This window comes from Hibiscus syriacus, unplaced genomic scaffold, assembly GCF_006381635.1.
Source record: "Hibiscus syriacus cultivar Baekdansim isolate YM2019G1 unplaced genomic scaffold, ASM638163v2 tig00111410_pilon, whole genome shotgun sequence".
In the NCBI taxonomy this organism is placed as follows: domain Eukaryota; kingdom Viridiplantae; phylum Streptophyta; class Magnoliopsida; order Malvales; family Malvaceae; genus Hibiscus; species Hibiscus syriacus.
This window is the reverse complement of record NW_024063087.1, coordinates 40,254-112,342: the sequence shown is the minus strand read 5'-3', so window position 1 is coordinate 112,342 and position 72,089 is coordinate 40,254. Positions and strand designations below refer to the sequence as shown.

The window sequence follows — 72,089 nt, the reverse complement described above, 5'->3', positions numbered from 1 at the left end:
GCCAACCAAGCTTTTTTATAGGAGGCAATGTACTCATACTGCGATTGTATAGCTGAAATCAACACTGCAACAGCTATATGAGAGCTTGTTTTTACCATGGGCATGATGGCTTGACATATCATTTCAGAGTCCAAGTTGGGATGATCTTGGTTGACCCCTCCAACACAACATGTGTGAGGATCGTTGTAAACTGTTAGTTCCCATATGTTGTTTTTCCTCTTTATTTTCGATACGCGAACCATCTAATTGCATCCATTTTCGCGTCGGGCACAATAACATACATATTTTTCGGTCGTCGATCGATTGACTCTGGACTGAACAGAATTACAGATATTGTAATTTTTTATAGCCATCACCGCTTCTTCTTTTCTTGAAAACTCCATGCCTAAATATAACTCACCATTATTTATTGATGAGTAATATTCATAGTCACTGAGATGAGGTATATCCGTAAATTCTGGCCGTACATTGCACCATAATCAGCTTCATACATGTGTACAGGAGGGTCAGTTTGTGCCACATTTCCTGGAACTTCATCATCATCGGAGTTGAATTGCGGTGATTCTGGGTGAATGAATAGTCCAGTCTCAGCACCATCCGCACCAGGCTCACGAAGTGGTTCTTCTGGTGGAGATGATAGTTCCACCATGCTCTCCATATTTAGGTCGAAGAACCTACTACTTGCACGCATTCCCCTTGAACTGGAAGGCATATCAACATTGAGATCGAAAAAGCTCGCAGTTGAATGCCTCCCCCTGGAGCTTGAAGCCATCGTGTCAAATGGAAACTGCACAGATGGTTGCGTCGATGGCATCTCCATATGGTCAAAGAAATTTGCAGATGAATACCTTCCCCTTGAACTGGACGCGGTGTTTCCATACGGATTGTTCGTAGACCCACCTCGGTACATATCGTAAGGAGTTGCGGATGAATGTCTCCCCATTATGGCATTAAAATCATTACACATTACTATAGTCGGGCTGTCAACTTGATCAACTTGTTCAGCCAGCCTATAATGGGAGCTTAATGATTGACCCCGAACAGCACGCACTTGAACAAAATGTGCATACATCTCAATAGCGGCGTCTGAATAATTACTTTGAGCTTCAACCATCATTTGAACATCATCATTGTTCGAAAGTTCGAACACTGTATAAGTTAATGACAACAATGATGTTGGAAATTTGTACTGCAACGACGACATTCTTTTACTACTTCCAACATGAATCTTCCTCGAAATCTTCGTTATCAGCTCCTCAAGAGTTATGTTTCTCTTAAATGATATTTTAACACGCTCATTTGATACGAAAACAACGCCAGTTTCATCTTCTCGAATTTCACCATCATAATAAACAATAGCTGAAAGTCGCGCAATTCTTTGAGTTTAAAAGTGCAGCAATATTATATCTGCAAAAAAAAAATAACTGAAACAAACCTGATTAAATAAATTATATATGAACGAAAATATAACACAATAATTTTTTTACACATCAACGTAAATAATTTAAATAATATAATTTTATATTATTACCTGCACCTCAAAACTATTTTGACGTATGCTCCTGCTTTTCAATTTTACAAACACAAAAATTAATTGAAAATAATTAGTATAATATTTTTTTTAAATAATCATAATAAACAATAAGTATAATAAAAAAATTATAACAAAATTTATAACGAAAAATCGCACGAACTTCTAAATCAAATATGAGAAAATTACCATAATTATTACTCATTGACGGAATTGTTGTATTAATTTATAAGTTGAGAGGAGAGATGTGAGGAGATGTGAGAAACTTAACCAGGAGTGAAGGGTATTTATAACCATATAAGGCGCGATAGCTGCACCGCTCTATATGTAATTATTCAGATAAAAGGTATAGCACGGACCAGGGTCTGCGCTAAATATAATTCTGTCAGATACCCAGGAATAGCACTGAGCAGGGGCGGCGCTATACCCCTACGTGGCGTATAGCGCGGATCAGGGGACGCGCTATACCCACGTGTAAGCCATGTCAGCATATAGCGCGGTACAGGGGGCGCGCTATACCCCACGTGGCGCCAAATCAGCATATAACGCGGGGCAGGGAGCGCACTTTATTGATACGGGTGTTAGATCGGAAAATATAATCTGACCGGTGTTAGATCGGTAAATATACCGGTCACCAGTGATTTTTCAGGAAAAACGCCTTAAATATTGATAAGGGAATGACATAGTTGATGGGAACATCTTATTTGACTCATCAAGTATAATTCAAAATTTAGTTTGAAATATTTTTTTAAATATTTTAAATAATAATTCCAAATATATAATTCATTTTTAAAAAAATATATTAAAATAATTTATTTTTAAAAATAAATAATATTTTTAAAAATATTTTATAACTATTGATTCATTTAACTATTATTGTATTTGTAAAATTAAAAATTATTATGATAAAAAATTAATATTTATAATATGATATTAAAAAACATATTTAATTTAATCATATCTCTTTTGTTTTCAATTGATCGAGCCTAATAAAAGTATTTCAATTAAAATCATCACCAAAATATAATTTTAATTACGATTGAAGAGTTAAATGAGACCTTTCTCATTAATTTAACGTGACACGTTACCTCAAAAAATATTCTAATATTGTGTTTGAAAAAAAAATCCCCAAGTAATTCACCTCACCGATTATTTTCTAGACTAGGATGTTTGCTATAGTAAATTTAGAAAACACATAGTTGGTGTTTGGTTCGTTGGAAATTGAATTGGAATACAATTTTATATTTTGTTTGGTTCGCAGACATATGAGATGAATTTGATTTCAGTAATGTAAAATGACAGAATTGCTTTTTTTTTGCTTAATTTTAGTTTGTTTTATAACTTACATGTAGCAATATATTATAAAAATTTAAAAAATATTAAATTTTCATTTTATTGATTAATTGTTCATTTCAATAAATTATAAAAATCATACTAATAAACATCATAAGTTAAAATCATCCCAATTAGGGAGGTCATGGGTTGGATTGGGTCGGGTTTTTGGTCCACCCGACCCAACCTAAGAACAAGGGAACCTCCACTCGAGACCCGACCCGACCCGACCTGACCAAAATAAAGTTTCACCCGACCCGACCAGAATATATGAATTAGAAACCCGACCCGACCCGACCCGAAATAATAAAAAATATTTTTATTCAATAAAAACAATGACTTAATTGAAAAAAATTATATATAGAGGGGTATTATTGTAATTATTCATAAATATATAAGGTAAAATTATATATTTTTTCGGGTCGGGTCCGGTATTTTTCACCCTAAACCCGACCCCGACCCGAACCCGAAATTTTTTAAAAAAATTCGACCCGATCCCGATTTTTTTTAAAAAAAATCCGACCCGAATACCAAAAGATTGATGAGGGTAGTATAGTCAAATTTCACATTCCCTCCTCCAAAGGATTTCAATTCCATCATATTATGGATGTAATTTACTTTCCCTCCCTTGATAGAATTTGATTCCAATTCCCCCTTTGAAAACTTGAACCAAACATGGGAAAGTGGTGAAATTGGATTCCAATTCCCCCTAATTCCAAGGGATTCCAACGAACCAAACGCCACCATAGTGTTCTATTGTGACTTGGAGAATACTCCAAGATTATTGTACGTCTTTCCTATCACCGATCATTTTTGTTTGATCTATAAAACTGAAGACGCATGGTAATCCATGCATATTCCACCTAAGAAATGAAGTTGCATGATGTTTTCAGTATCTTTCCTTTGACATTATAATAATGACCCTAGTTCAGAAAATAATATGGTGGGCACCTTATATGAGAAATTTTTTTCCTACTACTTTATCTGGGTGAGGAAGCCATCACCTCTTTAATGACAGTTAAAGACGCTGTGTCTATTTTATAAAAAAATTAAAGTTTAATGTCAATTATGTATCTTTTAAAAGTTTAATGTCTAAAGGAATAATTTTAATATAATTTAATGATCATTTATTGATTTTATATTGTAAAATTAAGGTGAATATCAATATATAACATTGATTCTATAATTTCTCTAAATTTAATTTATGTTTAACTTTATTATTAAGTGTTAGAGGTCATGGGATCGAGTCCCATGGAGGGCATTTCATAATTTGGAGGTCTCCTACGGAAGCTGCTCTTAACCTAATATTGGGGGCAGCCTACTATCTTACCTCCCCTTACCCCATTACATATGGGAACAAGGGATAACCATTAAGTGTTGATGAAATAATTATGAAAAAAAAATAATGTTTAATCCATTATACTTATATTTTTTTATCAATTATTTATTAAGAAGTGAAACTCTTAAAATTTATATTATTCAAATAATAATATTTTTATTTATTTATTTATTAAAAATAAAAAATAAAATTAATAAAATATGAATATAACAATTAATATATATATAATATTTAATTATCAGGTCTGCACTGAAGAGAGAAAATAATTTAATTTTATAAAAAAAATAGTATAAATTTTAAATTATAAATTGAGAGAGAAAGGAGAAGCCAAAAGTAGACGTGAAAATTGAATTCTAAGGCATTGGATGATCCAAGCATCACACATTTTAGCCCTTGGCGCATTGGCCGTCCGAATATCTTTTATTCTTTCTATTATGTAATCTTATTATAATACGATATGATATAAAAATATTTTATATAAATATTTCGGGTACGGGCATTTTAATATTAAGTAATTAAGAGTTTTTATTTTTTAATTATTTTTTTAATTTTTCAAGATTTTGTCCTGACTTGTTAGGATCAGTTCGTATCACACACTTGACTTTGATTGACGAGTCTTATCGTAAGAATTTTCTGTATACATAAAGTCTCGAATTTGAGATTTATTTAAACGATATTAAATTTCTTATCAATTGAATTCTAAAATATCTTAACATATACTATCTCTTTCTCTCTCACACACACAAAAAAATTTGCAAACTAATAATTGGTTGGTCTAATGAGATGAGACATTAGATCCTTTAAGTAAGGTTAAGTGTTCGAATATTGATATTTGCGTAGGAAACAAATTGGATAGGAAGAATTATTCTCGCTTCTGCAGTATCAAATCTTGATTAGTATATTAATAGATCAGATACAAGTAGTTATAAAAAAAATCCTTGCAAAATAAATAAATTTATAATAAATGGATAATAATTTAAAAACATTAATGTAATGTGTACAGATTGACCAATTTGATTCGATATGCCAAATCCACCAAACCCCCATCTCTTTGCTTGAGAAAAAGATTGTTGTCTTAAACCACAAAATTAAAAAAAATACTTTCTGTTTTGGTTTTCTCTCACTGCATTTCCTCTCTTCGCAATTTCGGCTGTTCAGATTAGAAGAATCTTCTTATTGAGAAATGAAGAGATATAGGAATGGTGAAATCTGGGAATTCGAGCACGAAGTTGCGGTGGCCACCAACCGCCCGGTTATTTTAGGATTGGACGGTGGAACCACTTCCACTGTCTGCATTTGCATGCCAATTATGCCTTTCTCCGAACCCCTTCCCGACCCTCTTCCCGTTCTCGCTCGTGCCGTCGCCGGTTGCTCTAATCATAACAGCGTTGGCGGTAATTCCTTAATTTCTTCCCCTATCTCCCTCTTTTTAATGCTTATTTCTGAAGCTTAGGGTTTTAATGTTTATTTGTTTTTTTTTGTCTCAGAAATTTATAGATAATTAGCATTTTTTGAGGTTTCCAATTCATTAGTTTTAGACGGCATGAGAGTGTTATCAGCTGAGAATTTGGTTCTCCACCTTTGAAAGCCATAGAAGAGAAAGCTTTCATGGATTTCAAAGCAATTGGTAACATTTTGGATATTTAAGGCATTAAAGATTAACATTTTGTGAACAAACAAATGCAGGGTTGTGCTTTTCTGGAACACTTAAGTTTGATTATTTGAAACAGTGTAGCTGTTAATCCATTCTCAATGAAATGTGTTAGGAACTTCTAAAGAACTGAAGAAGAAAATAGCGAAAGGGAGGATTAGGCAGAGCATGAGTTGGGTTATGATATTTGATTGTATTTGCATGAATTATCTATGATATGGTGGACGAGATCAAAGAAACACTTCCTTATCTTTGGCCACAAAACAGACATACGGTTAGTTGATGCCAATGTTTTGGTTATCAATTCTTTTTTTTAATTACAGAAACTGCTGCCCGGGAAACATTAGAGCAAGTTATGGCTGATGCTCTTTCAAAATCTGGTTCTAATCGATCTGCTGTTCGAGCTGTTTGTTTAGCAGTATCTGGTGTTAACCATCCTACAGACCAGCAAAGAATATTAACTTGGCTTAGGTTTGTTCTCTATTTGCACATCATGCAGTTTGAATATAGCAGAAGATTTGAGACTGACAGTTTTTTTTGAAGCTCAACATAAATAAAATGATTCCAGAATTAACGTGAAAACTGTCATAACTAACTTGGAACATGTAAAACAGAACTGTCTTTATATTCTGGGGAAAGACAACATTCATTTAAATTGAAGTGGAGATTCTGATTAAAGTAATAATCCAAGAAAATCCAAGTGATCCATTTTTTATGTGCAATATCTTAGATGTTTGTTGAAAGGAAGATTCACGTTTAATGAGTTATGAATACTTTGGTTGAAAGTTTGGCAAATGCTTCATCTGTATGATGTTCACCCATAATATTCAAATTTTGATGTGATAATCATATAATCCTTTTGCTTCTCTTTTTATCTGATGTTTGTTCTACATATGAATTATGTAAGTAACACTTCACGGTTTGATGACTTGTTTAGAGACATATTCCCCAGCCAAGTAAAGCTCTATGTACGAAATGATGCTGTGGCAGCTTTGGCTAGCGGGACAATGGGTAAGCTCCATGGTTGTGTGCTAATTGCTGGTACTGGAACCATTGCCTATGGATTCACAGAAGATGGCAGAGAAGCTAGAGCAGCTGGTGCTGGGCCTGTCCTAGGTGATTGGGGAAGGTACATTATTGCGACTTCCTTTCAAAAGAATTTAGCCTTCCTTTTTATTGTTTAGTTTGCTGTACTATTCAATTCAAGACATTTGGGTTTCTACCATAGTAGACTGTTAGACTTATCTTCTATTTAGTTACTTTTTTTAAAGTCTTTTTAACGATGTTTGGTTGACAATGATATTAAGTGTTCAGATCTTTTTGGGAAATTAAATATGGAGATTAAAGTTTTGAGTCTAAAATTAATATATTTTGGCTGTATTCAGGAGTTGAATACAAAATTTCAAACAAGTTCAAGTGCAGTATTATATCATTAGATGGCTTACAATTTGGATTTGAATTGGAATTGATACATTAAATTTACTGAAATCGATATTATTCTAAATCTTTTAGCAAAGGGAAACTCTATCCTATCAAAAAAACTCTATCCTATCAAAAATATTCTGCTCTTTCATTTCCTATAAAGTCAAATTTGCCTTTACCAAAAACATTTCAATAATTGTTATTACAAAACAAATGTTTCTTTTATCAACATTGAACTAAAGGACAACACTTGGTTCTGTTTCATTTTTCTTATTTGTGAAACAATGTTATTGCAATTTTCTTTCAACACTTCTTTTAACAAAATGAACAATGATAAAGAGTAAAGACCAATTAGACGTTTTCTTGAGTTTTTCTTTATTGGAGGGGAAAATTGAGTTCAAGACAAACCTCTTTAGAAGTTTAGCCTTTAATGAAATCTAGTTGAAACTTTGTTCAATCCTTTGATGACTTAGGTAATAAGAAAGTGGCATATTATTGGTTATTTATTTATATTCACATAGTTTGAAGTGTTGTGCAATCATTTTTCCATGATTGAAGTAGAGTACCGTTAGTGATCAATGCGTCTGAGTCTACCAAAAGAAATACATCCTAAATGAACATGGAAGGATTATATTTTTAAGGTCTCAAATTAGTGCAATATTTATGATGAGCATGATTCATGTATTATTTGACATGTGCTGAAATGTAATGATCTATTGGTTCTTTGTTTTATGATATTGAGTTTTGAATTGCAGAATTTGTTAGTTGATGGTTCTTGCATTATCGGCTTTTGAATTACATAATTGTGATTGTTTTCTTTTTTATGCAAGCAACTAAGACATTTACTATCTTTTCTTTCAATTTGATTGTTGAATTTGTTTAGAATAATAAATTGAATTTGTTTGGGTTATTTGCAAAGACAAGGAAGTTCCCTAGAGATGAATCTTGAAATATACACTGTCTAGAACCCTTTTATGGTCTATAACTTTCATTTCTTCTATCCGTACCTTTATTTGGTTTGGCATAATGCTAGAAAATGCCCCTAACGTTTGACTAAATAGTCATTTTGGATCCTATTCTTTTTTTGGAACATTTTGGCTTGCAACGTTTCATTTTAGGACAAAAAGACCCTAACATTTGACTAAATAATCATTTTAGCCCCTATTCTTTTTTTTGGAGCATTTTGACCCCAATGTTTCATTCTATAGCAAAAAGGTCCCTATTCTGGAGCTTTGACCATTTGTTGACTAACAGTTTTCATCCATGGAGGGGCCTTTTTGCCCCAAAATGAAATGTTGGGAGCCAAAACACTCCAAAATGAAAAAGAATAGGTGCCAAAGTGACTATTTAGTCAAATGTTAGGGGCATTTTTTGGCATTATGCCATTTGATTTGATAGCATCTCTTTCTATGGGAGAGAAATTGTACCCAATGCAGCTATTGGTTCTTTGAGATGTAAATAAAATCAGAACTAAGTGTAGAAATGGAAAAAGAGGGGATGAATGAAACAAGTACCTACATTTGTAGAATGGTGCAAATAAGTGTATAAAGATTAGAAGAAGCAAAATTCTAGCTGTAATATGCAATTAAATTTTGAGAAAGAAAGATATGAAACCTGTTTAATAAAGCCTTTTTCAGTCTTCTTTCTTTCGGTAAATCCTAATTAAGTAGCTTTAAGAACTATCCGACACAAGTATGGAATGGTGCAAATAAGTGCATAAAGACTTGACAAAGCAAAATTGCTAGCCGAAATATGCAACTTAATTTGAGAAAATTAGATTTTACATGTGTTTTATAAAACCTCTTAGTCTTCTTTCTTTTAGTAACTGCTATAATCCAAAGTAGCTTTAAGGATTATTTGCTTCATTGTTAATAACATGTTCTTTTATTGCTCCTACTGATAATCCATTGATGGACATATGTTGCTAATTCTGTTTCTTCTTTTCTTTATTTGCCTTGTAGTATGACCTGTTACAAATGTACCTTTCTTTGTGTGCTCATTCCTTTACATGCAGTGGATATGGAATCGCTGCGCAGGCACTAACTGCTGTAATTAGAGCTCATGATGGTCGTGGTCCACATACGATGCTTACATCTACCATTTTGCAGACTCTTGTTCTTTCTTCTGCTGATGAACTAATTGGGTATTTATCTGATTGTTGTACATGGTTATTTATTTTTAGAAATTATGGTCCTTCATTGTTGTAAATGGTTATTTTTCTCATTGAAAATGACTACATAAGTTAGGCCTTATATAGGCAGATTTACAATAGGTATACAACTTTAACTTAGAGTCCTAATAGAAGTTAACTTAATGTAATTAATATTTTATCTAATCTCTTAATTAGATAAGCTGTGGAGTACAAATAAAAAGTGAAATAAAATTCTAGTAATTAAATTACAATCACACTCTAATTTATTTGGTTACAATCTACAGAATATATGGCCAATAATTGCCCCTGGGCATCTCTTTGCGATTTGTGATGAAAATTAAATGATATAATAAATCTGAAAACTGGTTCACAGGGAAGTTAAGAAATTGCGCTATTTTGTTGTGTCCTTCAACTTCTGCATTATACTTCATGGCCTTTCATTTGCGTGTCAATATGATCCTTTCATTAGTTAAAAATAAGAAATAAAAAAAAGACCACGAAAGCTAGTTGTGTTCTGCCTTATAGCAAATTTTTGACAGAAAAAATAAATGTAAATTGCACTTTAACAGTATGTAATCATTCTGTAGAATTTCTTTTTCATTTTTTTATATTTTCATCATATTCATTTTTTTCAATTTCTCTTTTCTTTCTCAAACACTTCTACTTAAATCTCTAAAACTCCTTCCAGCACTTATAGAACACATTTTTGTCATGATAAACTTATCGACTTTGTGGAAATGCTTGTTAATGGTATGGGTTTGTCTTTTTTGTTTGTACCATTGTTTTTTAGATCGCTTGCCACAAGTGTTATCATAATTGTTTTTCTTATTTGAGCCTTGCCTACTCGCAATTAGAATCTGATAAATGAAATGAAACTGCAAAAAAGACATTAATGATGAGTGCAATTTACGTTAATATTTTTCTTTAATTGGAAAATGATGGATGAAACGCAACTGCAAAAAGAGTAATGATTGAAGGTTGTGCCTGGCTCGATGGCCAAGTGTTTACTTGTTATCTGCTTGGTCACGGGTCAAACCTTGAAAACATCCTCTCTGTGCAACAGGGGAAGGTTGCAAATATCAGGACCTTCCCCGGACCTTATAGTGGGAGACTTGTGCATTTGGTACAGCATTTTTTTTTCTTTCCCCACAGTTGCTTATGGGACCATTTTGGTCAACTTTCTAATGGCTAATGATAGAAAGATGATATTATTACTATTATAGATCATTGGGTGCTACATTTCTCGTAAAACATCATGGGTGAATTAGAACTAATCTTAAAAGGTCATAGATGGATTCGGTTATCCTATTTAATTCTTGTATAAGGACCTCTTTACCCTCTCATCGCTCAATTGTCTAGTGGGAAACTTATTTTCTCTTCTCTGAAAAAGTAGAGTATGTGGGTTTGATTGATATAATTAAGTTCATGGATTTGTTATTTTTTTTTGATAGAATAGGGAGACCTCATTAAAACCCCCTTCATACTCAACGAAATATGAAAGTTTCGTCGAGCATTGGAAGGAGGAAAAGAGTGTCTCATAATTTTATTGAACCATCGAAAAATACAACTTAGATAACATCAGAACCTAACTTCCACTAGAAACCAAACAATACAAAACCTCCCAAATCTAACACGTAAGGCCTACACACATCCCCTCTCAACCAATGCCCTCCTTAGCCAACTTATCCGCCTCCCAATTAGCCCCTCTGGAAATATGCCTGATCATCACATCTTTATCCCTAAAAATATCTAAGATTTCATTCATGGATTTGTTATCAATAAATGTTGAATTTCATTTGATATCTTGCTATCGTTTTAGGTGGACCTATGCAGATCCATCCTGGGCTCGCATTGCTGCACTTGTTCCAGTTGTTGTCTCTTGTGCAGAGGCTGGTGATGATGTTGCAAATAAGATTTTGAAAGAGGCAGTTCAAGAGTTGGCTTCAAGTGTGAAAGCTGTTGTTCAGAGACTTGGACTGTGTGGTGCAGGTATATCTAGCTAAATCTACAATAGAGGGGAGTTTTTTTTTTTTGGTTGAATTACTTGTATATTTAGAAGCAAAGCATTCTTTGTAGTGTTAAATAGTAAAGTAAATATTAAATTTAGCACAGATATTTCAATCTAGCAGAAAATATGAATATATTTAGAACATATGATTATTTGCTATACCTTTCAGATATAATAGAATTAGATTTGACTTTGTAGGCCTCAATGAGATATCATGCAGTTATTACGGAACACATAATGGAAGGTCTATTCCATCTCCTCGAGAAAAAATGATTGGTCTTTGAATAAATTATTGCTTATAAGGGCCATTGCCCAGTGCTCATCTTGTGCTTGCAAACTCTCAACTGCAGCTTGAAGTTATAGCCTTGTAATCACCACGGATTTTTTTATCACAATCTCTTACAATATCATTCTACACGCTAAGCATCTTCTTAAATTTCATGGGCCATTTACATAGATTTTGAATCTTGATCTACTTGCCTCACTTCATATGATTCCAAGTATAACTATAGAAAGTAGTTTTTTGTTGCTTTTTGTTTAATCCCTTTATTTCTTTGCCATAACTTGTTTTTCTTGTTTGAATAAACATTACGCAAATATGTGGTCCATTCTTATGGTCACTACTTGCTAGTCCTGCGATCATCAGAGCTAATAAGTTGTTGCAAACCGCCAATTGTGGACTTTTCAAGCAATAATGTAGAACTTGGAAATCTGTCCCTTGATAGCTCTGCCACTGATTGATTAGATTATGACAGCTGAATTTCTGTATTTCTATGCATCAATCTTTGCAGATGGAAAAAGTTACTTTCCTCTTGTTATGGTTGGCGGAGTTCTTGAAGCAAACCAGAGGTGGGACATAGGAAAAGAAGTCATGAACTTTATCTCCAAAGACTACCCCGGGGCCCTTGCAATTAGACCTAAGGTAAGAACAATTTAATAGTCTAAGTGCTCAGTACAAATGCCTTCCACCTTTTTTATATTTGAATCGCTGCCAGTTTTTTTTTTGGTCGCTTCAATGACAAAAATAATCACTTGTTCTTGCTACTAAGCCAAGTAGAAATCAAAAGGAGATGCGAAGTGCAAAAACTGATGTTTAGTAATAAATTGGAGTTAGATCGAAACTCCAAAACTTACAAGAAGATGAGATGAATGAATGGAAAATGCTCCTGCCCAAGTGGGTCTATTGGCTGGCCTACACCATCATACTACTACTTATTTTGATAACTAATCGTCACGGCAAGTAGAGTCTTATTTGTTATGCCTTGACATGGTTTTGGGATGGGGTAGCTTTAAGCTGGTCTGCTGCCTGTATATAACTTTTCACCCTACACTGATCGATTATACCCTGCCAATCTTCTGCTTGAAGTAAATATACCCGACACCCATGCCTAATACATAATTGGACAAGAGTATGGGGATGACTCTTCAAAGAGTCCAAGGACCCCACCAAATACATTGAACATCCCTGTGCGATACGTACCCATATTCTACATTCACTCCCGAGTTCGAGTAACATAGGCCTATCGTCTAGACGTGTGCCACTTAGTATCATAGATGAGAGACTTGCAGATGGTAGTTCTTTAGTGCAGGGATGTGTAGGATGGAAGTCTTCGTTGCAAATTCTAAATACGGTGTTTTGCATAAATAATAGCTTACTTTTAAGCTTGTCTTGTATGCATTTCAGGTGGAGCCGGCAGTTGGTGCGGCATTGCTAGCGTTGAATGAGTTCATGAAAGAATGTGTTCAGGAAGCATTCAGAAGATGATCATTCAGATTTCAATTGTACAGCAACAAGGATAAACTAAGAGGGGAACACATACCGAAATGAAAAACTGTGTTCAAGGGAATTAAGCAAATTTCTTTTTTCGGGTTAGTATTTTTATTAGGTATTGTACGAGTCCGCTGGCATACAGTAGATTTCGTTGTTTGAATATTTCTGATAGTTACTGTGTATAACAGCTGCTGCTATTCCATGTCAAAGGTGTACAACTGTATGAATAGAGAATTGTAAACGAGCAGTGGATCCATACACTGCAATGGCTAAGATGAAGCCAGTGATTTGTTTTCAGGGGAATTTTATAGTTATTACTACGAAATTATGTTGGGAAGGTAATATCAAGGTGCCAATGCCATTGCTGGATGCCTTGGCAGTAGGGATGGGATGGGATGTGTTGGTTCGGGTCGGATTTACTATCAACCCGACCCGAAAAGTATACTCCATCCGTCCGACCCGACCTGAAAAATATATATCCGAATCGAACCCGATTTGACTTTTTGAGATAAAATCTGAATTAAACCCTACTTGAAATAATATATTTATTAAAAAATATTATTTTTATTCAATAAAAATAGAGCTTTGATTGAAAAAAATAATATATGGAGGGTATTATTGCAATTATCCCTAAATATAAGGTAAAATTAAATGTTTTTTTGAGTCGGGATAGGTATTTTAAATAACAAACTTGATCCGAACACAACCTCTAAAAAAAACTAATCCGAGATCAATTTTTTTAATACATTTTGATCCAATCGGATTAGGTTAGAATCCGTTGAATTCGGATCTTATGCCTATCTCTACTTAGCTGGGAAAGGCAACGTCAGTTGACAATTTTTGATTTTATGTTAATGGTAAACATATAAAATTTTAAGAGAAAAAATAGATTATCAATATAAAATAAATTTAAATTATACAAGAATTTGAAAAGTTTGTGGATTTTTTTGCTGGTTTAATATTTTGTTTTTCACGAAGCTCATTTGTTTTTCAATTCACAAATTGTGAATGGCCCCACCTACTCGGACCATCAAGTAGTGTTCATATTTGGGTCCGAGTCCGACCCGTTGCTTTTCAATTAGCGTCTAAAGTAGGGGTAATTAACGAGTTGAGCAGCTCAAATTAGGGGGTGCGAAAAAAATTCGATCTGTTGATCCGATCCGAAAATTCGGATATCCGATCATTTTTTCAATTTTCAGATAGTTCAGATTGGGTATCCGAAATTTTTTTCGGATTTTCGGATTGGATACGGATCGATCAAAATTCAATTTCGGATTATCCGAAAACTCGAAAAAATTTGGGCTATATTATTAGCCCAGAGTTTGGGCTATATTAGACATTAGTATACTGTAATTTCTCTGTTGTTTCAAACCCTCATTTCATTTCTCTGTTGTGGGCTGTAATTTTTTTTCTATGAATCCATAGGATCTTTGGTTTTTTTGCAATCTTATTTGGTGATCCAAGTAAAATAATGACTAATTTTTTAATGCTTACTGAAACTGATCTCTTTTTGTTAATGCAGAAGATTGTGCTGAAGCTGGATTTGCATGACGACAAAGCCAAGCACAAGGCTTTCAAAACAGTCTCAACTCTTTCAGGTACATACATGGTCTTTATTATTATGCATTTACTTGTAGTAAAACACAGAAAATTATGGGACTTGTTAATTGGGTTGTTATTTGTTAAAAAAACCCTCTTCTGTCAATGACTTGGGGATCTTGATGACAACAAATTCTTCAACTCGTCAGTGATTGATTCTTAATTCATGTGATTTCTACATGTTATGTTGTTCTTTTGACCTGGCCATGCTGATTAGCATGTTTTCTCATTGCCTTGCCTGATAGGAATTGACTCCATTGCCATGGATATGAAAGCGAAGCAATTGACGGTGATCGGAACGGTTGATGCTGTGAACGTGGTGAGCAAATTACGCATGAACTGGTCGACCAGTGTAGTGGCGGTCGAGCCAGCGAAGGTGCCGGAGAAGAAGGGAGAGCCAAAGAAGGAAGAGCCAAAGAAAGAAGAGGAACCCAAGAAGTAAGAATCGAAAAATCATAAGAGTTAAACTGGAAATCATAAGAGCTATTAAGTGTTTCTTATTTGATTAATGCTTTTATTATGTTGATTTTTTTGCAAAAGAAAAATGGGATTCGGATCCGGATATTCGGATATCCAATTTTTTCGGATCAGATACAGATCATTACTTTAGGTATCTGAAATTTTCAGATATCCGAAAATTCGGATCGGATAATATCCGATAATGCACACCCCTAGCTCAAACTCGACTCAGTCAAAATTTGGTAAATGCTCAACTCGAGTTGGCTCAACTCGAGCTTGAACTCGACTCGAGACCTTAACAAGCTGAGCAGAGCAAAGTCTAACTTGACTCGATAAGTTCGCGAGCAGTTGGTTAATTTTTTAAAATATATTTTTAGTAATTACTTCAAAATTATTTCATTCAAAAATAAATCTAAATAATAATTATTAATTTATTAATAAATAATAAAAAAATAATAAGTTAACTAATCTATTATTTTTAATAAATAATAAAATATTAATTAATTAATAATATTATTTTAATACAAAAAACCAAACCCTAATATCCTCGTATTGTATTAGTAAATTTTTTTAGTTAAAAAATAAGGTAAATTTTTAGTGAGCTTAACGAACAATAAGTTGAGTTTAACGAGCAACGAGTTGAGCAGTAAATTTTTTAACGAGCACGAGTCGAGCACAATTTTAACGAGCTTAACGAGCAACGAGATGGGTCGAGCAGAAGTTTTTTTAACGATCACGAGTCGAGTACTGCCCAACTCGCGATCGACTCGTTCGATAAGCACCCATAGTCTAGAGGTGAGTGTTAGATCGAGTTGAGTAAAACAATTTCGAATAAATTGAGTTTATGAGTTTATTTTATAATTCAAATTTTATTTGAATTTTTTTCGATTCGAGTCGAATTTATAAAATTCAAGTTGAGTATATAAAATATGAGTCGAGTTGAGTTGTTGGAGTTTCTATTTAAATTTAATTGAGAATATTTACAATATTATGATATTATTTGATTATAATTTAAACGTTTTTTATAATCATATGCAATATATATATATATATTGCCTCACATTTTTTCATGTGATATACATTTATTATACAAAAATAAGGGATTTGACTCAAATTTAAAAACTAACCCTCTAATTACTAAAAATTCAAGTTATTTGAGTTAATATTCGAGTTCCATTTTATAACTCGATTTGAATTTGAATTTTTTTAATTGAGTTTATAAAATTACAAATCAATTTGAGTCGAATTTTTTCAAGTCAAGTTGAAATAAAAAAGATTGATTTTTCTAACCGAGTCAAGTTTTATTAATTCCTGTTAGAAACCGAGGAGGCTGACTGGGCCATATGTTATTTTCCTTGTTAGTTTGGTATATATTAGGCCATATGTTTTGTGCCCAGAAAAACATAAAACTCAACTGAAGGCCCAAGATTTTTTTAACAAAAAGTAAAGGGCATAATCAAGAGGGGTTGATTTAAATGGTAAACATCTTGATATCGCTTAAACAATGTCTCGAGTTCGAGTTCTTGTATATGTAGAAATTCCCTGCTGAGAGACTTACCCACCAAAGTTAGTTATGCGACGCGGATCAATTCGGATTAGTCAAAGCAAACCCTTAGAATCGAGATGGCAAAAAAAAAAGAATAGATGTTTACGATATTATGCATTGTGATTTAAACTTAATCTGCTGTAAATTTTTTTTAAATTTATTCATCTATATCATATATAAAATGAGTGATTGAGTTAGTATTACGAATTAATTTGATACTAATTCATATAAAATTATTAAAATACTCTAATTTTAAGAGATAATTAATATTAGGCTGAAATGTGACAAAAGTCCTCAAAATTTTTAAAACAATTATTAATTTTTTTCTGTTCAAAATTGGTAAAAAAACGTTAGGCACCTAAATTTTTAAAAAATAACAAAGAGTGTCTCATTCTGAATGATTAACGGAATTTTTTTTAACTTATGTTATGGGCTAGGCACCCAAATGATAACATTGGAAACGTTAGGCGCCTAGATTGACAAAAAAAAAGTTTAAGCACCTAAATAAGAAAAGAAATATAGTTTGGACAATTATTTTTATATTAAGCTAATTTGAATTATGAGGAATCTATTAGGTTTTTTTTATCGAAATTCATGGTAAACAATTAAAAATATTATCAAAATCTTTTTTTGCAACTTTTTCTGTCACTTCCCAAGAACCAAACGAAAAGTTCGGTCCGTTTGATTTTACAAATTATAGACTATTTTCATTTTTATTTTGTTGAAGAAAACATATTTGGTTGTAAAACTGAAAAATGATTTCTGGAAAATGAAAGCAAAAATAATTGAAAATATGAAAACTTTAAAAAATATGTTTTCAACATTTTCATTAAAATTGTTTTGAAAATTTGAAAAATAAGGAAACATATGATCTAGATTTTTAACTTAACATATACATGTTTAAATTATTCTAACAATTTTTTTGATTTAATGGTTTTTGAAACCTTCAAAATTTTGCAAAAAAATCAATATGGTCCCTGAACTTTTTTTACACTCAATATAATCCTTAAATTGATTTTTTTTAATTTTTATATATTTAATGTATTGAATATATTAATAATTCTTTATATTTTATATTTTTAATTTAAATATTTATTTAAATATTTTTTAAAATTAAATAAGTCCTCAAACTTTCTAAAAAAATCAATTACGCCATCAAACTTAGCCGAAAAATAAATTAATCCCATCTACCACATCATCTTCTATCGTGTACTATCACCACAACAATATTGTATACTGTCACATCAATACTATAGATTATCATGTAAGTTTATGAACTGTCATGTAACCGTTGTGATAATCAACGTTTGATTTGTTCTTCACAAGGTTAGAGATTATTTTTTATGTGCAAAAAATGTCCTAGGGTTACACTAATTATTTTTTCCCAAAAGTTTGAGGGCCTCAATTACCATTAAACATATTTTTATTTCAATGACACTTTTGTGTGCTCTTGCATATAACAATATTTTTGTGTATTTTTAAAATTTAATTGATGTCCAATATACAATAATATTATATTTTTATTATAAATTAAAATATTTTTTATGTTATGAAATTTCTTTATTGTTTTATATTTGCATAACTCACATGTTAAATTAATGTAATGAATTTTTTTACTAATAATTATAGTTTAATTAAATTTTTTAATAACTATTTATTCATCTCTATTTTTAAATATTAGATACCAAATGCATTTTTACTATACCAAATACATTTTTACTATTTTATTTATGGATTTAAGTTTTCATCTATACTAACCAAACATGTTTTCTAATTTTCAAAAAACTGAAAATGAAAACTATTTCCTGAAAACAAAAACAGAAAATAAAAATATAAAACAGTTTCTAAAACCAAACATACCTTATTTTTCTTCGAACAAAAATGTCGTTAAGACATAGATTATACATGAACGATCCTAAATGGTATTCATGTGTGGAGCCCTTAAATTTTGCGATCCTATGATGCCTCACATGCCACACTTTATATGGATTGTCATGCTACCAATACCAGCAACCACTATGAGATTATCACATGAACTGAGAAATTTAGGTAATGGAGTGGTATCATCTATGGGGTCTCTTCAATACCAAAGGAAAATCTTCTCCATTTTTGGAAAGAAAGAAAAAAACATGGCTTGCTAAAGACCAACCAGCCACCGTATCAATAACAAAATTATAAATAGCCATTAACAAAAGAGATATTGTAATACCCTAAATAGTAGGTCGGCGACTATTTTAAAAGGATTTAATTTTTGGAGGACTAAATTGAATAAATGGTAAAGTATAAGAAATGATTCAAGTAAGACCAAATAGTAAGAATGGAAAAATGAAAGAGCATTTTGGTCCTTTAGAGGGAAATGAATTAAAATTCATTTCTATTATGGATTAAGAAAAGAGAAAAAGGGGAAAGTGGAAATCAAACTAAGCCATCCACACTTCTTCTTCTTCCCGTCTTCACGTGTTCTCCTCCATAGCCAAAGGTAAGCTTCATCTAACTAGTTTTTCCTTTCGTTTTTGGTTTGTTCTTGAAACCTTGAGTGTTATAGAGGCTTAAGGAAGAGTTAAAGAGAATTAAAACTAAGAGATGAATGTTTTATTTGTGATTGAAGAAAATGAGTTTTTGAATGATATGTTGGAATATGAGTTTTTATTGAGGTTTATTAGTATATTTGAATTGTCAAGGAAGTAAGTAAGAGATTATAAGCATTGGATGTGATTAAAAACATGTTAGAAAAAGTGGTATGATTCTTGGTTGGAGATGTTCTTTGGAGATTTTATATGCTATAAGAAGCTAAATGAAGGAAACTTAGTTGAGATAAGTAAAGAAGAGTTTAATAGTATTGTTGGAGGTAAAAGTAAGGGAATTTGACCAAATTTGGGTAAAAATCGAGCTGAAAAATGGAAAATATGGGTAAGAGTATCAGTACTGATAGAACAATACCAATACTATAGGTTTAAATTTGTAAAAATACGATGAACAGTATCGGTACTGATGCAATTAGTATCGATACTAAAAGAAAGGTATCGATACCATGGATTCCAGAATGCATAAATGGTACCGATATTAAAAGGGAGTATCAATACCATAGTATAGAAGTATCGATATCAGGGTAGGGGTACTGATACTATAGAGCCTGAAATTGTAAGATAGGCTGAAATTGTAATAGAAATTGAAAATAATAGTACTTTTGACTATTATTAAAGTATAAATGTTAGAGGGTATACTAACATTTGTATGGTATGTGTACTAAATGGATGCTTGTGTAGATCATAACTAAGCTCCTGAGTCAAGCAAGAAAAAGGGCAAGGACAAAGTTGCCAAGTAATTAAACATCACTACACTATACTAGGGAGGCATATCAGGTGAGTGCATCTATTGTAATTATATGGGATGAGGGAGACTTACCATGAGTCAACCTCTAATGTTTTAATTTAATGTTGATTTTACCGTATTTGATATATGTTTATAATGTTATGGAATCGATATTATGAACAATTTTTAGAGTATAAATTTCTCTAAAATGAAAGGTGCCAATAATGCAAGTTAGATGAAAGGTTAAATGTCTAACTATGCATTTGGCAGAAAGGTGCCAATAATATAAGTTAGATGAAAGGTTAAATACCTAACTTTGCATTTGGCAGAAAGGTGCCACTAATGCAAGTTAGATGAAAAATGGTGTATTTCAGCATAAACAGTGCCACTTATTGGTTTAACTAAAAAGATTGTAAAGGGTTTTCACTAAGTATATGAATTACATAGTCATGACATGATTATGAATAAATTGTATTTCATTTACAGTATTATGCCACACTAAGTAAATACTTAACGTGTGTTGATTTCACGCGTAGGTAAAAATCAAAGAGTAGCCGAGTAAGGTGTGCAGCAGCAACAATTATCATTAATTTAAGGTTGACTCGTCAGTAATAGTAGGACAATCATGTTTATTTTTAAACTTAGCTGGCATGTAATCGAATTTAAGAAAAATGTTTTGTAATGATTTTAAAGTGATAGTTTTTAGTAATATATTTCAATGAATGTTTTATTATTGTATCAAAATATTTGGTTTGAAATTCAAAACAAAATGTTAGTGGTGTTGCAAATGAGTAAATATTTTCATAAGTCATGTGACACCTATGACTTGTGTACGGAAACGTATACGGGAAATGGGTGTTATAGATATACAATCATATAATTATAACATGGCGAGTAACTATGCTAAACAGCTCTATTGTTAGGCCAAAACTCTATATAGTTGAAGTCTGATATATTCTTATGGCTGAGGAACCATACCAGGAGTCAAAATTCCAGGCTTTTTACATAGCAGAAAGTATCCCAGCATGTATAAATTGCTTCCTTTTCTTGATGACAATCACCACTTCAAAAAACTATGATTGACCCCCTTTTTCCTGTTATATGGCCTCGTCTATATCATCGATGTAATCTTCTTCATCAAGAAACCTGGAAAACCCGTTCACCTTAGTCTCCATACGTCCTACAAGTTGATTTGCCTCATTTTGTTCATCCACAGTTTTTGTCGAAGACAAAAGTGTCACAACCATTTTTTATAAAACAATTAAATATTATTTTAAAAAACAGTTATGACTTTATTTTGAAAAATTAGTGATTTTGGATTTATTTGAATTAAATTGGATAGGAGTCGCCATCGACCTTTGAGCTAGGTAAGTCGAATACCTAAAAACTTCTTTTAAAACAATTTTAAGAAAAATCATTTTGTAAGACAAAAATTGGTCTACATTTACCAAAGACTCAATTTTACGGGTCCGAGAGTCGATTACGCATGAGGAATGATAAGCACCCCCACAACGCCCAAAGATCGGTACTTGATCGTTACACGTTGTCATAATGGTGGAAAATGAAATTCGAATCAATATTTAAAGTATGATCCCTTATTGAAGTTCAATTAATTTGCTTCGAATTGATTAATTAGAGAAAATTCTTTAACTTGAAAAGAAATCTCGAGATTAGCAATCCTCCATCGGAAAAGCTATCTCGCATATTTCTTATCCGTAAAAGAATATTCCCTCCTCGTGAATCGGATATAAATTGAAAATCGACATTTACATACAACAAAATAAATTGCTACATAAAACGCATTGAATCATAAAAAAATATTTAATTAGTAAAATAAGCTAGATTTATTTCAAGTTCTCATTTCATTCGAACGTCGTATCAGATCACATTACTTCGATCAAGTAATGCTTTCCACGCCTGTTCTACAAATTGGTGCTCTATTCGAATAATATACAATAGATAAAGAAACATGAGGGAAATAAATATTAAAAAATATAATCACATATATTTATACAACAATCATGGATAATATTTATTTAATATAATATATATAATGTAAAATATATTCATACATGGGGAACTAGAATAAGTGTAACTGAAATTTAAAGGATCGAACTATGATTACAACACAAACCAGAATCTCAATCGAAAATATCAAACAATAGAGGTTGAAAACAAAAATAACCTATAAGTAATAATAAGGACTAAAATAAAGTAAACAAGAAAATATGAAAAGACAAACCATAATTATACCAAAATGCATTCATACCAAAGAGGTGACCAAAACAACAGATTCATAAACCTTAGGGTCAAATTTGAACATCAACAAAAATCATACAACACATGAAATCATTGACTAAAACGAAACCATTACAAATATCATTGCCAAAGTCAAACACTAATAGAAACTTAACAAAAATGCAATAACAGAAAAAAAGGTGACTAAAATAAATTAATATAAACATGTACTTCTTAAATATAGATAAACTAAAATACAAGGACCCAAGCTTAAATATAAACATAAAAGCATTTAAAGTCAAATGAAGATGAAATTATAACATAAACAAAATAAGGGCTCAAAATAAAAGGAAATAAAAGTTTCATTAGTGACTAAAATAATAAGGTATAAAATCAGAAGGACCCTAAGTGGAGTTTACCCACACGTTGAAATTGCACTCCTGATCCCTATCTAAACGACACTGTTTGACGTCCTATATATATGCTTAAAATCGATCCCAACCGACCCTCATTCTTCGTTTTACTTCTTTTCCTCGTTTTTGAAAGAGAGAGAATAGAGAGAAAGCTTTGGAGAGCTTCAAACGTAACTCCAGAGTTCCCAGAAATCGGTGGAACTCCTCCGCGTCAGTCGTCGTTGATCGACGGTAATCGCCATCCGTCGGCGCCAGAGGAGAGAAAAGAAGACGCCACCCGAAGCACCTTTTGGCTCTAAATAAGAATATGGGCCTCGTTTGGCCTGAAAATGGCCCAAACGTTGTAGATCCAAGAAAAAACTCTTCAGTTTCTTCGGCTCCAACGACCGTGCGATGGTGGGGTACCAAAAAGGCAACCTCTCTCTTCTTTGTTTTCTTTTTTCTTTTTTCTTCTCTCTGATTTCTTTTGGTTCGAATTTCATTTTTCTTTGCTCGAATCGTTTTTCTCTCTTTCTTGCTGTTAGTTTTTTTTTCTCTTTGAAAAACTCTTTTTTTTGTTCTCCCCCTTCGAATGCTTATCTGTTCTCTCCCCAAATCCTCTATCCTTATGTTTTATGGTCCCGTTGGACATGTTTCTATTTTTTTCTGATTTGTTGTCTATTTCTTCACTGTTGATATGATTTGGTGCATAAATCAGTCACTGTTGATGACAACATCGAGTGGTGGGATGTTTGGCGGCGGCTCACATGGCTGAAGTGATGGACGGTGAAGCCTCACGCGCCGATGAGAGCTGAAGAGTCGGCGACGACTGCTAATGTTAGAGCAAAACCCTAATTTGTTTGGGTTGCTATCTTGGGCCGGTTTGGGTCTCCTCTGGGTCGGGTTGAGTGTTGGGCCTAGAACCGGGTCTGATCTTGGTACTGATGTAATCTGGGTTTGGGTTTGAGTTGGGCCAGTTCGGGTCCTTTGTAATGGGCTTCGGCGAGGCCTGCAAAATGGTGTAATCAAAATAATAATAATAATAATAATAATTTTTTAAGACCCGGACAAAAACGGGTGACTACGACAAAAGGATGTTTCTTGCTTTCTGGTCCGGTGGAACACCATAAGATCCCATTTCTTTATATCAAACGACAGCACTACTGAAATCCTTATTCTTCCCATATGCATCCATGAGAGTCGTGAAGATGGTTTGATTAGCTTTGATACCGCTTAATCGCATTTCTTCATACGTCCACATCATCTTTTCAAGATTGTTTACCATGGCATACCCTTTCATCAGCGTCCCATATGTGACAATATTGGGTCGAAGACCATCTTGTTTCACTATTGTGAAGAAATTTTCAGCACTCTCCATATCAGATGCATTGACATAAGCTGATAGCATGGTTGTATAAGAACAAATATCAGGGGTATATCTGCTTGGAAGAACAAAGAAAAAGTTCAATGCTTTGGCACTGAATCAATCGTACATGTTATTGCTTTGAAAGGATAATGCCATGAGTAAACAATCTAAACTCAGTGATCATAGTAAACAATCAGGAGCGAAAATGGCATTCGTTAGAAAGTCTATCAGATTAAAAAATATGGGATATTTCTCTAATTTTCGATGAAAATAGAAGTACTAAATATGATGGGAATTCCTTTTGCTAGAATTAAGGTGAAAAAATAAATAAAGTGGGCATCAAAAGGAAGACAAACTAAAGCAGTGGAGATAAGAAAAAGAAAGTGTTGTAACCGTTCCTTGGGTGGACCTGAAATCGGGTTCCGACTTAATTTTGATGTGATGGAGTCGTCACCGGTCATTTAAAATTAGGTTGATCGGATACCTTAATTTACCATTTTACCTGATCTTCATTTTTACCAGAATTGAATCAGCTTCGGGAGTCGATTACAATTGTGAAAGGATTAGCACCCCTGCACTGCACTTTTGGTACCAATTTAATTTCTCAGTTGTCTTAATGGCGAAAATTAAAAGTCAAATTAAAATTCAAAATTTGATCCGAATCACTTACCTTTGATTAATTAAGATTGCCCCTAAAAAGTCAAAAAAATGTTAGATTGTAAAATAAAAATAAATAAATAAATATTAAGTAAACCAAAGAGAAAAAAAGTTAGATTAAGAAAATGAAAAAAGAAGAATAATAAAAAAAGAATAATAAAGTAAAAATGTTAAAAGAAAAAATAAAATAAAAATAAAAATAAAATAAAGAAAATATTAAATTCTAAAAGACATAAAAATATAAAATATAAAAAATATTAAAAGAAAAAGAAAAAAAGGTTTAAAATAAAAATAAAGTAAATGAAGAACATGTTAAAATGAAAATTTATAATAAATAAATAAATAAAAATTTAAAGGATCAAATTAGCGCAAATTTAAATCTATGGATCAAATTGATGCTAAAAATGAGCTGCAAGAAAAAAACAAAAATTAGGGGTTAATTTGCAAAATATAAAAAATATAAACAATGATTAAATCAAAATAATTCAATGGCTAATTTATAACATGTGACTAAAATGAATTACACTTTGAAAGTGCAGGAACTGCAAAAATAATTAAACTTTCTTGTATTTATAACTTAACCCCCTATAAATAACCCTTAAAACCCAAAAATCCCTCATTTTCATTTCTCTCGAAAACTCTCCCCCATCCCTTTCAAATATCCTCTCAACCAGCCAATGGCCGGCCACCCCTGGTGGCCAAAACTGTCGCTGCTCCGCTCGTCGACCACTGTCCCATGGTGGTTAAAACCCTAAAACCTACCCAAAAGCTTCCCCTCATCACCCCAAAGCCAAAACCGAGAGCCAAAACACCTAAGAATAGCCCAAAAAGTGTAGATCTACCCTCGAAGACGTATTTTTTTTACCTTTTGTTTGATGACTTTTGAGATCCCGACGACCTTTAGCTTTCCCCGGCAGTGAAGAGCTTTCTCCTTTGTGTTGGTTCTTCTTCTTTGACGAGATTTTGGTTTTTGTTTTTATATTTCGAATGTTTTGGCTTGCTTTTCGTATGCTTTGCTACGATTTTCGATGCTCTTGGGTTATTTTTCTTGGTTGTTTTCTTTTTCTCTATGATTTAGGTATTTATAGAGTCTCCCATCAGGGTTGTTTTCCCCATCCCCGATTTTCTCGGGTTGTTGGAGATTGCGGCAGACCGACTAAATGGGATGGTTCAGTCCCAATTTAGTTGGGATTCTTTTGCATGGTCGATTTTTCGGCTTGGCATTGGCTGCTTCATCGGTGTACAGTTGATTGCTTTGAGTTGGGATTTGGCCGTTGGATTGGTTATAGATCCAACGGCTGCTATCTTGCGGCGTTAGTGCTTGGTGTTAAAACCCTATCTTTGTTTGGCTCACCGGGTCGGTTTGCTGGGTGAGGCTTGCTCACCCGATTGGGCGACTTACTAGGCCTCTCTGACTGTTGGACTTGGAGCAATTAAGAAATAAAATTAACTAAATAAATAAATAAATATAACCTAAACAAATCTAAAATAATAATAATATAAATAATAATAATTATAAAAACTATATTATATTTTCAAAAACTGTGTAATATATTTTCAAAAAATATTATATATATTTTCAAAAACCATTTTCAAAACCATATTATACGTTTTCAAAATATTTTTTAAAACCATATACTATACGTTTCAAAATTATTTTAAAAACTATATTATATGTTTTCAAAATTATTTTAAAAACTATATATTATATGTTTTTAAAATTATTTTAGAAACTATATACTATATGTTTTCAAAATTATTTTAAAAACTATATACTATATGTTTTCAGAACCATTTTAAAAATTATATATTATATGTTTTCGAAATCGTTTTAAAAAACTGTATATTATATGCTTTTAAAAATAAGTTTCCAAAACTACATATTATATGTTTTAAAAAAACCATATTATATATACTATGCTATATAATAAAGACCCCGGACGTAAATAAGTGTCTACAACTGCCCATCTTTGCACATTTATAGTGTAACAAGAAATTGGGCAAAGACAAAGGGACACAAATTTTCCTTCAAGACTTGCAAGCAAGCCTACTGTCGATCTCTGGGTTTGAAATTCGACTCAATGTTGCAGTCGACTCTTTTATCAAATATCTTCCGTTGCGGAGTTAAATTCAACTTGAAAATTCTAATAAATCATGGCTCCCTGTTGTTGAGTTGAATAACGAGTGACTTCTTCGTTCTGAAGTTGAATCGATCTTGGATGTTTCGAGCATGATATCATTCGCTATGAAGTTGAAATCTGTTTCGAAATCTGAACTGGAAAGTGGCTTCTTGTTACCAAATCATAGTCAACCTTGGTCTTCTTCTTGGTTTAAAGAACTCGGTTTGAAAATTTGACTGGAAAGTAGTTCCTCGTTGCTACCCTACGGTTGATATGCCCTTGAGCTGAATGGAATCGAACTCGAAGGTTTTCGTTGATAGATAACCCTTATCGCCTTGAGCTATGCTCTAAATTAGGCTGGGAGGTAGCTCATTGTTGCTAAATGGCAACCAACCTAGGTATTCTTCTTAGCTTAAAGACATCGGTTTAAAATTCAATCTTAAAGTAGTTCGTTACTGCTATCATGCGGTTAATATGCCATCGAGCTCAATGGAATCGAACTCAAAAGTTTTCATTGACAGATAACTCTTCTCGCCTTGAGCTATGCTGTGAACGGTTCCTTTAAGTGAATGATAGCTCCCCTTCGCGGGTCTAAGCCGATCATAATTATTTAGATGAGTTCCCTTCGTGGGAAAGTCAGGTAAGACGACTCCCTTCATGGTTTAAGTCGATCTTTATTCTTCAGATGACTCCACTTCACGGGAAATCCAAATGGTATGCTCTTCAGGTGGTTCCCCTTTGCGAGTCTGAATAAGGTGAGATGATCTTTGGATGACTCTCCTTAATGAGAAAGCCATGTGAGATGTTCTTTGAGCGACTACTCTTTGCGAGAAAGCCAAGTGAGGTAGTTTGTCAGCCAAATATCATCAGTTGTGGAGTTGAAATATGGCTTGAAAACGTTTACTAGAAGCTAGTCACTCGTCGTAGAGTTAAGCTAAATTGAATCCATTCTGAATTAGCTCTCGAACCAATCTAAATTGGCTCTCGAACCCAATTTGAAGTTGATTCTAAGATCTTTCGATCTTTTTATAGGTCAAGTTGGTTGAGGTATAGCTCCTCACCGCCCAGTTAAGCAACCACCATTGATTTTTTTAAAGGCATTTTTATATCGAGTATCCTTCGTCGTGAGGTTGAAACTTGACTCTAAAGCTGTAAAAATTATGTATGCAGAAAATGATAAAATGTGATGCTCTTAGGTATGTCTAAGATGTACGCAAAATTAATTAATTCTTGTTTTATTTCTTGGATGGAGTCTCATTCTTTGTCTGCTAATATTGTCCTCGAAATCAATCATGCCCCAGAACTGACGGCTTCATGGAAAATATCTGACATTTGCTCATTTGTTTTCTCAATCTGTTGATCTTGCACTCTTGATTTTATGGATCAATTTTAATCTAAAGATTCTTAAGTTTTCTTTTATCCTTTGTTTACTCGAGGGAGTAAGACTCTTTTGCATTTCGGTTGACGATCAATTGCTGGAACTAATTGAATCAACATCGTGGTTGATACGCCAATACTTAGTGAAAGGCTTCCTTACATGGCTTGGAAGCTCAAACAACAACCTCTACAGCCAATATTGCATCCTCTAGTATTTGTAAAATTATTATAACTTTCATGGAAAAAGACTGGCGAACAAGAAGGCGAGCTGCCTTGGAATTATATCAAATACCCTCAGTGCTTCTTGTGAGTTCTCAGCTTCGCAGAGTACTTTGAATTTCTTATATTGGAATCTTGGCAACAAATCTTATTTTTACTCTAAATGTCGTTGAGTTATAAGCATCTCGCTTTCTTCTTTTCACGCTCATTTGGGTTGTCATTATCATCAGGGCTTGTATTCCTATTGTTTCTCTTTAATATGAAATCCTCATGTACAACAGTAAACTCATGCTTCAGGATGGACCCGATAATGAATGAATTTATCATCATCACATGCTAAACTCTTTTCGGCCAACTCATTGTTGTAGGTCTCTTGCACCTTACTGGATGATCATCTTCATAGTAAAGAGAGACACTATGTTGGATGAAGCAACCATCTGTATTACTTATACTCACTTTAAAGTGATTGGTTAGAAGGGTTATCTTTTGTCCCTTTGATCACGTCTGGCCATGAATTATAAAACTACCTTCTTCGTACGTCAAGCTCTATTTTGATAGGAACCACATCAGGAGGCATGAGTGGTGAAAAGAGAAGAGATTGGAAACCTGGAGATACCCCACATCATTTCGGGTCCTTCAACTGATTTTTCGAGAAACTATGTATTGTCTGAGATATATCTCCCTTTTTAAAAGGTTTGATATAAAAATAATGTCAGAGAAATTGAAGCAAAGTATCAGTTCACTGAATATCAAATAAACGAATCACACAAGTTGTTTTCAAAATTTATATCCCTTTGATAAGTGTCAAGATCCATGGGTGATATGAGAAGGCAATGCGATTTGGTTTTGATTTTCATTATTTTCAAATAGGATGTAAACAAAATAGCGCAACTGATGAATTCCACTGTAAAGCCCTTTAGAGGGCATTTCTATTTTAGTTCTCAGGAATCTTCTATTTATTTAATTTTCGCAGACTCCTTAAGCAGAGATAGAGTCGAAATATCGATCTAAAAACAAAACCTCTGAGTGCTTTTGTGTAGTCAGCTATGACAGATGTTTCTTGACTCTCTTAGTCCATCATTCATCAAAATTTAATTTCAAATCTACGTTTATGTCAGGCCTTATCGCCTTTCTTTAAATTATAATTTGTTAAACTTGATGTCCTCGATTTAGATTTTGTCGGGAGATTCATCTCGACACATAGGGACTAGTGTCATGATCTGAATGTACTCGTATGCATAAAGTTAGGGAACTTAACATTGCCCATTACTTTAGCAGAATACCCTTAGTTAAAGGATTCAAGTGTCAGAAAGTCTTCGACTTGACAAACTCAAACGAAACTCACTTCATAATGCTTGGACATTACAACCATAGTTGCTTCAGACATTACCTCCGAAAATTAACATCATACAACTTTCAGTGGAGTGCCCCCCAGCATTATTAAAATTATTGTTCATTAATATCACATTAATTCTTCGATTTTCGAGATTTCCTAAGTTTATCAGGAGGAATATGTTATAGTTTAAGTGTCAGTGGAAATCAGAAAATTTCATTTTTAGAGCTCAATTCCTAAGCAACTGATCTAAACCAAATTTGTTTATTCCATCATTCCATTTGTGAAAATTGTATATCGTCACGGAACGTCCCTAATAAACATGTAAACTAACTGGTATTACAATGTCATGCATCAGATATGCCCCATCTTGTCTACTTCCATATTTGTACGCGTGAGAAAACATTTTTTAAGTAAAAGATATGGATTTTTTTAAAAGGAATTTGATCTCGACATATGTCAAAAGGCTATAACCTCATTTCTCAAAATGTGCATTTCATTATACTTGATATTCACTAAATTTCAAACAATTCTCTATTATTCAAAGAAATGCCATTTTTTTCAAAAAGAAAAAAAGTTCAAGCATATAAAAGATAAATTCAAACAAGACATCATTTCATAGGTAACACAACTATGTGGTAATAGTGATGACCTCCTCTTGTCTCATCCCAAGATACCTCATTCCTTGGTTGTGATATTCACTTTTCAGACCCATCTCCAGTTGCACAAACATCCATTTCAGGAGTGTCCTCGCTTTCATCATAAAATTCCAGCTCTTTTCTATCCATCATTAACTGGATCAAGGCTCTAAATTTGACATATTCTTGCACTTCATGTTCATACTCATTGTGATAACAACAATGACTGCCACCTTTGCAATCTGATGTGCTAAGATGCGGCGCAATAACTCCGCATTTATCATTTGCCTCCATACTCAAGCCAGAGGTGACTTCACTTCGGAAACTTTGGTTTTGAACTTCTTACCCTTCTCTTTGTTGATTGTATTTCCCCCCATTCTCTTGGTGATTAGATAGAGGGTTCTATGCAACGTTGGGTGATTCTGAATTATTGAAATGAATCCAATTCTTGTTGCGCATTATTTGGACAATCCTCTTAAAGGCGAGGTAATTTTCAATATCATGCCCCGAAACACTGCCATGATATTCACAGTGTGCATTTTCATTATACCACCTAGGGTATGGGGGCTTTAGAGGTTTCTCTGGATATGGTGACACCACATGTGCATCAAAAAACTATTGATAAAGCTCCTTATATGTAATGGGAATATGATCAAAATGCTCTTTTCCTCTTTCTCTCATTGGTTCCCTCGAATCTTGTCTAGAAGTACTCGACGGTACAATTGCAGCTGGTTTTGATTTAGAGATCGTAACGTTTTTGCTGGTGCTGAAAGCATTGATTTTGTTGATGTCTCATTCTCTCTTCTTCGTGGGAGGTTTTCTACTTGAAGTATATATTTTTGTCTTTCCTTACTTAATGGTTGTTTCTACCATCTTTGCTTTGACTTCCTCATCACACTCCAGAATATGGTAATAATCTGGATTATTTTGAGGGTTTGTTACAACGGCTTGTGCTTTCGCGGTAGATGAATCCCCTTGATGTCCTGGTAAGATTCCGATTGATATAATCAACTATGGAGTAGGTGGTACAACCATTCTCTCAGATGCCTCTGCCCCAGGAACATTCATTTGATTTAGGCCAGACAACCTTACAATGATTTGATCAACCAAAGGCTCTTAACTTTTAGTGATCAATTCCAGAGTACTTTGATTATTCTGACTTATTTTTTCTTCCAGCTCCCTTTGTAACCTCAGCATGTTCTCTTCGAGTTAAGCAATCTTTGCTTCCATTTTTTCTTTTTTGAACGAGTATTATGAGGATGAGATGTCCAATGCTTGGGGTGGTATGTCCAGTGTTTCTTCTTTTTTTAATAAGACATTTTCTGTAATTAATGTGAATGTAAAGAAATGAAGAGAAAAAAAAACAAATGCAAAGTATGTAAAAATGCATGATGTATGTAATTTTCGAGGTATTGATCCAGAAAATGCGTTTGTTATTATAAATAATCTTTATTGGGACAAAAATGTTATTTCTTAAGAGACTAAAAACATCTCAAATGTACATTCTGACTAAGTCCTCTAAACCCAAAACGACTTCTAATAGGTTGACAAGTCTTCTTCCTTCATCTGACACCGGCTGAATACCTTGTCAGACTACTCCATCTTCTCTTGCCAAACCGTGCAATTGATGTGCTGCTTTCTGTACTTGTTTTAAGAAGCCTAAAATGACCATATATATGGCTTTCACCCTTTTCTGAGCTTGCTCCCAACGAAAACACCATTGAAATCCTCCATCAAATGGAACTATCTGAAGCTCACTTGCTTGTTTCTTAAACTTGTCTACAATGACCTCTAACTTAGCTATGATTTTGCCATCTTGTTCTTGATGTCTTTGAAGAGACCTCTCCAGATCAACTACCTTAGTCTTCAACCATTTGTTCTGGTGTTGGCTTTCTAACAAACGTCTTTAGGAAGTCTTTAGTTGTTCTTTCAGTGTCTCTTTTTCATCTTGTCCTTCGAACTTCCTTTTCAGGCTGCTAGCTTCACCTTTCTAGTATTCAAAAGATCTTTTTAGACTGGAATTGTTATGGACTTGCTCCTGATACCCCTTTCTCAAATCTTCCAGCTCAAAGTAAACTTTCTTATGTTCTTTTTCTAATTTGTCTTCCCAATCCTTCTGAGTATCGACATCTAACTTCCATTGGAATATTTCATCCTCAAGTTCCCTTAGCCTTTGTTTAAGCTCTTCCATTTTAGCTTTGAATTCTTTCTTTTTATCTCCAGTTTAGAGGGAACTAATTTAAGATACCCTTCCATGGTCCGAGTATCTTCATGATTTGGTACAGGAATGGTGTCATTTCTTCTTAACTTCGGTCATTCCAAATAATTTGGAGTAAGCATGTCTTTAACACCCACGCCATCCATACGAAATATCTTCTTCCATGACTCAACTATATCTTTGACATTATTATTGTAGTTGTTCTCATGGTATGCAAATTCTGATCCAAATATTATGTGTAGTTGGGACAAACTGGCGTGCCCCATATTGTCGAAGTTTCAAAATTGGAGAATATCTGACTCCTCCCTATAATCCAAGTAACGTTATGATTTCTTAGTCTTCACATCGATAAAGGATTTCACTATGGGTTAACCAAGGGGCTCCACAAACAATGTCCTTATCTTGAAGGTGCGTGAATACCTTTACCCATTTTTCTTTTGGGATGCCTTCTTTGCTATTTTAGTGTGAGGAATTCCCCCAGAGGAGAGTAAGTGGTGTTGAATCTACGGTAATAAATCCCGTCAGTCTTCTAGAAGTGACTATGGATCCAGACCTGAAGAAGCTGTGTGCACCCTATAAATCTTCCTCTCGTAGTCTTTCTGCAATGGTTGAGTGAACGAAAAATTTCAGCTAAGATTGATGGTAAAGGGTTTACTCGCTTAGGCAGTTGTTCGAATAGTTCTACCACATCCACCTCGATGTATCCCAAAGTTTTTGGAAAGATAACCGAGCTATAGATACCTAGTGCAAAAAGTTCAATCACCTTCCATTCATCTGGATGATTCTTCATTAATTGCTTGATATGGGTCCAGGCAATTCCCTCTTCTTTACCCTTGTGTTGAATTCGGCCAGTTACCCATTTTTCATCTACCCCTGCAACCTTTGTCAACACATTCTTGAAAGGTTGACTTTTGATGTGCTTGGTGTAGACCCGGTCTATTTTGATTTCTTAATAATGTAGTAAAGTATAATACTCTTCGATTGTGGGCACCATGTCTTCTTGATTAAATGTAAAACAGTTGTACCCCAGATTCTAGAATTGCACTAAGGCTTGAATTAGTGGTTCATCTATCTTGACATAGAGTAGAAGTACGATATCACCATACCGCTGATAGAATTTCTATTTCTGTTCGTTTTTCCAGCTGTCCCAAATGCTCCGCAAATCTTGAACATCGTTCTGCTTAAGGCTGACAGAAGCATAACTGACCAGATCTTACACATAGTTGTCTTGTAGACTGTCTCCATTTTCATTCTAAGTCTTCTCTAACCATAGTCGGACCTCTACATTTTTCACCTCTTGTATTACAACCCTTTTTTCTATTAATGTCGATTATATATGTTTAACGAACACTTTTTGTGGATCAATCACCTCTTTTAAATGATGCAAATGATAAAATAACGAAAAACAAAAGAAAATGAAAGGGAAACAAGTTAGTAAGATAAAAAACAATAATAAAAATAATAATGAAAGTAAAAATTCCTACCCCACATGCTTTTATTCTTACCCAGACATAATTTCTATTCCGCATGTTAATTTTTGAGCAAGTCCTAACCGCATATTTTCTAGTTCGCATGCTTTGAACAGAAAATAAAACATGAAGTAACTCAAGCATCCTAGGTTTTGAAATGGGTTTCGGGGTGGGCTCTAATTCCTTGCAGTCTCCCGGTTTAGGTTAAAAAAAGATACCCGAGTTCTCCTTGCTGGTGCCCCCTTGGGCTTTCCAGACCCTCAGTCCTAAGACCATTACAAGCTTATGTGGACCAAGTTAAACTCGAGAGGACGCATTCCCTTATGTCTGTACGAAGAATAAATTCACACGAAGACATAAGGTATATGAATCCCAAAAGTTACTTGCTAGGCATATATAAAGAATAAATTCCCATGAAGGCGTCACTTTCACCTCCACTTATAAAAGGGTTTGGAGCTTGGGTATAGAGCCTGAGATGAATTTTTAAAAAGTTGAAATCATTGGAAAAACATCAGTAAAACTATTTATATGAAAAAAATATTCAAAGATAAATAATAAAGATCAAATAAATAAATTAAAATTTAAACTTATAATTTTTGCTTAAGAAGACAACCAAAAATTAATTTTGGTTTGGCTCACTTACCTGTCCCTAGCGGAGTCGCCAAGTTATTGTAACCGTCCCTCGGGTGGGCCTGAAATCAGGTTCCAACTTAATTTCGATGTGATGGAGTCGCCACCGATTATTTAAAATTTTGTTGATCAGATACCTTAATTTACCGTTTTATCTGATCTGCATTTTTACCATAATTGAATCGAATTCGGGAGTCGTTTACAGTCAGGTAATGATTAGCTCCCCTACACTACCCTTTCGATACCAATTTAATTTCTCGGTTTTCTTAATGGCAAAAATTAAAAGTCAAATTAAAATTTAAAATTCGATCCGAATCACTTACCTTTGATCGATTAAGATTGCCCCTAAAAAGTTACAAAAAATGTTAGATTGTAAAATAAAAATAAATAAATATTAAGTAAACCAAAGAGAAAAAAAAGTTAGATTAAGAAAATGAAAAAATTAAAAAAAGAATAATAAAGTAAAAAATGATAAAATAAAAAATAAAAACAAAACAAAACAAAACAAAACAAAATAAATATTAAATTCTAAAAAAATATAAAATATAAAAAATGTTAAAAGAGAAATAAAAAAGTAAAAAAAAGTTTAAAAATAAAGTAAATGAAGAACATGTTAAAATTAAAAATAAATAAATAAATAAAAATTTAAAGGATCAAATTAGAGCAAATTGAAATCTATGGATTAAATTGATGCTAAAAATGAGCTGCAATAAAAAAATTAGGGAGTTAATTTGCAAAATATAAACAAATATTAACTCGAAATAATTCAAGATTCAAGGGTCAATTTATAACAAGTGACTAAAATGAATTACACTTCAAATGTGCAGGGACTACGAAAATAATTAAACTTTCTTGTATTTACAACCCGGTCCCCCTATAAATAGCCCTTAAAACCTAAAAATCCCTCAATTTTCATTTATTTCAAAAACTCTCCCCCCACCCCTCTCAAATTTCCTCTCAACCAGCCAATGGCTGGCCACCCCCGTGGCCAAAATTGCCACTGCTCTGCCCCGCTGGCCACCGTCTCACGGTGGCCAGAACCTTAAAACCTACCCAAAAGCTTCCCTTTGTCACCCCAAAGCCAAAACTGAGAGCCAAACACCTAAGAATAGCCCAAATAGTGTGGATATTCCCCCGAAAATGTATTTTTTTACCTTTTGTTTGATGACTTTTGAGATCCCGACGACCTTTAGCTTTTTCCGACAGTGAAGAGCTTTCTCTTTTGTGTTGGTTCTTCTTCTCCGATGAGATTTTGGTTTCTGTTTTTATATTTCGAATGGTTTGACTCGAATTTCGTATGTTTTGATGCGATTTTTGGTGCTCTTTGGTTATTTTTCTTGGCTGTTTTCTTTTTCGCTCTGATGCATGTATTTATAAAGTCCCCCATCGGGGTTGTTTTTGGTTATTTCGAGGTCGTTTTTCCTTTACTTGGGTTATTGGAGGTTGTTGTTGACCGACTAAATGGGATGGTTTAGTCCCGATTTAGCCGAGATTCTTTTGCATGGCCGGTTTTTCGAGTTGGCGTTGGCTACTTCGTCAGTGTGCAACCGAAAATCTCGGTCGATTCCTTTGAGTTGAGATTTGGCCGTTGGATTGGTTGCAGATCCAACAGCTGCTATATTGCGCTGGTGCTTGGTGTTGAAACCCTAGCTTTGTTGGGCTCATCTAGTCGGTTTGCTGGGTCAGGCTTGCCCACCCGGTTGGGCTCCTTGTTGGGCCTCTTGGACTGTTAGACTTAGACCTATTAAGAAATAAAATTAACTAAATGAATAAATAAGTATAACCTAAATAAATCTAAAATAATAATAATAATAGTAATAATAATAATAATAATAATATAAATAATAATAATAATAACTATATTATATTTCCAAAAACTATGTAATAGATTTTCAAAAAATATTATATATATTTTCAAAAACCATATTATACGTTTTCAATTTTTTTTTTTAAATCATATACTATACATTTCAAAATTATTTTAAAAATTATATTATACATTTTTAAATTATTTTAAAAACTATATACTATATTTTTTTAAATTATTTTAGAAACCATATACTATATGTTTTCAAAATTATTTTAAAACCCATATACTATATGTTTTCAAAACCGTTTTAAAAACTATATATTATATGTTTTCACAACCGTTTTAAAAAATATATATTATATGTTTTTAAAAATGAGTTTCCAAAACTACATATTATATGTTTTCAAAAAAACCCATATTATATATACTATGCTATATAATAAAGACACAGACGAAAATAAGTGTCTACAGAAAGCATGTATTATTAATTGCCCTGGACAGAACTCAAAGCAACATGGGGAATTTCTACAATGCGGAACCATTAATATACAACTAAAAAAGACGTTACCAGTTTTGTTATTATTTAAATAACAAAATCGGTAAAAAATTAACTAAAACATTATTATTTCTACCTAAAACATCAATGTTTTTTAACATTTCCGGTAAAGTGTCCAATAATAACAAAACCGGTAGAAAAGTAACAAAAATGATAGAAATAATAATATTTTCGGTAATACTTTACCGGTTTTATTATTTAAATAATTTAGCCGTATATTAAGGCTGTCGCACGTGATCATTTCCCAAGCAACATGGATTAAACTGATTTCGGATGAATTCAAGAACAAATCCCAATCGAATTTATAGTGTTTTTTTAATTAATCACTGATATCCATTATGGGAGCAACCATTCTAACTCAGTTTACTCTATTAACAAACATCAGGATTCGAACCTCTAGACCAACTAGTTGTTGATCGAATTTAAAGTGATTTAAAACTCACAAAAACCAAGGATTTTCATGAACAGCTTTCCAAGGCAGAACCACTGTATGCATGAGCAGATAACATCATTTACTACAACATATTAGGTCTCATTGAATTTGAAGACTCAGATGGCACGGGTGATTTGGATTATGTCAATTTAGAAATATGATATAATTTCATTCCTAATGCTAGGCTCACATCTAAAAGCAACTTCCTTTTCTATTGGAGTAAAAGACATTGAGCTTTAATGGAATGAACTAAAATAAGATACCCAAACATAACAACAGAAACCATTCATTATGAAAAGTCGTTACAGTTGCTTGACTTTCAATTATTATAACACTTTACCTGTCTGTTCTCATGCTTTTGAAAACAGTCCTAGCTTGCTCCACCATTCCCGAAATTGCAAATGCATCAAGCAAAATATTATAAGACTTATGGGTAGGCCTGAAAAGGAGACAGAATTGTATAAAGGTACCGAAAATAAAGAAACTTAACTTTTAGGATATAAAGTTTAATTTTTTTTATAATTCATTTATGTTCTATCAGTAGGATTAAGTTTCTTAGGAGATAAAAGTTAAGAATAAAAGAAACCTCGTAGGACTCTTAACTTGTAATCCATATAGCCTATAAAAACACTGTGTTTTTTGTTTTTCCAATGCGAATTTTGATCAGAAAATTTCTTTTTCTTCTATCAATTTCTTCCTTTTTTTTCTTATTCACTCAATTTCTCACATGGTATCAGATTACGGTATCAAACCTAGAAAATCATTAAAAATCCACCTATATCATTGTCGGAGGTCAGTTCAGGCTCTGACAATCATCCCACCAACACAATCATCCATATCTCCAATGAACAACATCTGAGCATGCTGGTACAATAAGGTACTCTTTCTTTTGCATGTATGACAGAAAATAGTAATTTGAAATCTTGGATTTTAGATTCTAGAGCTTCAGATCACATGACAGAGAATCTTAGTGTGTTTCACAAATTCAACCCACAACCTAGTCTCTCAACTGTTAAAGTACTATTGTCATTGGAAGTAAATGAAGAGTAACTTTTATATCAATTAGACATCAAGAATGCATTTTTAAATGCAGATCTTGAAGAAAAAATTTATGTGGAGATACCTCCAGGCCTAGAAAGTCATGCTAACGGCTACAAAGTGTGCAACCTGAAGAAATCATTATATAGTTTGAAACAACTCCTTGTGCATGCTTTAATAGGTTTACCAAAAAAGTGGTCACTTATGGACACGGTTAGTGTCAAGCAGATCACACCTTGTTCATGAAAACCCCATTAAATGGAAGAAGATCATTCTTATTGTCTACGTTGATGATGTTATCATAACAAGAGATGATACAAAAGAAAGCATCAAGCTAAAATCTCAACTTGTTATTGACTTTGAATTCAAAGACCTTGGTGCTCTCATATACTTCTTAGGGATGAAGGTCGCTCGATCTAACGTAGGAATTGTGATCTCTCAAAGAAAGTATATCCTGGACTTGTTAACTGAGACTGAAATGCTTGGATGCGAACCAGCAGAAACTCCCATTAGTCTTAACCTAAAATTAAAGAACAATGAAAGAGGATTAGTTGACAAAGAGCGGTATCAAAGATTAGTGGGCAAACTAATCTATCTTTCACACACAAGACCAAATATCACATTTTCAGTGAATATTGTTAGTCATCATATGAATGATCCACGAGAAGAGCATCTAAAAGTTGTAAATCGAATCCTAAGATACCTAATGATGACACCAGGTCATGATTTACTATTTAAAAGGATGAAAATCGTGAGGTAGAAGTATATACTGATGCAAGTTGAGCTGGAGAGGTAACCAAAAAAAGATCTACAAGAGGCTATTGCTCCATAGTTTGGAGTAATCTTGTTACATGGAGAAACAAAAAGCAGCTTCAAGACGGAGTGCAGAGGCTGAATTTCGAGCTCTTGTCTCAGGAATTTGTTAAGCAATATAAATTCAGAGACTATTAAAAGAAATAAAAGTTGGTTCCAAGGATTATTTCATGGTAAAAAGTGACAATCAATCAGCCATAAGAATTGCCAAAAATCATGTTCATGACAAAACAAAGCATGTAGAGATTGACAGACAATTTATTTCAGAGAAAGTCAACAATATGAGTGTTGAACTGAGCTACATTCCTATTCAAATGTAGCTTGCGAACATTCTTACTAAAGCCCTTCCAAGCTCTAACTTTGATGGATTTAAGTCCAAGCTGGGTTTGTATAACATACATACCCCAGCTTGACGGGGAGTGTAGAAATGTGCCAAAAATTAAGAATTTTATTTCACATAGAAGTTTAATTTATTTTAGGAGATAAAGTTTAATTTATTTATAATTTATTTATATTGTATGATTAAGATTAAGCATCTTAAGAGAAAAGATAAGATTTAGGAGATAAAAGTTAGGAAGAAAAGAAACCTAGTAGGACTCTAACTTGTAACTCCTAGCCTATAAAAACACGTGTTTTCTGTTTTTTCAACGAAAAATTTAATTAGAAAATTTCTTTTTCTTTTCTCAGTTTCTTCCTTTTTCATTCTCTCAATTTCTCACAAGAATTGGATAGCATCAACTTTGGCAGAATGAATACATATAGCTGTCAAATGGCTAGCCGCAAACTTGGCAGTCAATTAGTGAATGTATTTTGGGTACAAGGTGTAGAGGGGAGTTGAACTTAGATCTTAAACCCTCTAATGAAGTGTTAAGTATATGAGTTATGGTCATCTATTAATCGACCAAACAGTTCTGACATGATCTATATGTCAGATGCCAAAAAAAAAAGTACGCCTTTGCCGAATTTACTTTCTGTTCTATATTTTAAGTCACTCTAGCTGCTTAACTAACTGCATTAGTTTCTTAATCACAGTGACTTTGGATTGGATATACAAGTTGAACTTACCTGATTCCAGCATCCAACATCTCCTCAAAAACAGCCAAAGCTTCCTCTTCCCTCCTAGCTTTTCCATATGCATTAATAAGCAAAGCATAACTCACCACGTCAGGGCGGAGACCAGCTCTTTGCATCTAAAATACAGTTACTACGAATCGTTACATGATTATAATCAATGGAAGATTGGGATAGAAACAGCAAGAAACTCAAAAATCAGAAACTGGTTTGATTGTATTTGCTTGCAAGCCTCTTGTTAATGCACGAAAACCCATGCAATACTGAAGAAATGAGTTTCTTTTTTCCCTTCACATAAAGATGCATTTCATCATGCTTTCATATTTCATAATAGATGTGAGGCAAACCAAACACATCTTGTTCTTCATATTTTGTATAGAAATGTCATTGCACAGAGAAGCGCTTTGAAAGGGCTAGGCTTTTTTATACATCAATACACAAATACATGACTGTCAAATCAACAAATAAATAAATAAAAGGAACAGGTACCACTTTCAAAAAAAGCAGTGCATGTAATACACAAGTTATACAATGTATAAGATGATACGATTATCTGTTGACAACATTTTCAGAAAGGAAGCAAAATTTACCGACTTCACCAGAAGGATTAAACAACCTAATTTTTCATGTATTAACTTGAAATAATATTGAATATTTAAAATCCAATTACTAATTGCAATGGTTTTTAATTTGAATAGTTAATCTAATTACTAATTGCAAAACCAGATCTAATTATTCCACTAATATACCTTAATGTAACAGACTAACATCCATCTCTATCCTAGCAAGCCACACTCAACCCCAATATATTTCCTCCTATAAGTATTACATCATCGATTTCTTCCTCAAAAAGTATTCAACCTTGACTGCCGCCCTAGACACCTTATTCCACAATTCAAACCCCTAAAATGTGTGTTATTTATAGAATTATCCATTAGAACAAATTCACATAAGTCCCAAGTGGATTTCTTGTATCTGTCATATTCCAAGACCACAATATGCTGATAAGAATTTTACCAACTAGACCCTAAAGGAAATTGTAGTAATCTAATACAGACCCGATAAGATATGATGCACATAGGAGTTTTCTTACCTCAAACAAACAAAACCACCAAAGACAATCTGACGATCTTGGTTAAGGACTTCATACTGGATAGGGAGAGATGACAAATGACTCCAAAGATTTTAGCTTAAACTAATATTTTATTGCAAAATTCAATTGTTCACGTGTGATTCAGTTAGACAACAACAAGAAGAAAACAGAACCTCTTTAGACAAGACCCCCCTCAACTGCAGTTCGCACACACTCCGGGTTAGACAAGAAGATAAACATACTAGAACCTAGGATGTGATGCCATGCTAAACATCCAACCTAAAACCAATTTGCAATATATGAAGGGCCCAACTTAATATAAGACATCAGGAAACCCAATACTTAACAGATGTGGGATAAGACCACTTTCATACAAGGAAATGTTTCCATAGGACTGATGATTAAACACTACTTATCAGTCAAGATGATCATAATAAGATTTATATTCTATGCTCAAGGACCTCAACTAAGACCACTGCTCAAAAACTCTTCCATGTACTCAAGGACATGGTGAACAAAGCAGGAAGATATAGAGAATAGAAATGGAGATGCTTTATGACATTAGAATCAGTTAAATAATACACAAAACCATTATTTCTGTGGATGTAAAAAAAAGGAACAGAATGATTTAGCAAACAATATATTGGACGAAAATGAGAAATTCGAGAATCTTTTCATAATTCCTCTTTGAACAGTGAGCTGAAGATAATTCGGAGCAACTTATGTGTTCCAATTAAAAGTTTCTTTTAAGAAAGTATAACAACATCCACATGCTATAAAGCAAAAACATGAAAAGTAGATCAGACAAGGTCTAAAAATTGCACCTGATCATATATCTTGGAAACGTCCTTGTAATTAGTTTCAAATGACATAAGACAATTGTAAGTAACTGTGGATTGCTTAATTCCGCGTTCGGCCATCAGAATAAATAGTTTACGGGCCTTCTCATAACTCCCAGCCTTTTTATGCATAAAAATCATCATGTGAAACATTTTTTGGTCAGGCTTCAAAAGAAATTTTTCCTTATCCAAGAGTGCCTCAAAATCTTCCTCGGCTTCCTTAAATTTGTTACCCTAATAAGATATTGAAAGACATACTCAGATAAAAGCAAGATAAAGAAAACAAGTCAAACAATTCGAAATATGCCGTAGTTAATATAGGCTGCTTCTCTTCCGGAAATCAAAAGGTCTCATTTCCAATAGCATTTCGTGGATGTTCATCTAATTGATCTTATATGTTAACATTGTGAAGAAAGAAAAAATGATAAAAGATAGAACAAGGTTTTGAGGAATCAGACTACCTCAACAAGTATTTTAAGTATTATTTGATATGTCACAGCAGAAGGTTCAGGACCTGAAGATTGCATTCTCCTAAATTTAACTTCGGCATTATTTTATCTACCTCCCTTCCCATATGCCTCCATGAGAGCAGTATGTGATACAATACTCGGTACATAACCCTTTTTATTCATAAAGCTTAAAACTTTCTCAGCCTTATTGAAGTCCCCTAGTTTCCCGTATGCTGTTAAGAGCATCAGGAAGTCCATTTCACTGAAGTCCCACCAGCTTTGCGCTCGAAGCCACTCGAGAATCTATATAATCAAAATGGTTAGTATACAATTTAATGAGCAATTAGAACCTAAAATCACACAAAAGTCTCATATTTACGTAAGTTCAATTTGAAAGATCTTTTCTGCTTTTATACAAAAATAACTTGAAAAAAATAAATGTCTTTTCTCTTTGCTACAAACTAGGAACATAAAACAGTATGCAAGGAGCTCAACGCGTAAGTAGTTTTCAAAAGTTAATGGTTGCCTTTCTGTAAGACAGTAAGTTTATGGTATCATATCCCTGCTCTTTCCTCCCCTTCAACCCCGTGTGTTTGTTTATTTACTGAACAAAAGAAACATCAACAGCAAATTAATTTTGACCAAAGCGGAACTCAGGAAAATTTTCCTATTAAAAAGGATAATAACAGTTTCACATTGTTTAACAAATGCATTGTTAACAAATGACACATTGTTTAACCAAATCCATTCTTGAATGCATTTGCTTATCCCTTCGATTTTGGCTTATAGTTTATAATGTTTTACCTATGCATCATATAAAATGGCTTCATTTATGTACTAAAATGAAGCAATACCATACTGTGGCTACTTAGATTTACTTCCCCGACCCCCCCCCCCCCCCCTAAAATTTTAAAGATTTTGTGACAGTTATGCGCTGGAATTTTATCAGCAATCAGAAAAATAATCCACTAGGCTCCTCAAATTCAATGGTTTTTCCTTTATTTTCCATATGAGTCATATCAGTGAGAAGCATATGTTCAGCAGATTGCTAAAAATCAACCTAAAACATGGTTCGAAGAGTTGACACTAATTTTTTATTAGGGTGTTATTGGGCACCCGAAAACATATTTATCATTTTAATAAAAAATATTAATTTTAATTAAAACAATAAATTTACGGTATGCGTACCAAAAAATTGAATCCGGGAGTAGATTACACGTAGGGAAGTATTAGCACCTCACAGCTCCCAAAATTGGTACCTAAGCGATTATACGTCATCTAAATATTGAAATTTATAAATTTGAATATACATTTAAATTGTGATCCTAATGTTTTTTTGAAAATGACATTATTTCGTACGAACAATCCTAAAAAACACTCCTTATTAGTTAAGGCGCGTTTTTATGGATTCTCCATACAAAAGATCATTACCATGTTTTTTCTTAGATTATATATTTTAAAAAAATAATAAAATAAAATAAAAGATAATCATTTGTGTACAAAAATGATACTATTTCACACGAATAATTCTTGAAAATACTCTCCTTGTCAGTCAATGTGCGTTTACATGAACTCTCCTCACGAAATGATATCTTAAAGATATTTATGATTGAATCTACCAAAATATACTTGACACTAAATATGCAAACAAAAAATTATAAATAATAAATAGTAAAGGATAAATAATAGCAAGTAATATGTATACATAATATTTTAAATAAAAGCAAAATACATAGGTATGAACTGAAATATATTGTGTGTGTATGTATTAAATATATTAAAGGGGTCTAAGTACAATAATATAAATATGTCAAGTCCAAATACAGGATTACAAAAATTAAATTAAATGAATAAATATGTGACTAAATAGTATAAAAAAACAAATCAAAGATCAAAATTTAAACATAAACATTTAAATAAGGGACTAGATTACAAAACACACCTACATTAGAAGGACTATCGCACAATTCCCCCCTTTTTTTACACATGGTAATTACTAATATTAACAAAAAATGAGAAAACACTAAAGAAGGACAATACATTCGAATTAACTAAAAACAATACAAATGACCAAAACTAGAAAACAAGGCAATGATTCGGGGTATGAGCGAGAATACCCTAAAAGTGAACACTTAAAACATAAAAAGGGGAAATAGCATGGTTAGTGCTTGAATATTCAAAGTAAGTCACGAAATCAAGGAAGCTAGGGATTAATATGTAAAAACACGACAAAGTTGAGGGACCGAGATGAAGTTTTCCCCTTTTTAACCCTCTAATTACCAATGACTAGACAAGAAGGAAACATAACACATCAAGTCCCACAAATTCAAATAAATAACAAAACAGGAAAAAATCAGTGACCATTCTGCAAAGTTGCGCTAAAGATGGAGGAACCAAATAATAGTTTTACCCTAAGGTTATGGTGGCTAAAATTAAAATACACGGCAAGAGTTTGAGGGTCTAAACGAAATTTTCCCTAAATAACCTATAAAAAACCTAATTTTGATTAGGGTTACTAATCTAATCACTCTCTCAGCCTTTTCCCTCATCTCTTCCTTATTCCCACATTCTCTCATTTTTTCATTTGGGAGATAAAACTAAGGGTCAAAATCCACCTTGGTCAGCCTTCCATGATTATTCTCCAGCTTCGAAGAGGAGCCAAGCAATCACTACATGGTTCTTTTGAAACCCAGAATCTCAAAACGAACCCCTTAAACTCCAAAAAGGCCATCAAATCGACCTTAAACACATATTTAAATGAAAAGAGATTACCTTTAATCGAGGATGGAGTTTTTTCTTCCGATGAACGAATGACGATTGTTTTTTAAGGTAAAAGTGAGGTCTTTTTTCCCCGAATGGGTTTTTTATGGCTTGGTGATCTCTCTCTCTTTGGTTTGGTTCCTCTGCTCGTATGGTTTGTTTGTTTTTTTTAAAAGAGGCTTCTTTTCTCTCTCAAACTCTCCCATTTTCTTTTCTCATGGCCAAGAAACCCAAAAGCCCCCATAATCGACGCCCCTAAAAGCCCTACATGGGCGTGGTTCTCCTCTCCGACCACCGCCAGGTGGTTGCCTACGATGGAAGACTATAATTGACAAGGTAAATGCCTCACTCTTCCTCTCTAAGGTTTTTTCTTTTGTTATTAAAACTCAAACATGCATGCCAAAAATGAGTTGGAGACTATAAAGAAAATGGCTACTTTTAGGGTTTGTTTGTTTGGCTGTAATTGGTTTTTCGAAAAATGAATTACTGGAATTTGAATTACTCGAAAATGAATTACTGGAACTTGAATTCTGGAAAATGAATTACATTTCTGGAAAACATCTGGAAAACGTTTTATGATGTTTGGAAGATGTTATTTAAACATTTTTCCACTAGTTGAAGTGTTTTTTAAAAATTATTTATTACAAATATTAAATATAATAAATAATATTATTTATCATAAAACTTAATATTATTATTTTAAAATATTAAAATAATTTATTTATTATTAAATATTATTTTTATAATTTTATTAATAAAAATATTAATATTGGTATATTTTAGTGAAATAAAATATTATAAATTATATTAATTATTTATTAAAGTAATAGTGTTATATTATATTTTAAAATTATTAATTAGTATATTTTAAATATCTTTACTAAAATATTATTTAAATATATAAATAAAATTATTCATTATTAAATATATAAAAAATGTATTATATATATTATTAAAATAAAAATATAATATCTTATATTATTATAATATAATTGATTATTTTATATAATATTAAAAATATAATATTATATTATTATAAATATTAATAAATATATTTTAAATATTTTAATAATTAATATTTTGATGAAAATGATATTAAAATATTTTTATTAATATTAAATTCATAAAATAAAATTATTTTGAGTATTTTTGCTTTGAATTGAAAAGTTTAGAAAATGACTTACGGAAAATGAATCCGTAAGTCATTTTACAAAAAACACAAAGGAAATTCTGTTACTAGGAAAATGAATTACGTTCCGGAAAACGAATTATGTGAAACAAACACGGGAAAACATTTTTCGGAAAACGAATTACGTGAAACAAACACGGGAAAACATTTTCCGGAAAACGAATTACATGAAACAAACACGAGATTTCAGGGAAAACCAATTCTGTAATTCTAATTACGACAAACAAACACACCCTTAGGTTTGATTTGATTTCTATCTTGCTTGTTGAAAAGGAATTCGATTAAAAAAAAGGAAAGATCCATACAACTCTTGTATATTTCGATTGGTGGGAAAAGGGGATTACAATGGTTCATCTTTTTTTTTGATCCCCCTTATTTTACATAGTTTTTTCCCGTTCTCCCAAAGAGCCCAAAATCCCCCATTTCCTTTGGTTTTTTTATATGTTTCCTACTTTACCAAGAAATGTAATAAAAAAGTCTGATCCCCTTTTTTGTTATGCCTTTTTTCATGTATGGTGTTGCACCTGCTGATTTAGTGCTGCTGTGTGGGCTGGTCTGAGGCCATCGTATATGCGTGGGGGCATATGTGGTCACAATAATCAGGCATTAAGTGCCCCGGATATCGAGGGATTTGGGACCACTTTTGCTCCTGCCAATGTAGAAAGGAACTGATTTATTTGGGGTTGGGTTTAGCTAAGACGTGGGCTTGTTAGGCTTAATCGGTGGGTTATGGTGAAACTTGGTGAGTTTGTAATTGTTTGGGTCAAATGTAAATGAATTGGGTAGATGATGGGTTTTGTCTAATGGGTATGGAAATTTAATTTGGGTTGTATTAAAATAATGGACGTTTGAATTTGGTACTTAATTTGGTTATCCCATGTTTCGGCTTTAAAATTCAATCATAAAAACGTATGGTTACCGAACCCAAAGAAATGTTCGAAACTTCTCAAAGCCCAAAACTCTTTTCGCCCAGGCAAGCAACTTGAACTAATTTGACAACAATGTGTGAATGTCTTTAAATTGACACTCGATAACCTTCAATGGGTTTAAATCGTCCAGACAAATTAGAGTATTACAATTGCCCCTCTTTGCTCATTGTTGTGAACGCAAGAATGTAGCAAAGACTAATAATTACCTAATTTTATCTGATCGCGGTGTCATTTTCCCTTCTTTGGTCTTCTCTTGACTTTTCACCTCCATTTCAATCGAACGATTTATTCTTCTGAACTTGAACAACTTCTCACTTGATTTACCCTAATCTTACATGTGCAAGTTCTTTTAATCGATTCATCTGCTCCTCTATGCCCGATAATATGTTTCAATTAATTTGCCTTCATTCTACATCTACTGGTCATACGAAAGGCACATATGTCAGTAATTATAGTGTCTGATGGTTTATTTAATTATTTAATTTCTCTTTTTTCCTTCTTTTTTCTATTTTTCTTTTCCCTTTTTCCTTTTTTCTTTTTTCTTTTTTCTTTCTCTCTTTTCTTCTCTTCTTTTTTTCTCATTTTCTTTCTCATTTTTTTCTTTTTTCTTCTCTTTTTTCTTTTTCCTAATTTTTCATTTTTTTTCTTTTCTCTTAAAAATTTAAATGAGAAACTTTGAAGATCGCTTTCTCATTCTCTTACAAATAACGTATGAAAAAAAAATCATGCCCAAAGGTCTTAGCATCTTGCTCGAAGATTGTAATCCGAAAGATTTAATCATCATGTTCGAAAGGCTTACTGATGGCCCAAAAGACTTACCAATTTTGGAAATAGTTCACTAGGTAAGAAACTTTGGAAATCGTTTTCTTACTTTTCAAAAATTTTATTTTCTAAAAATTCTAAATGAGAAACTTTGAAAATCGCTTTCTCATTTTTCAAATTGTCATATGAAAGCATCTTACCCAAAGATATTATAGATGACCCGAATGACTTATCATCTTGCTCGTAAGACTGAAAGATAACCCGAAGGATTTAATCATCATGCTTGAAAGACTTTCTGATGGCCCGAATGACTTTCCAATTTTGGAAATAGTTTACTAGGTAAGAAACTTTGGAAATAACTTTCTTACTTTTCAAAATTTTCATTTTCTGAAAATATTAAATAAGAAACTTTGAAAACCGCTTTCTCATTTTTCAAATTATCATATGAAATCATCTTGCCCAAAGGTCTTATAGATGTCCAGAAAGGCTTATCATCTTGCTCGAAAGATTGACAGATGACCCGAAGGATTTAATCATCGTGCTTGAAAGACTTACTGATGACCCGAATGATTTACCAATTTTGGAAATAGTTTACTAGGTAAGAAACTTTGGAAATCACTTTCTTAATTTTCAAAAATTTCATTTTTCTGAAAATATTAAATGAGAAACTTTGAAAATCGCTTTCTCAATTTTCAAATTATCATATGAAAGCATCTTGTCCAAAGGTCTTATAGATGGCCCGAAGGACTTATCATCTTGCTCGAATGACTGAAAGATGACCCAAAGGATTTAATCATCATGCTTGAAAGACTTATTGATGGCCCGAAGGACTTACAAATTTTGGAAATAGTCTACTGGGTAAAAACCTTTAGAAATCGCTTTCTTTTCAAAAATTTCATTTTCTGAAAATATTAAATGAGAAACTTTGAAAATCGCTTTCTCATTTTTAAAATTATATTAAAACAACTTAATGGTCGGGTAACATACCCCACTTCAAAGTAATGCTTCTTCTGTGGATCGGACCCCTCTGTTCTTTAGGTTCCGCCTCTTTAAACATGATTCTCTGCAATTAAGGTTTGAATTCTAACTTTCACTTGTTGGGATTTTGACATCATGAATCTTCTCTTTGCACTGAAAGATCTGTAAGAACCATGTATTTATGTTTGAAATGCGAATGCAATTAAATGTATCAATGTAATGCATTTTCTTTTATGCAAACGACGTTCTCATGAATTTATAAATATTGATTCAATTTTTCTTTGACTTCAAAGTGGAGAACTCGGTTTTCTTCAACTTGATCACTCATTTCCAAGGTTTACTTAGATATCAGTGTAGCAACTTATAGTTTCAATTTTGCATCTTTAAAGAGCCATCTGATCATCTTATGTGTTTGTGTCTTTTTTGCCTCTTATATGCATTAATGTCTCAGAAGAAATGTTTCGTTTCTTCAGTCTTTTGATCTTTCCAACTTCATTGCTTCGAAAGAAAACGAAGAATGTCTTCATTTCTCCTATGCCTTTTATTCTTTTTGTTTCGGCTCTTATTATTTCATCTCACTTGTTCATTTGAGGTAAAACATGTCTCATCATATTCAGGGATCTCCTTCATTCTCAATAGATCATCCTGTTTGAAAATGTTATTCTTCCTCTTTCAATTTTTCAAAATGTGAAACGTTTGACGAAGAATTTTTGAAAATTGGTTCCCCATGCAATGGGCTCACAATTGAAACAAATTATAAAACAAGAGTACATTGAGTATAAAAAAATCAATTACTCTTTTGATTCTTCAAGAATTATAGCCCTTTGATAAATTTTGAGGTATAGGTTGATTCTGGAAAGGTAATGTCTATCAGGTTGGACTTTTTATTATAGAATATCTGGTTCTTTGGTGACCACTAACTTGAAGAAGTTGTTGTTATGTTCATCTTCTAGAGACACTGACCAGTTCCAAACTCTCAGGAGCACATTTGGGATGTGGGGTGCTTCATGAAGAGATTTGTAAGATCGTCTCTCATATCGTAGTTGCTCAATTTAATATTCGAGTTGCCCTTTCAGGTTTTCAACTCGAATCCTCCTTTGGCTTCAAGAAGTCTTTCATAATTTTACGTCTTAAACCCCCTTTGTCATTTTTTCTATCATGCATTATAGATTTTAGAAAACCTTTGGCCAATAAAAAAATTAACCATGAGAGAAGGAATAAAATATGAAGATAGTCTCTTCTGCTTAGGACTCCATGTACGATTAGAAATGGACTTTTTAAGCATGTAATGTATGCTACGGTTCACGGTTACGGAAGAAATGGATAATATGCCCAAACAAGTGTTTAAAGGTGATCGAACCAAGGATCAATTCGTTTTGATACCTTCAATCTTGTCTTATCAAATTTGAATTTGCTTGCTACTTGTCCTTTATTTTCATTTTTTTTGTCTGGATCCCTCTAGATTGCTCATTTTTGGGTTTTCACCCTAGAGTTCATCTTCATTTTCTTATATCTTAAGTATTTCTCGTCATTCTTGTTGAATATGAATCTTTGAAACGATTGTACTTGACCAACCTTGTGGGTTGAGGCTCAATGGGTCACTCATCTTGAAGTATTTGATTTGCTCTCTTTCTTCTTTTTATTTTTCTCTTTTTTCTTTTCTCTTTTTTTTTCTTTTTGTTGTTTTCGTTTTTCTCTCTCTTTGTTGCTGACTTGATTTGGTCTTCGAGCACCTTTTTGTCCTCTTTATTTGAAGAGTTTTACATTTTTATCTTAGTACAAATTATTTTTTGTATTCAGACATCTTTTGTTGTTCTTGACCAGATTTGATCTTCGCATTTTGCATTTGATATACCTCGTGGTTCCTTGTTATTTCTCACTTGACATGGATTGACGGTCTTCACTCTTGTCAGCAGATTTCCTTCACCTTTGTCCCTCAGTGTGGAGGTTGATCCTTGGTTAGGGTTGAATAAGAAGAAAAATAATTCAAGCTCAAATGGGGACAACAAGGGATATATCTTTTTCTCCTTTTGTGAATGGATATTGAAGGAAAGTCATTCATCATTTCATACATAGAAGTCCTTGCAAAAATTGGTATCCTCAAGGGGATGAATATTCATGATTAACTTTTATTTACATGAAAAAATGCAATTAATACATTATAGAATTATTTAAATCATTTTCTTTATTTATTCTTCTTCTTGCTTCGAGTATGCCCCGATTATTTGAGCTTATCTTTAGAAAGTTGATCTATGATGCCCCATCTCGTCTCTTCTTGCAGGAAGATTCACAAAAAAATAAAAGTTTTGCACTTAAGGCCTTCAGGTTTTATTATCATAAAATGAGGGTTTTGTATCTGAGAAGATGATGATGTGAAATTATTACCTCAAAGAGAGGTAATGGTATGACTTTGGTGACTCAGATAGATATAGTGTCAAAATTTGGTTTTGGTAGTGACCATGAATTATTTTAATGTAAAAAATTGAGTAATTGTACTTTTGGATTTGGACAAGATATGAAAGGTCTAATTTTTCCACTTGGCAAAGATCTATAATTCTTGAAAATTTAAAAGAATCTTTAATTCATTTGGTACTCAAAGAACTAAACAATTGACAATTTAATTCATTGGTCATAACCTTAAAAAGTAGCATAAGCTTAATCACCAAACATTTTTACAAAATATCTAGGTAAATAAAGAAATAACAAAAACCGACTCAAACAAGACAATGCAAGTGAAATAAAGCTTCATTATGGATGAAATAATCTTTTCATAATTAGGATGCCACATATTATTCATCTAATGCAATAACACTTGACTCAAACAGATGCTACATATTGTGCTTTGATGCCCCACTCGAGTTCGTCATCCACTGCTCCGTCAATTATTGTGTTAACGTTCCATTTTCAACAAGCATATTTATCTCTTTTAACAGCGGCCTATAATTTTCCGTAGAATGCCCAAATGCCCCTAAGTGGAAATCACAGACACTATCTTGATCATAGCTTTGGTCAGAAGGGTTTGGTGGCACTTTCGTTGGCCTCGATGTGAGGTATTGACCTTTAATCAAATAAGGGTACAAATTTGAGATAGAAGTTCGAAAAACTTTCAAAGTACTTTTTTATCGTGAGACTTTCCTTGGTCAGTTCGAATGACTAGTTGCTCCTTTTCTTTTACGGCTATGTGGGCTCTGGACGTGACATTCATTCACTTTATCAACTCTCACTTCTTGGCCAGTTGGAATTTTGAAAGTGACTTTCAAGCTTTCTTTGCTGATTGCATTTTCAGTTAACTCCCCATTTGTCATAAGATCCTTGAAGTCCTTTGTTTAATTTTCCAGCATTAACTCAAAGAAAGGACTTGAAAGAGAATTATAAAACATGTATGATATTTCTTCTTCTAATATGGGAAGTTGAACTTGTGCTGCCACCCCTCTCCATCTTATGGCATATTCTTTAAAGCTTTTAGTAGCTTTCATCATTATTCCTTGAAGATCTTGATGTTTTGGGCTAAGCCTTTAACATATCAATATTTCCCCAAAAAAGAATCAACTAGATCGACCCACGTCTTGAGTTACTCTCTGTTCAAACGGTTATACCATACTACAGCTGGCCCAGCAAGCCTATCATGGAAGTAATGAATCAGCATATTATCATTATTTAAATATCCTTCTATCTTTTTACAAAACATTTTTAGAAGAATTAGGGGACAACTGGAGACAACATATTTCTCAAAATAAGGCACCCTAAATTCATGTGGGATGACCAAATCAGGGACCAGACTCAGTTCTCTCGCTTCTAGTTCTTTGTGAGACGCATTAACACTTTTCATAGCTCCAATTGTTTCCTTCAACCACTTGAATTTATCTTCAAATTGCTCATGATTAATAGGGCTATTCTTTAGGTTCAAGTGGGATACCCCAAGGTAGGTTGCCATTCTCTACGCATTAGTCTGATAACACTGATATCATTTATCAGCTATTTTTTCTCTATTAGCAACCTTGGTTGTCAACACCTGGATCATTTGATTCGATACATCTTGTAGAGAACTTGATGCTTGATTCCTCATATCTTGTTGTAACCCAATCAAATGCTCTTACAATCGATCTTGTGATTTTTCATGAGATTGCTCCATTGTTTCCATTTATTTGTTCATGATGATAAGGAAGTAGTATTAATGAATGATCTTGGTATTACTGTCACATAACCCTCCATAAATTATTTTCACATTTTCATAACTAATGTATATAAAATGCTTAAATAAACAAATGTGATGCAAATGCATGTATGCAAAAGGTGTCATTCCAGAGTGACCATTTTAAAATAACTTTCTTTGAACAAAAAGGTTTTGATACATCAAACAAACTTTACATATAAGGGATAAATTTAACTCCTAACTTATCTCTCTCTCTCAAAAGCCAAGTTAACTTCAACTCATGCTCAGGTGTTGAGTTATCAATATGCTTCAATTTTCTTACAAAGCCAGCTAAATAAACCAATTTGTGGGCCATATTGCTTGCTTGGGTAATAGTTTATTTCATGATGTCATCTTTTTCCTCCATCTTATGTGTCAATTCTCGGAGCTGTAGACAATGTTACTCATTTTTCCTTGTAAAAAAGCCTTTGTGGTTACGAAGTTCTCGTACAAGATCTCTATAATCATCTACAATCTTCATTAATGTCTTATTTTTGGATCTAGTGTCTTCTAGCTCAACATCATTCTCACATTTGTGGCACTGATATGAAGCTTTCATATTGTCTACGGACATATTCAACATCTGATTTTTGGCTTGACATCTTCCCAAATCATTAATGGTTGTATTGCGCCTTTTTTGCAATATGTAATCATAAGAGAATTTCTTGGATATACACCTTGCAATTTTTTCTCCATTGTTCAGCATCGTTTTTTAGTTTGGAGACCCCTTTTGCCCACTCGTATACCAACATTTTTAAAGGTTTGACTGATATTTTGAAAACCATCAAACATGGCTTTCATATCTCTATTCAGATTATCATTTTTAATCCTCAAATGATGCACTTGATCTTAGTACTTTAGCAAACATTCTTTCTCATGGATGCCTTCACTGATACCCTTACCTTTGGACACTTTTGGATCCATCTTAACAGGATAATCAGTTACTGGACTAGGTCGATCTTTTATCTCAAACTTCAATATTCCATGATCCAAAAAATGTTGGACTCGATGCTTGAAGGAGGTACAATTCTCAATGGAATGTCCTTGGGCTCCGACATGATATTCACAACGAACATTGACTTCATACCAATTTGGATATGGAGGTTTCCAAGGTTTCACATAATGTGGAGCCACCTCTTAGGCTTCTAAAAGCTTATTATACAATTCCATATATGATATAAGGATAGAATCAAAATGAGATCCACCTCTAGACTTGGATTGAACTTGAGTCTTCAAGTTTATTTCTTGTGAAGTTGGGAGTAGACTCTCAAATACCAACAAGTTCTGATTGCATTACTTTTTTTCATCTTTATGAATTTCTACAGTTGTCACCGTTTCCTTGGTATCTCCAGATAACTTGTTGATACGAATGATGATTGTGCGTGATTTCTCAGATTGGCTAGGATCAGCTGGTTCTAAAGTAGTCCCTTGTGTATTTGACATCACATGATTGTTTTCATCGAGCTCTTTTCTTTCTTTTGCAGAAGTCTCTTTTCCTTTGGACAAAGCTTCTATTTTATCTATCATCTTGCACATTTACTCTCTCATCTCTTTTTTCTCTACGTCGGACATACGATCTTTAGGTGCATAGCTCTCTACTATTCTCGGAACTGCCTCAAGATGCCATTCCCTAGTTGTTTTATAGTCTACTTGATCATGAAACCCTTTGTCTATCATGAAAACCTTTTATTCTGATGACCACTCACAAATCAACACCTTTTGATTATGTCATGATCATGCAATGCAAGCAAAAGGAAAAGCAACATAAAAATGAATTAGAGCAAATAAAATGACAAGAATTATTATAAAAGCAATAATATAAAAATAAATTAATTAATAAGCTAATGTAAAACAAGAATGTAAACGCAAATAAAAATACACAATGTGTTAATTCCAAAAGCGACCGCCATAGAATTCATCATACCATAAGTTTTCCTTACACTAGATAGACGAGCTTCATTTTCTTCATTTACTTGATCTAGGCCTTTCTCATGATTTGATATTGTCTTCATAGTCGTTGTTGGACTCCTCAAAGTGTTGATTTGCCTATCTTCGTTTTAATTCACTTACTGTGATTGTTGGATCTCTAGACCTCTATTTCCATGGGATTCTCCAAGAGGAAAGTGGCCTTGATATCTCGTGAAGGATCTTCTCATTTTGACTGAACCAGTGGGTTGTAACACCCCCAACCCGTACCCAACTCTGAGGTGTCACATTGACTTTTTAACTCTTTGACTCTTAGAAAATTTTGACTAAAATTTGAACTTTATTAAAAAAATGAAAACACATTTACAAAACATATCAGAGCATCTACAATTTAAACATTTATAGTACATGCCAACCAAATTTACCATAACAAAAACACATACAATTCAAATCTCTTTGATCTAATAATCTTTACTAGTATACTGCCCTTTCCTTGCTTACTCGGCTTACACCTCAAATCTCTTTGGACCTACATGTGAAAACAATCACACGCTAAGTCTATGACTTAGTGAGATATAATGAGTATAATAAAGCACTAAAACATTTATGTAACTTTTTCAAAATAACAATAAGTACAAAATCACTATATTCTTCATAACTTATAACATATATTACTCAACATTAATTACTTTATAACTATTTGATACTTGATTTTACATTTCCTTAAAAACATTTCATGTCAAATCCAATAGACATTTCATAAACATTTTATATTGTTACTCATTTTTCAAATTATATTAATTTGTTTTATTAGCCCAATGTATATTGTTGAGAACTCAATGTATGTGAGTACATTGAGGTTGTGCACTAATGCAATCACCACTGCTCACATAATTTGCACCGAAGTGCCACATATTTGTCTCGAATGACCACATAGGTTTTTCCCAAAGGACCACATAGATTTTTCCTGAAGGACCACATAGGTTTATCTTGAAGGACCACATTGGTTTTTCCCGAAGAACCACATAGAACCCTCGACTCTTGGTATGCCAACTATACCCCTAATTCTCATAAAATACTTTGGGCTTATTCCATATAATTATTTAACATATCATTATTCAAAATGTCTTTTATTCACATATATCACATTCACGTAGAATAATTCCACATAAGCTAAGGTTTCTAATCATATATTCACATAGAGCTTATTTTCATAGTATTTCATTTCACATAGCATTTATTCACATATCATATATTAGCGTAGAATCTTTTCACATAAAATATATATACTCATTTCATTTCACCTAATCTTTCTCAACTTATCATTTATTCACATAGATCATATACTCATAACATTTCATATGCCATTATTCAAATTAACATTTCTTCCGTAAAACATGTTCACAATATTCATATATTTATAGTATTTCACATAGAATATATATAAATACTCATAGCAATAAAATTTAAACATGTCTTTTAAAATATTTTTTAACTATAACCTTAAATAATACCAATCGTTTTGTTTAAAAACATATGAGGTTGGTTTCTCGCAAGTCGTCCTCCAATCATATATATAGAATAAATAAATAACACTCACCTTTGCCTCACTTAAGCCCTAAGTAACTCCTTTTTACTTTCACCTTATCCTTATACGTCAATTCGTTCGGCACTTGCTTTCAATCGAGTCTACACATTAACATGATCAATATGAACATCAGAGCTCAATTAACATCTAACCAATTAACCTTTACTTAAGTAAAATGAAACACCAAATTTAACATTTCAGATTGAATAATATCAGTATTCTTCCTATAGTATCAATACTTCTCTTCTATGGTATCGATACCTATTTCAGTATCGATACCTTTTCGACATTCTGGAAATTCATCTTTACTTACAGTATCGATACCTTATCCTTGGTATAGATACCTTCACATCAGTATCAGTACTTCTTCAACCAATATCGATGTTGTTCATCCAGTTCATTCAATTTCCATCGATTTACCATTATAGTATCGGTATTGTTCTTCCAGTACCGATACCCTTACCTAGAAATCACTTATTTCTTTTTAAAATTTACCCAAAACTCACTTAAATCCCTTACCATTAACTCTATGTATGCTTTTAAACTCCTTAACACTTACCCCACTAACTTATATCCAATAATATCCTTTTTAACATCCAAATTTATCCATATAACTCTTGAGACTAAAAATCATATCAATTTTTCAAACGTGTTCTCAATCAATTCTAAGACTTCAATTAACTTAATTAGGCATTTGACAAGTCAAACATGCCTTTAGAATCAAGTTACTAACCAAATATCATAATTTCACTTAAAAACCCCACTTTACTAATTCACCAATAATTCCTCAATCCTGTAACTTCTAATCAACTTTAAGCTTCTTTAAGTTTCTACACCACCCAAGGATTAAATACCAACTCAAAAACGAAAGAAAACCCAACTTAAAAAAATAACTCACCTTAACAATAGAGCTTCACATGAAGAGAAAAAAAGAGAAGAAGAGTATCCAGAAAATTTTGTTTCCCAGATGCTAAATATCTTTAGGAAAATGAATTTTAAATTCCTTTCTTGCTAAAAGACCATAATGCCCCTCCATTCTTAACTCTTTGATAATAAGTCCTAAACAAAAAATCCCAAATTAATCCTTGAACTTTTTAATTTATCAAAATTAAACAATTAGCTTTTGAATCCTTACACTTTAGTTATTGACCCGAGGTTTGGAGTATTACATTGGTGCCATATCGATCTTTGTTCATTTAATAGGAGTCTTCGATCGACTTTGAGCTCTTCTTTCGTCGATCAACTTTGTTTATAACTCGTCGCCCTAACGGATTTGACTACCTAGTTATGGAACTCTTATGTCGACATGAAAACCTTCTAATTTGGTCAATCACTTGCGAATTAACACCTTGTTTGGTTATGATGTGAAAATGCAAATGCAAACAAAAGACAGAGAAAAATAAAATAAAATAAAACAAAAGAAATTGTTAGTACCACTCAACCAAAAAAGAAGAAAAATATTTAAGAAAAGAAAAGATCATACCCAACATGGTATCTACCCTGACATGCTTTTATAACAGTTCCACCCAGACATGTTTTCTACCCCCATGTTTTGTTCAACATATAAATTCTAACCTCATTCTTCTAGTTCACAGGCTTCGTACATAAACATAAAACCTAACTACATACTCTTCTACTTCTTATACTTCAAAATAAATAAATAACTAAATAAGTAAATCTGAGGAAAGGTTTGAGCGAGTTTACCTTTTTTTTACTTTAAAAGAACCACAAACAAAATTTTAGTACAAAATGGGTAGAGTTTTAGCACTACTAAGAGAGTCGTCGAATTGTCTTTTGTTGGTGCCCCTTGGGCCTACCAGACCCTCGATCCTCACCACTATAGGCTTAAATGTATCAAGTTCAATTCGAGATGATGCATTTCCCCATGTCCATGCGAGAAAACTCAATGTTTTGCTCGTAAACACAAGGCGTATGCACTCTAGAGGTTACTTGTTAAAGCCCATGCGAAGAAAAATAATATTTTTCACGTAACCATAGCGTTCACCCCTACCTAATGAGACAGATCACAGTTATAAGTCTCTAAATATTCATTGTTTTAACGTGTGTGAGAGGAAACTCACAATTCTTTGCCTTGATCCAAAACCAATCAAACTAAAAAAGTTGAGAAATATGAAACACAGAAATTACACGTTAGTATAACTAATAAATAAATAAAAGATGTATGATGCGATACGATGCAAACAAAATCATAAGGATCAAAATTTAAATATCATTAATATTTAACATTTTCAACTAAAAAGATGACATTTAATCGATTACGACCTGACTCTCTAATGTCCACAGCGAAGTCGCCAAGAAGTCGAAATGATTTTTTCTTCAAAAGAAAATCCCTTTTTTATTTTTTAACCAAAGACATTATTTAAAAATATTGTCTCGAATAATTTAGGATTCTCCTTTTTTTTAAAAATAAAATATGGTTCGAGGAGTCATTACCAATCTTTGATTAGGGTGTGATTGGACACTCAAAAACATATTTATCATTTTAATAAAATATTAATTTTAATTAAAACAACAATTTACTGTATGCGTACTAGAAAATTGAATCCAGAAGTCGATTACGCGTGGGAAAGGATTAGCATCTCCACAGCGCTCAAAATTGGGGCCTAAGTGATTATACGTCATATAAATATTGAAATTTAAAAATTTGAATATACATTTAAATTGTGATCCTAAAATTTTTTGAAAATGGCATTGTTTCGTACGAACAATCCTAAAAAAATACACTCCTTATTAGTTAAGGCACATTTTTTTATGGATTCTCCATACAAAAGATCATTACCATGCTTTTTCTTAGATTATATATTTTTAAAAAATAAAATAAAAGATAATCATTCGTGTACAAAAAAGGATACTATTTCGTACGAATAATTCTTGAAAACACACTCATTGTCAGTCAAGGCGCGTTTACATGAACTCTCCTCTTAAAATAATATCTTAAAGATATTTACGATTGAATCTACCAAAATATACTTAACACTAAATATGCAAACAAAAAATTATAAATAATAAATAGTAAAAGATAAATAATAACAAGTAATATGTATACATAATATTTTAAATAAAAGCAAAATACGTAGGTATGAAATGAAATATATTATGCGTGTGTGTATTAAATATATTAAAGGGGTCTAAGTACAATAATATAAATATGACAAGTCCAAATACAAGATTACAAAAATTAAATGAAATGAATAAATATGTGACTAAATAGTAAAAAAATCAGAGATCGAAATTTAACATAAACATTTAAATAAGGGACTAGATTAAAAACACACCTACATTAGAGGGACTAGCGCACAATTTCCCCCTTTTTTACACATGGTATTTAGTAATATTCACAAAAATGAGAAAAACACTAAAAAATGACAACACATTCGAATTAACTAAAAACAATACAAATGACCAAAACGAGAAAACACATCAATGGTTCGGGGGTATGAACGAGGATACCCTAAAGTGAACACTTAAAACATAAAAAGGGAAATAGCATGGTTAGTGCTTGAATATTAAAAGTAAATCACGAAATCAAGGAAGCTGGGGACTAATATGCAAAATCAAGAGCAAAGTTGAGGGACCGAGACGAAGTTTCCGCTTTTAACCCTCTAATTACCAATGACTAGACGAAAAGGAAACATAACACATTGGGTCCCACAAATTCAAATAAATAACAAAACATGCCAAAATCAGTGACCATTATGTAAAGTTTCACTAAAGATAGAGGGACCAAATAATAGTTTTACACTAAGATGGAGGGATCAAAGAGTTTGAGGGTCTAAATGAAATTTTCCTTAAATAACCTATACAAAAACCTAATTTTGATTAGGGTTACTAATCTAACCACTCTCGGTTGTTTCCCTCATCTTTTCCTTATTCCCCCATTCTCTCATTTTCTTTCATTTGGGAGACAAAACAAGGGGTCAAAATCCACCATGGCCACCCTTCCACGATCATTCTCCAGCACCGACGAGGAGCCGGGCAACAATTACATGGTCCTTTTGAAACCCCAAATTTCAAAACAAACCCCTCAAACTTCGAAAAGGCCATCCAATCGACCTTAAACTCATATTTAAATGAAAAAGGTTACCTTCAATCGAGGATGAAGTTTCTTTCCTCCGATGAACAAACGGCGACCGTTTTTAAGGTAAAGATGAGGTATTTTCTTATTTTGTTTTTTTTCCAATGGGTTTTTGATGGCTTGGTGATCTCTCTCTTTTTGGTTTGGTTCATCTTCTGGTATGGTTTGTTTTTTTTTAAATGGCTTATTTTTTCTCTCAAACTCTCCCCTTTCCTTTTCTCACGACCGAGAAACCCAAAAGCCCCCATGACTGGCACCCCTAAACACCCTACATGGGCGCGATTCTCCTATCCGACCACCGCCGTGGTGGTTGCCTGCGATGGAAGACTCGAACCGACAAGGTAAACGCCTCACTCTTCCTCTCTAAGGTTTCTGCTTTTGCTATTGATACTCAAACATGCATGCCAAAAACGAGATGGAAACTATAAAGAAAATGGCTACCTTGAGTTTTGATTTGATTTCTATCTTGCTTGCTGAAAAGAATTCAATTCTAAAAAAAGGAAGACCCCTATACCTCTTGTATATTTTGATTGGTGGGAAAAGGGTATTATAATGGTTCCTCCTTTTTTTTGGAATCCCCCTGTTTTACATAGTTTTTTTTTCGTTTCCCCAAAGAGCCCAAAATCCCCCTTTCCTTTGGTTTTTTTTATCTGCTTCCCACCTTACCAAGAAAGATAATAAAAAAAGTCTAATCCCCTTTTTGTTCTGCCTTTTTTCGTGTATGGTGGTGGTGGTGCTGCTGTGTGGGCTGGCCGGAGGCCATCGTACGCTCGTAGGGGAAGAGATGATCACAGTAATCAGGCATTAAGTGCCCCGGATATTGAGGGATTTGGGACCACATTTGCTGGTGCCAACGTGGAGAGGAGCTGATTCATTTGGGGTTAGGTTTAGCCAAGATGTGGGCTTGTTAGGCTTAATTGGTGGGTTATGGTGTGAATTTGTAATTGTTTGGGTCAAATATAAATGAATTGGGTAGATTATGGGTTTTGTGTAATGGGTATGGAAATTTAATTTGGGTTGTATTAAAACAATGGACATTTGAATTTGGCACCTAATTTGGTTATCTCATGTTTCTGCTTTAAAATTCAATTATAAAAACGTATGGTTACAACTTCTCAAAGCCAAAACTCTTTTCCCCCGGTCACACATTCTTTAAATTGACACTCGACCGCCTTCAATAGATTTAAATCGTTGGACAAAATTAGAGTATTACACCATCTATTTTGAGTAACCTGGTTTATAAAACCCTACAAAAGAATTCAAACCCAAGGCATTAGAACAAATGGAATCGCAAGTGAAGTAAAAGAAAATAAATGCGTAGTGATTAAAATGACAGGAAAGGATCTTGGGAAGTGTCCAACTCTAAGAGTTGCGTGTTTAGCTGAGAAGTAAATATGTGGGGAAAGTGCGTTTGCGGCAAGAGTTGTGGGAAAGGAAAGCCGAGAATTGATGAGCATGGAGGAAGGTGATGGCGAGCGTCTGAAGATGTTTTGATGAAGGCCGGGGCCATGTATAGAAGAAGAAGAAGAATGAGATACTTCCATTTCTCCTCGTCGATTAAGAGGCGAAGGAAAAGATAGAACTAAAGACGTTAAAATCCGAACATAATTATGGTTAGATATTTATATGGCTTAAATACTCCATTGCCCCTAAATTATCCCTTAGGTGGTGTTTGGTTCGGTGGAATGTTTATGAGGGAATTAGAATCTGTGAAGGAATTAGAATCTGTCAGGAATTGGAATCCAATTTCATATTCTGTTTGGTTGGCAGGAAATGGAATTGAAATTCAATTCCATATTCTGTTTGGTTTGCAGACATAAAAAATGAATTTGATTTCAGTAATGTAAAATGATAGAATTGTCCTTCTTGTTTTTTGTTTTATTTTAGTTTGTTTTACAACTTACATGTAGTAATATATTATCAAAAAATAAAAAATATTAAATTTTCATTTTATTGATTGATTATTCGTTTCAATAAATTATAAAAATCATGCTAATAAACATCATAAGTTAAAATCATCGCAATCAAAATATGTTAATAAGTTACCAAAAGATAGAGCAATATTTCGATACATTCCAATCGGAGTATGTTAATTAGTTACAAAAACATATACCAAAAACTATTTTTATTCAATATATGAATTAGAAACCCGACCCGACACAAAATAATAAAAAAATTATTTTTATTCTATAAAAACATTAACTTAATTGAAAAAAATTATATATAGAGGGGTATTATTGTAATTATTCCTAAATATATAAGGTAAAATTATATATTTTTTCGGGTCGGTCCGGTTTTTTTCACCCTAAACCCGAACCCGACCCGAACCGAATAGCACACTTAAAAAATCCCGACCCGACTCGACCCTAATATCACACTTAAAAACCCCGACCCAACCCGAACAAAATAAAGTTTCACCCGACCCGACCCGAATATATGAATTAGAAATCCGACCCAACCCGAAATAATAAAAAATTATTTTTATTCAATAAAAACAGTGACTTAATTGAAAATATATATATATAGACGGGTATTATTGTAATTATTCCTAAATATATAAGGTAAAATTATATATATTTTCGGGTCGGGTATTTTTCACCCTAAACCCGAACTCGACCCGACTCGAATATCACACTTAAAAAAACCGACCCGACTGTCCAAAATAAAGTTTCACCCAACCCAACCCGAATATATGAATTAGAAACCCGACCCAACCCGAAATAATAAAAAAATATTTTTATTCAATATATGAATAAGTTACCAAAAGATTGATGAGGGTAGTATGGTCAAATTTCAATTCCCTCCAACAAGAGAATTAAATTCCATCTATTCTTGGATGAAATTCACTTTCCCTCATTTGATGAAAAGTTGAAGCCATGAGGGATTCCAATTCCCTTGGAAAACTTGAACCGAACATGGGAAAGTGGTGGAATTGAATTCCAATTCCCCCTAATTCCAAGGGATTCCATCCAACTAAACGTCACCTTATAGTATTTTTTGAGTCGTTTTATCTTCTAAAGTTTAAATCATTATCTCATTTGTCTTAAACAGTTAACTTCTTTAAAAAATACATGGATAAATTACATATTTAATCACTCAATTATTTATGTGGTTCTGTTTTGATTACCTAACTATTTTTTTAGAATCAGCATTAAACTTAAGTTTTTGTTAGGTTGGCCATCCAGTTTGATTCGAATTATTTTTAAAAAATTTAATATGTAAGAATTCATTTATATTATTTTTAATATCTAATCTCTATTTTTTTTCTTATTTCTTGCCCTCCATTCCTTCCCCCAATTTCACCGACTTTCGTCTTCTTTTGTATTGTTTACATCGTCATTGACCAACGTCTTTAATTTTTTTTTAAAAAAAAACTTTCTTCCCTCAAGGTGTTTTTATTTTCACCTCTTTAGTTGTTTAATTTTTTAAAATATTTTTCCTTTTATTTTACTTATTTGAAAACCTAGATCTTATTGTGGGAAATCACTTGTAAAAGCCTCGATTCCAACTTTTTGGGTAGGTTTCTTTAGAGATTGGATGCAGTTTTAATAGTTATTTTTTTTTCTTAAATTTGGTCTGGTTTTAACTTTTTCTGTTGTTGTCAATTTTATTATTTATTATTTACGTTACATATAACTTGATATATTATTTAATATTTATGTTATAATATTATTTATTATTACAAATTAAATTTATATATCGAGTAAAAAATATGATATAAATGAATTATTACATATTATACATTTTAAAAAATAAATCGAATCGAATTGGGTGATCAAAACGTAACAAAAACTTAAGTTTAATAATGATTTTTTTAAAAGTTGAGTGACCAAAACAGAATTGTATAAATAGTTGAGTGACTAAATAGGTAATTTACCTATGTATTTTTCAATGTAGTTAATAGTTTGCGCAAATGAGTTAACGATTTAAACTTCGGGGAGTAAAACGTTCCGAGAAACAATTTTAGAGGCAACTCGATACAAACTGTATAATTTAAGAGAAAACAATGCATTTAAGCCTATTCATATTTTCGAAGGAAACATACAATTTGAAAAATATTGATATTTTACCATCAAATTAATACCTCCATTTTTCTTATTAAAAAGGATAAATTATAAATTTCATCACTCAATTGTATCTTTAACGGTGGAGGGTAAGATTTTAAGGCTGAGAATAATGGAGATTAGGGATGGAGTTTGAATTTGGGGTTGTAGTTAGAGAATGAGGGTAAAATTTAGGAATTAAAATTAAAAAATTTAATTATTTTTATTTTAAATATTCTTAAAATTAAATATTAATAAATTTATCATATTATAATAACAATAATAATATAATAAATTTCATTATGGAGTGATTAAAATAAGAGTAATTAAAGTTTTGGTGACTAAATTGAAACATTTTAAACTAATGTGACCAAAATATGAGTATAAAATAATTGAGTGATTTACCCAATTAAATAAAATTCTTATAACACATTCAAAATTCTTATAATTGTGTTACATTATTCCCTAATTAAAATTTTGGTGAAAATATAAATAGCATCCATTAATTGTGTATTATCGGTCAAATGTTATTTAAAAAGAATAATTGAGGGAAAAGACTAAGATCATTTTCATTAGTAAGTTAAAAAATTCTCAAAAGTAAAGAAACATTATAATTGTATTTTCCAAAGAGGAAGTATTGATTCATATTTTAATAAAAATCACTGAAAAGTGAAAGATTATTTCATTTATTATAATATGATATTATATTTAATTAATTTATCATATATAATATTAATTTTTAAATACTTTTAACATTAATTTATGAATATAAAATAAATAAATAATTTGTAAGTGAATATTTTTTGTTGCCTTCCCGATTCCTGTCCGACTCTTGTGAGTACTATATATGAGTGAGAAAATATGTGCAAGTATAGACAATCGAATAAGTAATACAGTGATAAGTGAGTATCATCTCCACAGAGATTGGAGGAAATTGATAAGTTCAATCAAAGTTCTTTACTTTGTCACCTACGTAAAGTTAGTGATGGTATGTACATATGAGATTGTTGTGGCAATTAAGATGGATGTTGTGGAAATGAAATGGTGGTAATATGGTAGCAAATGGATATGTTGTGGAAAAGTGGATGGAAATGTCTTGGTAAATTAAATTGTGTTGAGTGCAAGAAAATGGAAATGTAAAGGCAAAAAAAAATGTAAAAGTTGGATTTGATTACTAGGACTTTAACTTCCTCACAGAACAAGCTACTATAGGAATGAGTGATACGAGTCACTAAGTAAAATCTAAGTCCACTTCTCAGAATGGTCTTACTTCTATTCCTTATATGTCCAACAGAGTCTACTAGGGTGCTCTATGCTATCTCTAGTAAGGGACTCGACATATTGAAGATGCCTTGGCAAAACCGGTTGGCGTAAGCCCCTGCTGTGATCCTATTGGTCCAGATAATAGGATATGTCTCGCCTATACCTTTTTGCGACAACATTAACATCTAACCAATCGTTCATCCACAACTCCTTTTAGTCGAATGAAATCCTAGCCTTATCTTTAAGGTGGATTAGGCCTAGTTACTATCTAGAACCCCTTGCTTATATGGTTCCTCCCTAGCTTCTCTCGAACACTAAGGATGCACTACCTAGACATTCTCTCGAACACTAAGTAATCTCTTAAGGAATGACTACTCTTATAGCTCCTACAACCTTAAGGCACTAAGATCCATAAACAAAATAGTTAATAACATAGAAAAACAACCATTCATTAAAGCAAATCTTAAATATCCAAAATGAACTCCTACCAAATAGGATTATTTCATGGTGGGGTTCGAAATAAGCAAGTACAAAGCAAGTAAACATGTTCCTTACAACCCAAACGATAAATAATGAAAGCAAAGAACAAAAGGAATGAGGAAAAGCCTTCGACGTTCACTGTCGGAGCTTCCCTCGGCCACCACGGACTGTCCCAGCGAACTAGCTCCTCTCGGACGCCTAGAACGCCACTCCCTCTAGCTTGTCAACTGAGGAATAACACGTCAAATTGAATTGGTGGAAAAAGGAAAGACCTTTTTCTATTTGAATTTAAGCTCTAAACGGTGTGGGAAAAAGTCTATACCATTGTGGCTTCATCCTCTATTTATAGGGGGAAACCCTAAAGGTTTGTGTTAAAACTTCAAAGATACCCCAAATCATGCTTAATTCAAGTGAGGATCGGGCAGAGCTGGCAGTGGTCCAGCCTGGATGGCTGGCTGAGTACTTGATAGGATCCTGCTGTAGAAGGCAAATGACAGACAGGATCAGCAGCAGGGCGGCTTGGTTCAGCAAGATCGGTTGTAGCAGCGTTGATCCCTCCTAGGCGGATTTCTTGCTCCTGGTCAGAGTTCACGCGAAAATAGGGACAACTGACTCCAAAAATATCTTCTTTCATTTTGTTCGCTCTCGAAATGCCAACGAAGTCGGTATTTTCATTATGCTCAGCAGTCTCTTTATGTCACGACATTTCCCTTTTGCTTTTCCTTTCTCTCAAATCCTGTACATCACTAAATGAACACCTTCCCCATAAAGCATCACTGATTACAAAATAAAATGTTACGGCAAACAGAATTCTACCACATGCAACTATATGCACCTAAATGCATCTATATGATCCTAAATGCATCTATATGATCCTAAATGGGCTAAGAACTAGATTTAACTAGAAGAGTCACATGGTTTATCATACATATTATGTAGATTTAACATGCAATATGATATGAGAAAATGAATAAATGATGATATGGCTTGGTTAAAAGGAACAAAGTAACAAGGGTATTAGAAAGATAGAAACTCAAACATTAGGACACACACAACCCCGACAAAGCAAAAGGGTGTTGTTAAGAATTTTTGTTGAGCTAGAAAAGAGAGTTTCAATTTTGGGCTAGCGGTGGACAAAGCCACATCTCCATTCCCAGTCACACGGTGAAGTAGATGATGTAATGGGCTTTCATAAATAAATAAATGTTAATTTGGACTTTGTAAAATGTTATATAAACGTTATATGTTAGGCTAAAAAGGATGAGAATTGTATTAATGAAATTGTTGGTTTTCCTTTCTGTCGTTTATGTTTATTCTTTAATATTCTTCTGTTATGTTTTTGTTGCATTTCCTATTTCGTTATCTATTTCCTTTAGTTTTATGTTTTGATCTGTTACAAAGGTATCAGAGCTATAATTCTGGGTTATTTTTCTTTGAGTTTCTATTTCTCTGTTTTTATTTTTTTCTGCTTCAATTAAGTTTTTTTCTCCCAAAAAAATCTCTAAAATTTTTTGCCATGATGATGATGAATTCATAAAAACTTAGGCTTAAAATACTGACAGAATGAGAGTCTAAGATGAATGCTGCTTTCGAGAGGCTGAGAAGCAGCCTTAGAAACGATATTAAAGATATCCGCACAAGGATGTTTGCAGTTGCCGATGAAATACGTGAGGGAACTGTCAAGGTGATTAAAGCTCCATTAGATGTATATAGGGATTTTTCGAATAAGGTTGTGGAGGTTTTTGATCCATCCATGGCTCAACCATCAATGGTGGAACTTTATGGGTTGTGGAGGTGGACGCGCTTATCAATGAGGCTTCAATTGAATCACTTCAAGGGTTTTCGACACCAGTGAAGGGCATGCCACTGAACACCAATTCTGCATGTTATTGACAATCAATTTTCAGTAGGTGATTTCATTAGACAACTTTTCCATCATAATAAGGATATTTGAGTCCCTGATGACACGATTCTAGGTTCGAAATTCTTGGGTTCTTCGTATTTGAATCTTGTGCCGAAAGTTATTAGGAAACCGATATGGAATTTATAGGGTCTTGTTGATTCGATTTCGGGTATTGTGATTAGAAATCCATTGAACCGAAATTGCATTGGATAGATACTAATGAACGGATTGAGAGGAATACAAATTTCATAATTATTGCTCCAATTGAAGGAAACACTTGTTTAGACTATATTAATTCACTCAGAGAATATACAAATACATGTTATGTTGACTCAGTTCGAGAAAATATCATTTCAGTTTCTATTAATTTGATTAATAAACACACTGTTTCGGATTATGTTATTATGCGTTTGAATTCGATTGGTATGATGAATATGCATTGTGCTGATGAGTCAACTCGAGAAATTTTTGACCCCGGGCAAAATCAGGTTGCCAAGGAAATTCATGCTCCATTTTTAATTAAGGTAACGAGAGTATTTGGGAATATTTAGTGTAACCGCCTCAAAGACTGTTTGAAATTAGCAAAAGCTTCGACTGTTCTAGCTATAGTATATGATTTTTATTTTCTGTTCTAATCCTTGAGGACGGATATTTCTGGGCGAGGGAGTATTGTCGTATACCTATTTGTTATTAAATAAAATGGAGTCGTTTTATTTGTTAACAAAACGATACTTATTTGGGTTAAAACAATGTTTCAACTGAGGTTTTGGGAATTATGGATTAAATGAATGAAATTCTTGGATCAAATGAGTGAAATTGTTGGTTTTCCCTTCTGTCGTTTATGCTCCTTCTATAATCTTCAGATTCTTTCCATTTTATGTTTTAGATTGTTACAAAGGTATCAAGAGCCATTGTTTTGGGCAATTTTTCTTTGAGCTTATATTTCTCTGCTTCTGTTTTTCTCTGCTTCGATTAGGTTTGTTTTCCCCAATTTCTTTTTTCTCTGAAATTTTTGGGCACGGTGATGATGAATTTTGAAGAAATTAGGCTTCAAATACTAACAGAATGGGAATCTAGGATGAATGTTGCTTTTGAGAGGTTGAGAAACGGTCTTAGAAGCGATATTAAAGATATCTGTGTAAGGATGTCTGTAGTTGCCGATGAAATACGTGAAGGAATTGTCAAAGTAATTGAGGCTCCATTAGATATAAATAGGGATTTTTTTAATAGGATCGTGAAAGTTTTTACTCCATCCATGGCTCAGCCGTCAGTGATGGAATTTCCTGCGTTGCCGTCGAAGGTGGACGCACTTATCATCAAGGCTTCGGTTGGACAACTTTAAGGGTTTCCGACACCAGTGAAGGGCATGACACCGATCACCGCTTATGCATTTCGACGACCATTTTTCAATAGAGTTTTGTTAATCCAGCTACAGGTATTGTGATTAGCAGGGTTTTAAAAAACGATCCGCGATCACGATTTCGACCGCAATATACCGATTTCACCACCGTCCGAATTACCCGCGACGGTCGCAATTATGGTAAATCCGAAATAATCGAAAACGCGACCGCAATTTGAAATATTGGTGATTAGAAATCAAAAGGGTATTGAACTTAAATTGGTTAAGATGGCTTTGTGTGCACTTATGATTTTGCCTGTGATGACTTCCTAGGCACTTGATTTGGGTCTTCGGTTCATCCCCCCAATCGATTCATAGATTCTGACTCTGTTCAAATTTGATAAATCTATAAAAGTTATGTACCAGATTGTCAATGTTGTCATGAATGCAGTTTAAACTCTCAAACCAAATGGGTTTCAACTAAAACGTGCAATGTTATGTGTTTGGTACAATCATCAGAAAAAAAAAGATTTCGGATTTTTCCAAGCCGAAGGAAATTGTAATGGGCTTTTATAAATAAATAAATATTAGATTTGGGTTATATAAAAGTTTATATAAACCTTACGCGTTAGGCAAAAAAAAAAATAACTTCAGTGAACGAAAATGCCTTATAATATACGATTTTAACTAATTTTTTTTGGATTTGCGAAAATGACCAACAAATTCGCAACGCGAACTCCAATTTCGCAACTCAGTTTCCAAATTCGTATTGCGATTTTCCAAATTCACAACGCGAATTTGTAATTCACAACACAGAACTCAAATTCGCAAAGCGCGTTTATTTTCGCAACGCGAATTTTATTTTTGAATTCGAAACACAATATTTATTTCACAACACAAATGTAAACAGTATAATCGCAAATCATAACCTAAAACTCTAAATCACAACTCAGCCCCATCTCCATCTCTCACTCTCTATGGCGACATCCGTCCCCATCTCCGGCGAAATCCGTCTATCTCCATCTCTCAGAGCCACCCTCACAACCATTCACGGTCAGAAATGGAAAATCAACCACCGAGGGTTAGTTTTTTTAATTATTTTTATTTTGAAATTTTTGTATTATTATTAGATTTTTCATATTTAAATTGATGATAAATTTACTGGTAATTTTAGTAATAGATTAACCATTTCACTTAGATTGCTTAGTAAATTCATTCGGTTGCTGCCAATACTGCTAAACTGTTTAGTCTTTAACCCTGTGAAGTTAGTATTTGTCTTTGTTTTGTCTTTTGGTTGAAGTAATGCAATTCATTCAAGTTTCAATTTGCAGAAGACTATTTGAAACTTAAATTCGCAACACGAAAATGAAAATTGCAACGCGATTTTAGTTTCGCGTTGCGATTTTAAGTTTCAGAAACTATTCTTCTTCTGCAAATTGAAACTTGAATGAATTACATTACTTCAACCAAAAAACAAAGACAAATACTAACTTCACAGTGTTGCGAATTTAAGTTTCAAGAATAAACTACTACTCTTTATGTTGTCCTTAAACCTGCACTAAACATATATGTTATCCTTTTAAATATTTATATAAGTGCTTACTTCTGGAATGTTATCTGATGTATTTTGTGAACTATGATAGAATAATGACTTGGGTGAATATCGTGCAAGTTTGAAACATATTTGGATTTGTTTTCACTGTTTAATATCATGTATGTTTATAGTGTATAATTTGTAGTTTTTGGTATATCTAACTTGG

The 72,089-nt window shown here is 32.9% G+C and overlaps 2 protein-coding genes and 1 pseudogene across 3 annotated transcripts; 2 read left to right on the top strand and 1 right to left on the bottom strand.

The window, feature by feature from the left end:
* The first annotated feature begins 5,288 nt into the window (after positions 1–5,288).
* On the top strand, positions 5,289–13,531 carry LOC120162913 (N-acetyl-D-glucosamine kinase-like). 2 transcript variants are annotated; one of them, XR_005519591.1, is made up of 8 exons: positions 5,386–5,596; positions 6,177–6,324; positions 6,791–6,982; positions 9,290–9,418; positions 11,247–11,416; positions 12,227–12,357; positions 13,120–13,304; positions 13,395–13,531. XR_005519591.1 is itself a non-coding variant. In XM_039172969.1 (7 exons), exons 1-7 carry the CDS (start codon positions 5,386–5,388, stop codon positions 13,198–13,200), a joined length of 1,062 nt encoding a protein of 353 aa, XP_039028900.1. In that variant the 5' UTR covers positions 5,289–5,385; the 3' UTR covers positions 13,201–13,531. The 2 variants fall into 2 exon arrangements, 1 of the variants encoding a protein (XP_039028900.1); XM_039172969.1 differs by having other exon boundaries at positions 5,289–5,596; positions 13,120–13,531.
* A 1,182-nt stretch (positions 13,532–14,713) lies between these two features.
* Positions 14,714–15,247, top strand: LOC120162923 (heavy metal-associated isoprenylated plant protein 39-like). The gene is made up of 2 exons (XM_039172973.1): positions 14,714–14,804; positions 15,051–15,247. The coding sequence occupies exons 1-2, from the start codon at positions 14,723–14,725 to the stop codon at positions 15,245–15,247; spliced, it is 279 nt and encodes a 92-aa protein (XP_039028904.1). The 5' UTR covers positions 14,714–14,722.
* Positions 15,248–21,082: 5,835 nt separating this feature from the next.
* Positions 21,083–45,457, bottom strand: LOC120162924 (annotated as a pseudogene).
* Between the last annotated feature and the right edge of the window lie 26,632 nt (positions 45,458–72,089).

Coding starts and splice junctions, on each gene's coding strand:
- LOC120162923 (XM_039172973.1), top strand. CDS start 14,723: ATGCAGAAGATTGTGCTGAAGCTGGATTTGCATGACGACAAAGCCAAG. Junction 14,805..15,050: donor AACAGTCTCAACTCTTTCAG/GTACATACATGG, acceptor CTTGCCTGATAG/GAATTGACTCCATTGCCATG.
- LOC120162913 (XM_039172969.1), top strand. CDS start 5,386: ATGAAGAGATATAGGAATGGTGAAATCTGGGAATTCGAGCACGAAGTT. Junction 6,325..6,790: donor AGAATATTAACTTGGCTTAG/GTTTGTTCTCTA, acceptor TGACTTGTTTAG/AGACATATTCCCCAGCCAAG. Junction 12,358..13,119: donor CCCTTGCAATTAGACCTAAG/GTAAGAACAATT, acceptor TATGCATTTCAG/GTGGAGCCGGCAGTTGGTGC.